We start from the raw sequence: 63722 nt of genomic DNA, 5'->3' as shown, positions 1-63722 counted from the left end.
CTGATCGGAAACACTGTGCTCACAACCTAAATCTCCTAAATGATGTCGCTGGCAGTGGCGGCTGGCCGATAGAGGGCGCTAGGGCGCCGCCCCCTTAAATAAAATTATTTAAAAAAATAAAATAAAAAATAAATAAAAATAATAATAATAATAATAAAAACATCAGTATGTCAATATTTGTGTGTTTGAAATATGGAATGCACACAGTAATATGTGTAAGATATGATAGAAAATCATATTCGCAACCTTTCCTCTGCCTGTCAAACGCCTCATCAGCTCTGGGCGATACAGAAAGTGCCCCGAGGAGGCGGGTCTACGTAGCAGTTAAGCCAATTGCTAATTTAAGATATGAATGTATGACATAAAATGTAGCTAATCAGCGATTTTAATTCGAATCCAAGGAGGGCGATTATTTTATCGCCCCAAGCTCGCCCCTGATAAAATAAGGACCGGGCTCCAGTGGCGCCATTTTTACTAGACGACAATGGCGAGCGCAAACGTTACTCCTCCAAGACCCAACCCTAACTCGGTGAAATCTCTCCTCCAAGATCCGTTTGAGAGGAGAACTTTGTCAGAGAAAGTTCGGGTGAAAGAGCTGGGCCCAGATCAACCTGACCTCTCAATCAGACAGCAGGCTAGCGAGAAAGGGAAGCAGTATATGCGCGGCTTCTCCCGTAGCTGGTACACCAGGAAGGCTTGGCTAGCTGGGTGCACTGATGCTAATGCTTTATTTTGCTTTCCGTGCTTGCTTTTTAAAACGACGGGGTCAGATTCAGCATGGACAGGTACCGGAGTGAGGGATATGAAGCACCTGTCAGAGAAGGTAAAGAAACATGAGAACACCAGGGCACACATGGACAACTCTGTAAAGCTAGCTGTATTAGGAAGGGTGAACATTGCTACGCAGCTGGATGACGGCCACAGGATTGCGGTGAGGAAACACAATGAGGAGGTGGATAAAAACAGGCACATTCTATCCAAAATTATCGATTGTGTGAAGTTCTGTGGGGCTTTTGAGTTGGCCTTGCGTGGGCACGAGGAGACTGACTCCTCGGACAACCCCGGCATTTTCCGGGGCTTAGTGGATTTTGTTGCCTCCCTCGACAGTGTGCTGGAGGAGCACCTGAAGACAGCTACCGTTTTTAAGGGCACGTCAAAGACGATACAGAACGAGCTGTTGGACTGTATGCTGTCAGTGCTTAAGGATTACATCCTGGAGGAAGTAAAGAGTGCTGATTTTATCGCCATTCAAGCTGACGAGACGACTGACGTTTCCACCCACTGCCAGTTGGTGCTTGTGATACGCTACATCGATGCTAAAAGTAACGTCCAAGAGCGTTTTTTCGAGTTCATTTTGATCGAGAACGCAACCGCCGACACCATCGCTACAGCGCTGCTGGAGAGGCTCAGCACCATACTCTCACATGGACAAAAGGCCAAACTTATTGCCCAGGCTTACGACGGAGCAAGTGTGATGAGGGGAGCCACCGGCGGAGTGCAGCGTAAAATAGTGGATGTGTACGAAAATGTGCACTACGTCCACTGCTATGCACATCAGCTGAACCTCATCATGCAGCAGGCTACTTCACGCATCCCCAGGATCGGCACTTTCTTTTCCGACCTTGCAGGATTTTCTGCTTTCTTCTCCAGGTCTCCCAAGCGAACCACCGTGCTTGACGAAGTGGTTGCGCATAGACTCCCCAGAGCCTCTACAACACGGTGGAACTTCCACAGTCGCGCTGTAAACACTGTGTACGAGTACAGGGATGACCTCCTAACGTGTTTCCAGACCATCAGAGACTCTGGGAACTTTGATGCCCCGACTGTCAGAGAGGCGGGGGGCTTTGTGAGGATGCTCGAAGACGAGGCTTTCTGTTTTTTCCTGGCACTGTTCCACAAGATCATGCCAAATGTGGACATGCTTTTCAGCCAGCTGCAGAAGAGGAACATCGACCCTGTCTTCATTAAAGCACTTGTCCAGAGGTTCACAGACAGCATGCTAACAATCAGGTAAATAACTATATTTACTATTGGCTGATAAAGATGTTGTTAGAAAGATGAATAGTTCACTTACAACAGTTTAAAAGCCTAAATGTGTCTGGTCATCAAAGTGAGTGATTATCATAGAGCCGTCACAATTATATTTGTTTTAGTATTTTAAAAGGAAAGAGAAGACACAATCAGACGTTGATAATAATGCAGGAAAGTACTACACAGTTTGTAATAATTATTCAGGTGTCCACCAGGTCAATTTCTAGAAGAGGCCTAGTTGTTATTGAAGATTAGCTTTATTGCTAAGTGCACAGCAGAACAAAATGATGTTGCATCCCTCTCACAAATGTAATAGAAAAAGGCTTTAAAACGTAATAACATCAGTTAATTATGTACATCACAGGTTAAAAGCAGTTACTAGACATAGTTTGTGTGTATATACACACTATCTGTCTGTCTGTCTGTCTGTCTATATATATATATATATATATAAAAGTCACTGGTTGTGTGTTGAGGGGGAATTACAGTGAGTTAAGAAGTCTGATTGCAAGTTATCAAATTAAACTTTATTTTTTGGACCCAGGGCCTCAATTCCCTCTTTGTGTGGGGACAGCGCATCTGACGAGCAGCAACAGCCCATCAAGCGACGGAGGATGCTGGGACCAGGAGAACAACAGAGGTTGGCTATAGAGGTAAGTTGTGATGTAATTGTCAGTGTTTCCCCCTAGAACTTTTTTCAGGCCTGGTAGTATGTAGCCAAAACCCTGAACAATCAGCACCTTGGTAATCATATACTTGAGTTGGACATAGGCATGTGTCAGTCAGGATCACTTGCATCAAAATAGCTTAATTGCTAATTAAAGCTGATGATGTATCTTTTACAGGTATGTGATACCATCCTGAGTCATGCCAAAGAGAGGTTCTCCTTCACCCAGCACCTCATCAGCGCAACACTATTGCACGGAGAGTTGTTCCCACAACACAGTGTGAAGTTCCCCGAAACAGCGCTTGAAACAACCGTGGAGGCGTACCCCATGTTGAACAAGGCCAAGCTCAAAACCGAACTGTCCCTCATCTATGAGAACAGTGAGTTCAAGGCTTGTAGTGGTGCAGTGCCCCTGTACCAGTTCTTCATGGAGAACAACCTTCAGAGCACTTTCACAGAGACTGCCAGCCTCCTCAAGATCCTCATCACCACACCCATGACAACTGCTGAGTCAGAAAGGTGCTTCTCTACACTGAAAAGGATCAAGACCTTCCTGAGAAACAGCATGACACAGGATCGCCTGAACGCTCTGGCCATGCTCTCCATGGAGAAGAAACTTGTCAGGGACATTCCTGACTTTAATCAAAGGGTCATTGAGAGGTTTGCCACTCAGAAGGACAGACGGGCAAAATTCCTGTACAAATAAGATGACAGACACACACACACAGAGCAGCTCTGGCCGCATGTTTCTTTGTATATAGTTGACCTTAGCATAAAAAATCCAGTTATATATGGTACTCTAGAAAGTCTTAATAGTGTCTTTGCTAATATTACTGTATATATGTTGTTTTGTATCAATTAATTGTTGCAGTTCTGGAGCACATTAACAATTAGTCACATTTAGTATGATCATAAAATACTGTATGCTATTCTTCCAGTCAAAGGTTTGAGTTCATCCACTTGATATCCATTTCTACATTATACATCCTTTTATACAGTGTAAGATTTCCTATAAACTTTATAATAATTTCATGTTATTGTCCACTTTCCACTCTGTTCTGACAGCATGCCTGTTGCGTTGCCTGTTTACTACCAATGGTGAAAAGTTCACTTTAAATGCAAATGAAAGGCTTGGGTTTGTGTAATATGTTTTTGTGTAAGAATGCCTCAACTTTTTAATATTGGCATTAAATAATTACTGAATGTTTCACTGAGCACTGCTGTCCTGCAGTTTGTGTTAAAATATATTGCGATGGTTACAGGAAAAAAAAAGTATGGCACAGCCCCACCGAGAATATTTTTCACCAGCCGCCACTGGTCGCTGGTGTATTTTGTTTGAATTTTGGCGCGAGTCCATCCAGGCTCGAGTCCCGTGCGCGAAACAACACTATAACGAGCTCGAGAAATGTATACTGAAGCAAAGTTTCACCCACATTTTATATGAAAATATCCGCCTACCTTTCTGTCATGTCAACCATCCATCCAAATGTCAGCCTTTTGTCTTTATAAACTTTCACATAGCCTATTCCATGATATGGCTTTTGATTGCAGTGATCATCATTAATCAATACGCGACTTTCAAGGAGTAGGTTTTTGATGCAAGGGTATTTGATGCAAACATAGGCTATAAGAATACTTTTACATTTCATAAGATTAGCCTACATTATCACATTATCTTGCTCGCTCGAAGAAGGGAATTTGGCCCTGGCTTGCAAACAAAATCCAGGGTATCATTTTGTAAATGATTGTCATTATTCTACCGATTTGAAAATGTAAATATTGGCTAATAAATGTAATAATAGCATTATTGATCTACCCCAATGAAAACTTGGACAGTGAGCATAAATCGCATTTCGATAGATGCATGCATCAGTACCTGCAACATAAATAAATTTACAAGGATATGTTCGCTGTCAGCTGGCTACTGTAACCAAACTACAATCTAATGAAACATTTGTTACATAAATTAGCCTTTTAGCCCTTATGTGTCATCCAATGAAGTGGACGTTATGCTGCACTTACTAGTCTTTCCCTCACATTTTAGTAGATATATTTTGCCGTAATAATCTGATCATACCATTTGATGTATACATTTGTATTTTAAGTCTTATTTTTTTGTATTTTATTTTTGTGTTCAACGAGGGATGTAGCCTAGTCAGGGAGCGAAGATGGACAATGTTGATTGGCAGGTGAAATTATGTCCAATCGGGTTGCAAGATAAAAGTGGCAGGCGGGATTAGGTTAGCCCCTTTGCTCCGCAGAGATCTCAGAAAATCTAAAATGTTGAACCCGCGACCCAAATGTATCGCAAATGTTTAAAATGTATATGCCATATCTCACAATCGATTGGACTTCACGAATGTAGTATTTTCGCTGTGACACAGGGGTGGATTGGCCATCTGGCAATTCTTTCAAAGGCCAGATGTGGTGGACCATTTTTAGTTGGGTGGGCTGGTTGAAATTTACACACCCAAAAATATATATTTTTATATACAAATACAAAAATGAAAAGGTGACGTGACATGGCTGGTGGCTGTTAAGATTTTTGCGCAATTTCTCTGTTTTTCTAATCTATAATGAGCCGTTGGCTGATCAGTGGGCAACGGCCGGCCCCTCTACAAAGATGGGCCAGCCCGGTTTTCTGATAGGCTGAGCTGATCAAATAAAATCAAATGTATTTATAAAGCCCTTTTGACATCAGCAGATGTCACAAAGTGCTTATACATAAACCCAGCCTAAAACCCCAAACAGCAAGCAATGCAGATGAAGATGCACGGTGGCTAGGAAAAACTCCCTAGAAAGGCAGGAGCCTAGGAAGAAACCTAGAGAGGAACCAGGCTTTGAGGGGTGGCCAGTCCTCCTCTGGCTGTGTCGGGTGGAGATTATAAAACTACATCGCCATTAAGGCCAGATCGTTCTTCAACATGTTCAAACGTTCATAGATGACCAACAGGGTCAAATAATAATCACAGTGGTTGTAGAGGGTGCAACAGTTTAGCACCTCATGAGTAAATGTCAATTGGCTTTTCATAGCCGAGCATTCAGAGGTCGAGACAGCAGGTGCGGTAGAGAGAGAGAGAGAGAGAGAGAGAGGGAGGGAGAGAGAGAGGGTCAAAAACACCTGATGTCGCACAAACTCACATTCAAAGTCAAACATTTGACATTTTAGTCATTTAGCAGACACTCTTATCCAGAGCGACTTACAGGTAGTGAGTGCATACATTTTCAAACATCAGCAAAGAGACCCAATCCGACTCTGTCATCAGTTAGACAGCCAAGATCATGGATTGTAAGAAACGGAAAGGGTGCTTATAAACGTAGAAAGAACACATTCTACATTGTCACCTCACTCCAAACTTCCTATTTTTGGATGGCTAAAACCATGATTTGGTCAAACAGTAAAGTGTACTATCCTTATGATTCCTGTAATGAAAGTATGTGACCTGCCCCTGTGCCTGTTTTGCTGTAATAAGTGAGCCACTCTTCTCTACCCCATGCACTCGTGAGAAAAAAAAAAATCTGATATTATAATATTTCAAAAAAGCAATTTCGGGAAAAACACTGCTTTCAAAGCTTGGTCCCCTTGTCCCTGTCGAAGAGAGGACGGCATACGGTATTGGAGCATGAGGTCTGATACCAACAGGTTCAGAAACAGTTTCTATCTACAAGCCATCAGACTGCTGAGCACTTGAACTGGACTGACCACCTGCACCGACTCTGCACCTTAGCACACATGCACTCGCCCACTCACGCACACACCCACACAGATACACACACACATATACATTGTAGCAACATACATATCACAATTGCTGCTACCGGACTCTTATTTAGTATTGCTAATACTGCACAAATTAAACACCTGCTTCCCAATCCCCCTTTCTCTGATATATGTGTAAATATTGGACTATAAATCGTGCCTTCCTGTATTATACTTATGCTAAAGTGTTTATTCTATTCTACTGAGCCATTTACTTTATGTTCATATTCTTATCTTTTATTATTTCTTATTGTTGTTACATTGTCGAGAAGGAACCTGCAAGTAAGCATTTTGTTGGACGCTGTATACCATGTGTATCCTGTACATACATAAAACTTGAAACTTGAGCTTTCTGTAGGTATAATTTAATAATTTAATATTCAGTTTAATAGCAACTATTTTACAAACAAGATATTTGATAAGGCTTTGAGATATGGAGCGGCGTGCGCGAAATGCGCACCGGCCATTGCGAGGGCATAGGCCTATAGGTTTTATGGGCAGTAGCCTACAACTGCCAAGTGTTTTTTAGGAATTACATTTCCTCTTGGATGAATACATGGCTACTAGCAGTGGGTAGTATATTTAGAGTTAGTGATCTAGTTCATGTGTTTCCACTTCCTCAGGTGTTTAACCCCAAATTAATTAGCCTAGTTAGTGCACATAAAGATGTATGTAATTCATCGCTATTGAAAAACAAAAAACATGGTGTGGGGTGGGGGTGAGTTGGCGGCCACAGGAGGTTGGTGGCACATTAATTGGGGAAAACGGCTCGTGGTAATGACTGGAGCGGAATCAGTGGAATGGTATCAAATACATCAAACACATGGTTTCCAGGGATGCCATTCCATTTGCTCCGTACCGGCCATTATTATGAGCAGTTCTCCCCTCATCAGCCTCCACTGTTGGCGGCACACGCAATAATGTGGGCTGGTGTGGATAATGCCAAGGCCGAATTCTTGTCCCAGTCTGCCCCTGCTGTGACAGAATGTTTACATTTTTCATAGATTTGCCTTATTCCACAAAGTTCTATCTAGAGCTGCAGTGAGTGGTGAGCTGGATAACCCTGTGACATTCTGCAGCTCTACCTCGCTCTCCCTGAGTGAGAGAGGTACGCACATTGACAGACAGTCCAACAACGAGTCAGAAGGGTTTAGGAATATAGACACATTTTCGAAATTTGCCGTTATTCCCCTTTAAGTGGAATAGGGGTGACCCTGGGGCTATGGATACCACCATGGGTACTGTGACAACGTTCAGGAACTCAGAAATGCTTTGGCAGCTTTGATAATGATTAATGCATTTAGTGTTTATTTAATCCTAGAGCTGCTGTCTTCTGTGTGTTTGGTTTAGGTAATGGGCCATAGTACAAGGTTATGCATGGAAATGTAGCTTTGTATTTGGCCTTAATGTGAATCCCATATTCTAATGAACAACCTCACTGTGTAGAAACTACTGTCTGTCTGTCTGTTTGTCTGTCTGTCTGTCTTTCTATCTGTCTTTCTGCCTGCTTGCCTGCCCGCCTGCCTGTCTGTCTGCCTGTTTGTCTGTCTTTCTGTCTGTCTTCCTGTCTGTCTGTCTGTCTGTCTGTCTGTCTGTCTGTCTGTCTGTCTGTCTGTCTGTCTGTCTGTCTGTCTGTCTGTCTGTCTGTCTGTCTGTCTGTCTGTCTGTCTGTCTGTCTGTCTGTATGTCTGTCTTCCTGTCTGTCTATCTGTCTGTCTTCCTGTCAGTCTGTCTGCCTGTCTGTGTGTCTTCCTGTCTGTCTGCCTGTCTGCCTGCCAGTCTGTCTGTCTGTCTGTCTGTCTGTCTGTCTGTCTGTCTGTCTGTCTGTCTGTCTGTCTGTCTGTCTGTCTGTCTGTCTGTCTGTCTGTCTGTCTGTCTGTCTGTCTGTCTGTCTTCCTGTCTGCATGTCTGTCTGTCTGTCTGCGAGCATGCCTGCCTGTCTGTATTAATGGATAAGGATGCATTTCAAAAGATTGTCAAGAAACACAAACATCTTATTACAGTACAAATGATTTTATTAATGCAACCATTCCATCATCCGTAGCCATATCACTGTGAACCATCCTTTTCATCTTGAGACTCAGCAACGTGCAAGCTCTCTTTCATCTCAGTGCAAACTCTGCAGAGAGAAGAGAGGAGACGTTAGTGAGAACTTGAACAAGGTTCTAAACACACAAGCACTCAGCCAATAGAGATCTATTCTAGACTGTTAAATGACAAGATTCTAAATCAATACTAAATGTTGCCTGGTGTCCCTTTTGATGAGTAGGTTAGGGTTAGGGTAAATAATGAATACTGTGCAGGCTGAGGACACTGGAGGCATTCTGCTGCTTTCCGGAAATGCTTCAACTCTGACTCCGGCAGTGTCCTGGTCTTCCCTGGAAAGAGGAAAATAAACTTGTTGATTCCATGACTTGATTGACTAAGGTTCATGTTTTTCAAAAGCTTTTGCGTACATTTTTGGGTATTATCTGGCCATTACATTTTACATTTTAGTCATTTAGCAGAAGCTCTTATCCAGAGCGACTTACAGTTAGTGAGTACATACATTTTTCATACTGGCCCCCCGTGGGAATCGAACCCACAACCCTGGCATTGCAAGCGCCATGCTCTACCAATTGAGCTACAGGAGGTCTCAAAAGCTCACGTGCACACACACCTACCCAAGATATAGAGAGATGGGATATGCACTCCGGCCATGGTGCTACTGCTGTGCATGAGTAGACAGTCAGGGTAGGTTTGCAGGAAGTGTCCTGTGGAAGTCACAATATTATCTATGTAAGAAAACACACAGTAACTCTCAGAGTAATTTAACAGCATCTTTTCTATCTGATGATCTGGTTTAGGAGTAATTTAACAGCATCTTTTCTATCTGATAATCTGGTTTAGGAGTAATTTAACAGCATCTTTTCTATTTGATAATCTGGCATAGGATGTTGAATTGAAGCAGGTCAGCCAGTCAACAATAGTTTACTTAAATGTGACTTGCAAACTGTTTTTGGAAAAGGTCATGTTGACAGAGGAGTTGAGGCATTTTCCATCACTGGCAGAGGAAATGAGATGATCATTAGGTAGATACACTTTAATAGGCTTTTCTTAGAGCTGTATGTCTCTTCACATAGCCACTGTATCTAACAATACATTACACAAGGGATTGGAGACAAAGCTATAGAGAGTTACTATCACTTACATCAAGTTTCCCTGGTTGAGAAGGACTGTCTTGTTGTGTGTAGTGGGAAAGAATTCAATCCAGGAGCTGTTGGTCTTTCTCAGTATCGCATTGAACATCTCATGGTCCGAGAAACTCTTGATGAAGACCCACTTCCCAAAGATCTGTGGTGAAATGTATTGGTCTGCCATTTCATTTCATACATTTCCGTTTCATAGCACTATTTGTATGGTGAGCATAGTGCCTGAGGGCAGAGGTTGTATTCTGCCTATAAACACTGTCTATAAATTGGAGTCAAATGCCTTTAGATTCAGTTCACAAATTGGAAATCATCACTATTTCTAACATACCCAACACCACTATGGCTTAGGCTAAGGCCCACTATAGATATAGGTGATGTACTCACAGTATGTTGCTCTTCTGGTGCGAGTGGTTTCACCAGATGTCCACAATCCTCTGGGGCCGGTGCTGCTGTTCCCACAGACAACAGAGCAGTGGCGATTTTAGCATGTAAATCTTGGTGGGGCAAACAAAAAACAAAAAATGGGGATGCATGCCAGCAAAGCCACTACACAACACAACACTAAATAATACATTAATTGCACTATAACGGTGACAAAGGGTGCCCACAAACTGTTAGGGCCTACATAAAGCTGATTTGGCTGACTTGCTTAAACAAATGTGGTTTCTACTGACAATTGAGATGTACAAACTATGGCATAAGGGGACGACAAGTGGATAAGAGGCAATCCGTAATTTCGATTAAGACATTAATGAGCGAGCTAGGACGGACATAGTCAATACAACTATTTGTTCAGCACTTTTAAAATGTACAGCGACAGAATTTAGAACATGAGCCGTTCTTACAGTATTCTCCCTGTACATCGAGTCAGAACCGTAGGATAAATAAAGGGGGCATATAAGCAAACAATGAAAGCTCTTACAATATTCAATGATGACATTTCTCTAAAACAGGTTATAGGCTACAGATGCACCACCAAGTCAGAACAGTAGGCGAAATTAAGAGGGAAAAATAGAACAAATTATTAGGGTGAGGCACATGGGATACTAACAGGTTACCACACAACATACACTTAGTATTACTTTCTTAGCTACAGTATACATCTCCCTGGCATATTACATAATTTATGCCGCAGCATGCAAGACATTTTTGGACTCAACTTGTTGTGCTCATTTGAACAGGAAGGTGGCGCGGCGGTCGTTCGTGGGCAAATCTGGATTTTTTGTGCTTTCAAGACAACTGGGAACTCGGAAAAAAACAAGGTTGAATCATGATGATGTCAGTGATCTTCAGGTCGTAGCTCTAGAAAGAGGCCCGAATTCCCGACTTACAATTTCAAGTTGGATGACCATTCAAAACATATTTTCCCAGTCGGAGCTAGTTTTTTCAGAGTTCCCAGTTGTCTTGAACTCACTGAAGTCAGATTTCCCAGTTCTGAGTTAACAGTTGTTTTGAGCGTGGCAGAAATCATGCTGGATTGACAGTATGACCAATGTTGAATGTTTATCATTTTAAGCTTGGAAAAGAGACCCTTAAACCCAGACTTAGGACCACATGGCCACTCCACTGAATAGCGGGCTAGTCATTGCTTTGCAATGCTTGCAGTTAGCCACTGATTCCTTCCAAACCACTCATTGTTGAATTTGCGATTTCCAACTTGTGTAATGTTTATGTCCAATGGCCGATGAGCACCGATACGTTTTATCTATAATTTCTCTTCATTATTTCTCTTCATATGACAAGGATTAAAAAGGATTTGCCAGTAGATTGTCGACTTGATTCATGATGATGACTGCTAGCTAAGATTTTGAAAGTATGATGTTGACATGATCAGTCCAATCAAAGCTACTGTAGATATAACGTGATTTGACTTCATTTTATCTGTGGCCAATGACCTTGAGGCTTCTTGGATGGGCACTTCTAATGTAACTCTATGGCAGCGCCCAAGGGGCTTGAATTTTCGAGCTCTACCCTTAGATTTGGCAGTGACTGATTGGCACAACTAGAGAACATTACCAATCCCTACGCTCCATATTTTCCGCTGGCTGCCCCACCACCACAGAAAGCACTGAGCTAGGCTGAAACACCTGCATTTTGGAGCTGCCTTACTCAAGAAAGCAAAAAAGAGACCATGTTTGTATGCGGCTTTATTAACTCAATGATAAAAAAATATTTTTACATTGTTTGCAAATTGATATGTGACACTTATTAATGCCAAAATAACATGCAAAACAGGCAACACCCCCCAAAAATGTGGGGCTCAAAATAGGTGCCCTGTCCTGAATGACGGGTCGCCACTGCAACAGAGCAAGGAGGGGGGCCACGTAGAGGACACACATCGTGTATATCAAGATAAACTGAGCCTGCAGAGAAGTAAGTCTTAGCAAGAAGGAAGCCTTGGTTGTCAATGAGCTGAAACACCTTCAATTTATACTGAGGTAAGACTGGAGTGTTTGAAGAGAAGGTTTCTCCCCAAGTTACGCAATACTGAAGTTACCCAAAACAGCCTGTGGGGCCTAGGCTCCTACTGATCTCCAAGGTCAATTTACATCTGGTTGAACTCTAGAGTGCAGTGACATCATGATTAAACCATTGGACCTCTACAACTATCAATTATTTATAGTTTGTTTGGTTTGGTCAGGGGCTCTATAGGGCAACACCCCAAGAGACACATTTTGACAGTGAACTATAAACCAAACGTTGACTTACTTTTATTGCTTTTAGTATCAAATATAAATTAGACATCTGCATCTATGGTTTAACAATGAACACAGAAGACAATGTTTTATTTTTATTTTATTTTGTTAGATAACATTTTCTGAAATTGGCCAAAATTACACAATCATTGAGCGTTGGCTGTACAACAAGGTGCAAAGGGATACATTTCACAGATAGACAGAGACAGACTCTGCTGACATATCCAAATGTCCAGGACAAACATTCCTCCTTTGGTGTGGAGGGACTTCTTGGTTGTGTCCAAAATTCCCAACTTCTCCTAACCCCTATACCACAGCCCTAAGTGTAGGTATGTATAATGGATTGTAAGGGTGCATGGGAAACTTTGTCATAGAGGAAGGTGAGAAAGGGCCTAGCACTATTGAAAATGGCAGCCACAACCTCTGGCTTGCCAAGGGAATGGATGGGGTGAGAGGAGGAGGCCGTTGTAGTTATGGGACGTAGCCATGGGATAGAAGGGGGTGAGAGGGGGGAGGCCATCGTGGAGTATTGGGACGTAGCCATGGGATAGATGGGGGTGAGAGGGGGGAGGCCATCGTAGAGTATTGGGACGTAGCCCAACATCACACAGTTATCAGGGGAAGGAGAGTCAACAGCAGGGCACTTATGAATGATGTCACGCTCACGCTGCCTCTTGTTGCTCCATTCAGGCAAGTGCAGGGCAAGTGCTGCAGTCCCTCTCTGTCTATGTCTCTGTGTCTGTCCAGGCCCTGGCCCTTCCTCTGGCCTCCCCTCTCTTCTCTCCCCCTCTCGCGGAACTCCTGCCGTCCAGTAGGGGTAGGCAGAGAGAGAGAAAAGTTGTCTTGGACAGGTGCTGAGGGGTGAGGGCAGTCCAACCAATCGGTGGCCAGGGATCGAGGATATCCTGCCTCCGGGGCAGAGCCTGGGTAGGAGAACTTCCAATAGGAATCTCCTTTGAAGAGATACACAGAGCCTGTGGACGTGATATAGGAGGGGGCTTAATCTATGTTGATATAAATACACTCACACATGTATTGTACATTATGTGAGGTGTCTCACACACATATAATCTTTCACATTGTCACTCACAGGCTGTTCTCCTCATTCATCGCTCTCTCACTCACTTTCTCTCTTACACACTTTCTCTCTTTCTCCCTCTCTCTCTCACCGTCTCTCTCAGTGGTAATCCCATTCACTCCTCCTCTGATAAGTTCAGCCCAGGCGTCACTCTCTTCTTCCTCTCCTCCTCCTGCTCCCCCCTCTCCAATCTCCCCCCACACTGGTCCTTCCTCTGGATCCCACATCAGGCCCTGCTCCCCCTCTCCTTCCTCTCCTCCTCCCTTTCCTTCTGTCTCTCCCCATTTCCTCAGGGCTGACAGGGGGCGGGGGTAGTCCTCATGGAGAGAGAGGCCCTTGAACAGCCAAAACTGGGACTCTACAAAACAAAACGGAAAGAGGCAATGAAGAGTGTCCTCAAGGTTGTGGTCTGGTTTATAATTCATTCATAAGGGTATATGAATACGGGTGGAGAGAGAAACTAGAATCAAGAACATAGTTTAGTCTGTTGAACAGCACTAATTTTCCTCTGTTGTTAAAGGCCCAATGCAGCCATTTTTATCTCAATATCAAATAATTTCTCTGTAACAATTAAGTACCTTAATGTGATTGTTTTAAATTGAAATGGTCAAAAATAAACAAAAATAGCTTCGTAGCAAAGAGCAATTTCTGTCTGGGAGTGGGGGGGAAAACTGAAAATTAGCTGTTATTGGCAGAGTGGTTTGGAACTCTCTTTCTTATTGGTCTATTAACTAATTTACCACATGATGATGTCACCAGGCAGGCCAAAACTCCATCCCACCAAAACAGGCAGAAATTTCAGACAGCTTTTCAAACAGCTTTCAAAGCATTATTCCAACCTCATATTGTGTGGGGTGACTGGGGTCAGAGGTTACCAACCAGTGATGAAGATGATGGCGTGGTCCGAGTGTCTCTCCAACACAGCCTGCAGAGGGGGCAGGTTAGGTGGTAGCCCCCTCCACAGCCTCCTCACCGAGGCCCCCCGGCCCGACACCAGCCCCCCAGTACTGACCCTCCACATACTCAGCCCTGCCAGAGGGGGGGGGGGGGGGGGGGGGGGTAGAGAGGCATAAGGCAGGATAGTCAGGGTAGTAATAGAGAGGGGAGTATTGGGTGAAGGACAGATACAGATAAAGAGAGGTGAGGTGAGACAGAGAGGAGTTCAATACACAGTCCTGCAGTTGTGGATACATCCACCAGGGGGCGATCATGCCTAGGGGAAATAGTCAAAGCAGTACCCAACCGATAGGGAGCCAACCTACACCACACTCACCTTTAAAGAAGAACGTCTCTCCCCTAATCTTGGCCACTGCATCAAAGCTAGTGTTACAGCGGTCTACAGAATGGCTGAAAGAAAAGGAGAGAGCAACAGAGAGGAGGAGAGGGAGGGAGGGAGGGAGGGAGGGAGGGAGGGAGGGAGGGAGGGAGGGAGGGAGGGAGGGAGGGAGGGAGGGAGGGATTGGGGAGATAGTTATTGGTTGAGTGGCTGTCCCTTATCCACTTTTGTTAACCTGTCAGTACCTGTGTCTGTAGTGTGTCAGTACCTGTGTCTGTGTCGATGTCCATGTCTGTCACGATACTGCAGCTGAGGTTCAGGAGACAACCGAGGAACGTCTGTGACCATGAGGTGATTTCTATTACCTGCCAACACAACACCTTCCTTTCAGAATTCAGTACACAAACAGGAGGACACACACACCCACACTAAGTGGACAAGTAATAATAAACACACACACACACAGACTGACCATAGAGCCTGGTGATGAGCTCCAGGTCGTGCGGGCCCAGGCGGTAATGTAGAGGGTCTCCTACGGGGCCCTGGAAGTAAGGTCTCATCACAGAGCGCCTGGCAGATGAGTGGGACAAACCCAGGGCGTGGCCAAATTCATGCACCAGCACGGTGAACAGGTCTGTTCCCTCAGAGGCTGGGGAGGGGCAATGGTTGTGGGGGTGGGGAGGTGTAGAGTTTCAGTTTAGGGGGAATGTTAGCAGTGTCTTGACTGTGTCCATAATATTCTCCAAATTGAACCCCTTACTATTGTAAACCTCAGGATGATTAAACAGTGGAGAGTCGACCATAAATTATACCTAGCTTACCAGAGGGCTGCACGGAGCTATCACACTAATGCAAATACTTGCCCTTAACTTTCAGTTCTACAAGAAGTTCCTAGGGGTAAGGGCTAGTGTTTGGTTTGGTATTGGGCTCTTGAATCCCCCAGTACCTATTTTTGCTGTCTCTGGGTCTTCTGGCTGTCACTCACCTGGCTGGCGGAACACCCACTCCTCCTCGGCATCCAGGTGTACTCCGCCCGCTCTGGCGAGGTCAGAGGGGAAGAAGGCGTGGCCAACAGTTCCTCCTGCACCATCGAAGGGGTAGCCGTCACCATGGAAACCGTGGTGGAAGTCCACCTGCAGATCCGCCCCTTCTGGGCCTCCCACCTGGCAACGGGAGAAACAGGAAGTGAGGTCAGAAGGGGAGAGAGAGAGAAAGAAAGAAAGAAAGAAAGAAAGAAAGAAAGAAAGAAAGAAAGAAAGAAAGAAAGAAAGAAAGAAAGAAAGAAAGAAAGAGCGTGAGGGGTAATCTTTGTAATCAACTATTACAAAAAGGAACGTCTAGGGAAAGAGACTGACCTCGTGGAACTCCAGCGGGGTTGGCTCCGCCCACACCCTCAGGGCGTAGAACACCAGGGAGCGAATAGTCTCACGGGAGAGGGAGGAGGAGGTGGGGTATGAACGCAACCTAGGGACATTTATTTGAGAGAAAGAAAGAGAGCGAGGGAGAGAGAGAGAGAGAGAGAGAGAGAGAGAGAGAGAGAGAGAGAGAGAGAGAGAGAGAGAGAGAGAGAGAGAGAATGATATATGCATTACTAGGGAGCTCTAGGGAGGATGAGAGAGCTGTAGGGATAACGAATTAGAGATAAATTGACAATTGAGTGATACGTTTTTTTTTTAGGGGGTAGATCAGCTTTAATATTGCAGATAGATTGTAACTTCCATCAATGTAATTGTCTGCATCACCTCTAATCCCCCATATGTTTTTTTTCTCGCAAATATGTATATATATATATATATATATATACATACACAGACATGCATATATAGTTGAAGTCGGAAGTTTACATACACTTAGGTTGGAGTCATTAAAACTCGTTTTTCAACCACTCCACAAATGTCTTGTTAACAAACTATAGTTTTGGCAAGTCGGTTAAGACATCTACTTTGTGCATGACACAAGTAATTTTTCCAACAATTGTTTACAGACAGAATATTTCACTTATAATTCGCTGTATCACAATTCCAGTGGGTCAGAAGTTTACATACACTAAGTTGACTGTGCCTTTAAACAGCTTGGAAAATTCCAGAAAATGTCATGGCTTTCGAAGCTTCTGATAGGCTAATTGACATCATTTGAGTCAATTGGAGGTGTACCTGTGGATGTATTTCAAGGCCTACCTTCAAACTCAGTGCCTCTTTGCTTGACATCATGGGAAAATCAAAAGAAATCCGCCAAGACCTCAGAAAATTGTAGATCTCCACAAGTCTGGTTCATCCTTGGGAGCAATTTCCAAACGCCTGACGGTACCACGTTCATCTGTACAAACAACAGTACGCAAGCATAAACACCATGGGACCACGCAGCCATCATACTGCTCAAGAATGAGATGCGTTCTGTCTCCTAGAGATTAACATACTTTTGTGCGAAAAGTGCAAATCAATCCCAGAACGACAGCAAAGGACCTTGTGAAGATACTGGAGGAAACAGGTACAAAAGTATCTATATCCACAGTAAAACGAGTCCTATATCGACATAACCTGAAAGGCCGCTCAGCAAGGAAGAAGCCACTGCTCCAAAACCGCCATAAAAAAGCCAGACTACGGTTTGCAACTGCACATGGGGACAAAGATCGTACTTTTTGGAGAAATGTCCTCTGGTCTGATGAAACAAAAATAGAACTGTTTGGCCATAATGACCATCGTCATGTTTGGAGGAAAAAGGGGATTGCTTGCAAGCCGAAGAACACCATCCCAACCGTGAAGCACGGGGGTGGCAGCATCATGCTGTGGGGGTGCTTTGCTGCAGGAGGGACTGGTGCACTTCACAAAATAGATGGCATCATGAGGAAGGAAAATTATGTGGATATATTGAAGCAACATCTCAAGACATCCGTCAGGAAGTTAAATCTTGGTCCCAAATGGGTCTTCCAAATGGACAATGACCCCAAGCATACTTCCAAAGTTGTGGCAAAATGGCTTAAGGACAACAAAGTCAAGGTATTGGAGTGGCCATCACAAAGCCCTGACATCAATCCTATAGAACATTTGTGGCCAGAACTGAAAAAGCGTGTGCGAGCAAGGAGGCCTACAAACCTGACTCAGTTACACCAGCTCTGTCAGGAGGAATGGGCCAAAATTCACCCAACTTATTGTGGGAAGCTTGTGGAAGGCTACCCAAAATGTTTGACCCAAGTTAAACAATTTAAAGGCAATGCTACCAAATACTAATTGAGTGTATGCAAACTTCTGACCCACTGGGAATGTGATGAAATAAATAAAAGCTGAAATAAATCATTCTCTCTACTATTATTCTGACATATTTCACATTCTTAAAATAAAGTGGTGATCCTAACTGACCTAAGACAGGGAATTTTGACTAGGATTAAATGTCAGGAATTGTGAAAAACTGAGTTTAAATGTATTGGGCTAAGGTGTGTGTAAACTTCCGACTTCAACTGTACACATACATATGTATATATACATACATATATACATATCCTTTAAAAATATATATTTCCCTTCATTACTTTCCAACCCCACCACCCCTTCCCTAATTGGAGTAAACTAGTGAACAACAAGGCTTAGGCCTCTACTTCCAGCTTATACATACTATATACATTTTATGGACACAGTCAATTTTACAATAATTATATTTTGTTTGTTTTTACTCCTGAACTTCCTCTACCCTCAACCTCTCCGATCATTTTCATGATGTCCATCCGGTTTGCTTCTATATGCCATATCTACTGTGAACCATCTGATCCTCCTCTCCACCCTCTCCGAGTTGGGCATCTCCGGCGCTGCTCACTTAGATTGCGTCCTACCTGACAGGTCACTCCTACCAGGTGGTGTGGCGAGAATCTGTCTCCGCCCCACATGCTCTCACCACTGGTGTCCCCCAGGGCTCAGTTCTAGGCCCTCTCCTATTCTCTCTATACACCAAGTCACTTGGCTCTGTCATATCCTCACATGGTCTCTCCTATCATTGCTTCGCAGACAACACAAAATTCATTTTCTCCTTTCCCCCTTCTGATAACCAGGTGGCGAATCGCATCTCTGCATGTCTGGCGTGACCCTGGACAACACCCTGTCGTTCTCCGCTAAGATCAAAGCGGTGACCCGATCCTGCAGGTTCATGCTCTACAACATTCGCAGAGTACGACCCTACCTTACACAGAAAGCGGCACAGGTCCTAATCCAGGCACTTGTCATCTCCCGTCTGGATTACTGCAACTCGCTGTTGGCTGGGCTCCCTGCCTGTGCCATTAAACCCCTACAACTTGTCCAGAACGCTGCAGCCCATCTGGTGTTCGACCTTCCCAAGTTCTCTCATGTCACCCCGCTCCTCCGTACACTCCACTGGCTTCCAGTTGAGGCTTGCATCTACTACAAGACCATGGTGCATGCCTACGGAGCTGTGAGGGGAACGGCACCTCCATACCTTCAGGCTCTGATCAGACCCTACACCCAAACGAGGGCACTACGTTTATCCACCTCTGGCCTGCTAGCTCCCCTACCTCTTCGGAAGCACAGTTCCCGCTCAGCCCAGTCAAAGCTATTTGCTGCTCTGGCACCCCAATGGTGGAACAAGCTCCCCCACGACGCCAGGACAGCAGAGTCACTGACCACCTTCCGGAGACACTTGAAACCCTACCTCTTTAAGGAATACCTGGAATAGTATAAAGTAATCCTTCTACTCACCCACACCCCAATACAATTTTTTTTTTAAATGGTTTTCCCACTGGCTATCATATGTTGAATGCACCAATTTGTAAGTCGCTTTGGATAAGAGCGTCTGCTAAATGATGTAAATGTAAATATCTTTCTAACTGTGCTCTTTCACAAAAGCTCTCAACCTATAACCTATATACTTATTATGGACACAGTATGCTTTACATTAGTTATCTTGTTGTTATTAGTTGTTGTTAGTTATTATTAGTCCCATCCTTCAACTCCATTCAACACCTCCCATCTATCTCTTAACACCATCCATATTGGATTTCTATTTGCCATATATTTTTCAACTGTACTGTGATGTTTCACAAAAGTTCTATTGAGTGATAAGTTGATGAATAAGAGGGTATGTTGGAGGGATGATGAGCAGAAGTCTAATGAACCTCCAGTTGATGTTCCTTCGTGTCCATGTGGTCACAGCCCTCTTTCTCCTCAGGCCCTGCCCCTCCTGGAGCTGATTGGCCAGTGGTTTGGGCTCCTCCCCTTTGTCTGGCAGTGAACATCGCGGGGCTCGCATCAGAGCCAGCGTCTCCTCATCTTAGACATGAGGACAGCGAGAGCGAGAGCGAGACAGAGAGAGAGAGAGAGAGAGAGAGAGAGAGAGAGAGAGAGAGAGAGAGAGAGAGAGAGAGAGAGAGAGAGAGAGAGAGAGAGAGAGAGAGAGAGAGAGAGAGAGAGAGAGAGAGAGAGAGAGAGAGAACAACACAACAACAACAGCAACAGCACAATTAGACCCAACCAAATCATGAGAAAACAAAAAAAACAGAGCAAACTAGAATGCTATTTGGCCCTAAACAGAAAGTACACAGTGGCAGAATACCTGACCACTGTGACTGACCCAAACTTAAGGAAAGCTTTGACTATGTACAGACTCAGTGAGCATAGCCTTGCTATTGAGAAAGGCCGCCGTAGGCAGACCTGGCTCTCAAGAGAAAACAGGCTATGTGCACACTGCCCACAAAATGAGGTGGAAACTGAGCTGCACTTCCTAACCTCCTGCCAAATGTATGACCATATTAGAGACACATATTTCCCTCAGATTACAGCGATCCACAAAGAATTAGAAAACAAACCCAATTTTGATAAACTCCCTTATCTTCTGGGTGAAATACCACAGTGTGCATCACAGCTGCAATATTTGTGACCTGTTGCCACAAGAAAAGGGCAACCAGTGAAGAACAAACACCATTGTAAATACAACCCATATTTATGTTTATTTATTTTCCCATTTGTACTTTAACTATTTGCACATTGTTACAACACTGTATATATACATAATATGACATTTGAAATGTCTTTATTCATTTGGAACTTCTGAGTGTAATGTTTACTGTTAATATATATTGTTTATTTCACTTTTGTTTGCTATCTACTTCACTTGCTTTGGCAATGTTAACATACGTTTCCCATGCCAATAAAGCCCTTAAATTGAAAAAATGGAATTGAATTGAGAGAGAGAGAAGGAGAGAGAGAATCACAGAGAATGGATACAATCACCCTAATTTCCCCAACCCTCTTTCTCTTTTCTCACCTGCAACTCCTGTCTCCTCTAGGCCTGCAAACCTTTGCATGGCGCTAACAGCATGAGTGACAGCTGTCCAGACCTGTAGCTGTCCAGTGGAGGGGTCCGAGGGCGGGAGGTAGCCATACCTCGTCAGCCAATCCTGGGACAAGACACCGAAGTATTGCATTGAGAAGCATCATATAATAATAATAATAATAATATGTCATTTAGCAGACGCTTTTATCCAAAGCGACTTACAGTCAATATAGGTAGGACTCAGATGTAAACTACAGAGACGTGGGTTCAATATGACAATGTCATTAATAGCAGAAGTGGTAGTTTTGAGTGGGTAAAGAGAAATCACAGGTTAAGTGAAAATCAGATAAGTAAAAAGCAGGGGTTGACTCGACAGCCCCTTAAAGTGTCTACATAAAGTGTTTAACTCGATAGACCAATCCTGTGAAGGTACAGGTCCATATGCATGTGAGCCCAGTTATAGAAGCTTGCTCATCAAGGTAACTCTGTGTCAAGTGAAAAAACAAATTAGACAAAATCAGATAAAGGCATATGATGTAACACCTTTGGTTTTGGATTGGTATTCACTATTTTCTCTATTAACTATTCACAATTTTTACTATTTTCACTTTAGAGGCCATCGTAAATGACAACTTGCTGAAATAAATAATCCATTCTGGATAAATAATACAAACATCCCTATAGGCCTATACACCTCTGCATTTTTCCTCACCACCAGTCCAGTGGTCTCGTCGTCCGTGGGGGTAACAGGAGCAGAGCATGTGGAAGCTGTTGTGTCCATTGGGGTAACTGCTGAGCCTTGGACCCCGGCCACGGACACGGTTTGCATGCGCTCACACACGTACAGGAGGAGAAAACGCCACACCGCTGCCTTCATCCTGCTGGCGTTCACATATTCCAATCAAACTCGGGAAACAAAGTTGGAGTGAACATGTATCGCCTCCGGTCAGTTCAGCCATGTGACTGGTCAAGGTCTACGATGTGTCATTCGTCCTTCATGGTCGAATTAACGGTGAAGAGTGAAGATAAGCTGTGACAGGACCAGTGCCTCTCGGTACTTTTTGGCGCTGCTCGTAAAACCAGTAAAGCGCTCTGGAGATGGGAGGGAGGAGCCACCGGTTTATAATGTTAGTTTTCTGCTGTTGTTGCCAAAGAAAACATTGACACAGTTTATGTTAAAGGCTTTAAATGACTTTACAAAGCTTGGCTTTGCACCATATTTTAAACACGCAAGAGGAACTGCCCCTCCCTATCTTCAGGCTATGCTCAAACCCTACACCTCAGCCCGAGCACTCTGTTCTGCCACCTCTGGTCTCTTGGCCCTCCCACCCCTACGGGAGGGCAGCTCCCGCTCTGCCCAGTCCAAGCTTTTCTCTGTCATGGCACCCCAATGGTGGAATAAGCTTCCCCCTGAAGCTAGGACAGCAGAGTCCCTGCCCATCTTCCTAAAAAACCTGAAACCCTACCTCTTCAAAGAGTATCTTAAATAATACCCCCCCCAAAAAAAATAATAATATATATATATATGCTACTGGTCAAAAGTTTGAGAACACCTACTCATTCAAGAGTTTTTCTTTAATTTTACTATTTTCTACATTGTAGAAAAATAGTGAAGACATCAAAACTATGAAATAACACATATGGAATCATGTAGTAATAGAAAAAGGGTTCAACAAATCAAAATATATTTTATATTTGAGATTCTTCAAATAGCCACCCTTTGCCTTGATGACAGCTTTGTACACTCTTGGCATGCTCTCAACCAGCTTCATGAGGTAGTCACCTGGAATGCATTTCAATTAACAATTGTGCCTTCCAACTGAGCTACAGGGGACTATTACTTAATGTGCAGTCGCAAAAAACATCAAGCGCTATGATGAAACTGGCTCTCATGAGGACCGCCACAGGAATGGAAGACCCAGAGTTACCTCTGCTGCAGAGGACACGTTCATTAGAGTTACCAGCCTCAGAAATTGCAGCCCAAATAAATGCTTCACAGAGTTCAAGTAACAGACACATCTCAACATCAACTGTTCAGAGGAGACTGTGTGAATCAGGCCTTCATGGTCGAATTACTGCAAAGAAACCACTACTAAAGGAAACCAATAATAAAAAGAGACTTGCTTTGGCCAGGAAACACGAGCAATGGACATTAGACCTGTGGAAATGTGTCCTTTGGTCTGGAGTCCAAATTGAGATTTTTGGTTCCAACCGCCATGTCTTTGTGAGATGCGGTGTGGGTGAACGGATGATCTCTGCATGTGTATTTCCCACTGTAAAGCATGGAGGAGGAGGTGTTATGGTGTGGGGGTGCTTTGCTGGTGACACTGTCTGGAATTTATTTAGAATTCAAGGCACACTTAACCAGCACGGCTACCACAGCATTCTGCAGCGATACGCCATCCCATCTGGTTTGGGCTTAGTGGGACTATCATTTGTTTTTCAACAGGACAATGACCCAACACACCTCCAGGCTGTGTAAGGGCTATTTTACCAATAAGGAGAGTGATGGAGTGCTGCATCAGATGACCTGGCCTCCACAATCCCCCAACCTCAACCAAATTGAGATGGTTTAGGACCAGTCGGACCGCAGAGTGAAGGAAAAGCAGCCAACAAGCGCTCAGCATATGTGGGAACTCCTTCAAGACTGTTGGAAAAGCATTCCAGGTGAAGCTGGTTGAGAGAATGCCAAGAGTGTGCAAAGCTGTCATCAAGGCAAAGGGTGGCTATTTGAAGAATCTCAAATATAAAATATATTTTGATTTGTTGAACACTTTTTTGGTTACTACAAGATTCCATATGTTTTATTTCATAGTTTTGATGTCTTCACTATTATTCTACAATGTAGAAAATAGTAAAAAATAAAGAAAAACCCTTGAATGAGTAGGTGTTCTAAAACTTTTGACCGGTAGTGTATATGTTGGTTCAGGATATATATACAGTATATATAGATATACACTACATGACCAAAAGTGTGTGAACACCTGCTCGTCGATCATCTCATTCCAAAATCATGGGCATTAATATGGAGTTGGTCCTCCCTTTGCTGCTATAACAGCCTCCACTCTTCTGGGAAGGCTTTCCACTAGATGTTGGAACATTGCTGCGGAGAATTGCTTCCTTTCAGCCACAAGAGCATTAGTGAGGGCGGGCACTGATGTTGGGCAATTAGGCCTGGCTCTCAGTCAGAGTTCCAATTCATCCCAAAGGTGTTCGATGGGGTTGCGGTCAGGGCCCTGTGCAGGCCAGTCAAGTTCTTCCACACCGATCTCGACAAACCATTTCTGTATGGATCTCGCTTTGTGCACGGGAGCATTGTTATGCTGAAACAGGAAAGAGCCTTTCCAAACTGTTGCCACAAAGTTGGAAGCACAGAATCGTCTAGGAATTAATTGTATGCTGTAGTATTAATATTTTCCTTACCTGGAACTAAGGGGCCTAGAACCATGAAAAACAGCCCCAGACCAATATTCCTCCTCCACCAAACTTTACAGTTGGCACTATGCATTTGGGCAAGTAGCATTCTCCTGGCATCCGCCAAACCCAGATTTGTCCATCGGACTACCAGATGGTGAAGCATGATTCATCCCTCCAGAGAACCCGTTTCCACTGCTCCAGAGTCCAATGATGGCGAGCTTTACACCACTCCAGCCGACGCATGGTGATCTTAGACTTGTGTGTGGCTGCTCGGCCATGGAAACCCATTTTATGAAGCTCCCGACAAACAGTTATTGTGCTGACGTTGCTTCCAGAGGCAGTATGGAAGTTGGTAGTGAGTGTTGCAACTGAGGACAGATTATTTTTACGTGCTTCAGCACTCGGCGGTCCCGTTCTGTGAGCTTGTGTGGCCTACCACTTTGCGGCTGAGCAATTGTTACTCCTAGACATTTCCACTTCACAATAACAGCACTTACAGTTGACCATGGCAGCTCTAGCAGGGCAGAAATTGGACAAACTGACTTGTTGGAAAGGTGGCATCCTATGATGGTGCCATGTTGAAAGTCACTGAGCTCTTCAGTAAGGCCATTCTACTGCCAATGTTTGTCTATGGAGATTGCATGGCTGTGTGCTCCATTTTATACACCTGTCAGCAACGGGTGTGGCTGAAATAGCCGAATCCACTAATTTGAAGGGGTGTCCACATGCTTTTGTATATATAGTGTATATCATTATTTAGTTTGTTGGGCAGTTATACATTTTTTGGCCACAGTTATGTAGCCTACAATGTGTATTTTGAAAAGGATACCCTGGTCTCAATTGGGCTCCCCTGATTAAATAAAAGTTTATACAAAAATGAAAATCATAACTGGCACGCAGATCTTTAGAAATGGTAGGATCAAATGTAAATTGGCACTCCACATGAAAAAGTTTGGCGACCCCTTTATAGGCTGTATGAAGCCACCCTTGGGGAACTGCGCATAGGCCTACAGTGTACCATGACAGCGTCATTGTCTCGTGCGCCTCCCACCAAAATTGTCTCGTTGCACAGCATTCAGAGATGTTCCTAATGTGTGCGCCCAGCTAATTTTTGCATTTGCATTATTCACCAGAGACGGGAAACATTATGTGAATATTTATGCATTGTATGAACAAGGCGGCTCGGAGAATATTGAAACATTCTGTATCAACAAGGCGGCTCCGAGAATATTGATTGTAACATAGTAGCCAACGAAGGGGCGGCTCGCGCATTTTCCCCCGGGCCAGCTTGACTCTGTCTGATATGATTATGTTGCCTAAGTAGTAGTTGCACTATCTGGGTGGTTATTATATATATATATATATATATATATATATATATATATATATATATATATATATATATATATATATATATATATATTACATCCACACTAGCTAAATAACTTAGCAATATTTAATGACGTTTTGCCAGCAAGGTTGATCTGTAAGAATGGACAAGCAAGATGGACAAGCAAGACGTGAGAAGTGAGAGGTGGACGTGGAAATGCATTATACCAGAGGCAGGTAGGCTACATGTAGGTATTAGGGATGCAGCCAGAGGATGATGACGATGAAGTAGGCCTACAACTAAATCATTATTGATTTGCATAATCTCAATTATCATTCTGTCACTGCATGACAATGTACATTTTTTATAGCCTACAATTGTTATTGTCTTTGAAGCCAAAAACAGGACATGTATTTTGGGGAAATGCTCTAAATAGCAAGTTGTTCAGTTGTGTTTATTTTCATACCAATACATGAAACCAAAATTGCACTAGTCTACAGGGCAAATTAATCTAAATATCAATTAGGCCTACAGCTATCACAGCATTTTAATAGCAATAAAATGGCTTTTGGTTTCGAATGGTCACCAAAAAGGAGGGCTCCCTCACCTCCCAATTCCCAATGCAATTAACCCCTAGCTATCAGATTACAACAAGGTTTACAAGGCCGAGTTCAAATGCTGACATCAAATTCAAAGCAATCGGCGCACTGCTTAAACGGCGGACTGGCAGAGCAAACTGGCACCGTCTCTGCTTTCTAAAAGTGAGAGAAAAGGGCGCAAACTGGCAGCTGATCTCCGAGCGATGCTCCACATGGTCCTAAAGCCTAAGTCAGACAGGCTATACGTTCAACAGCTGATGCATTTTAACCGAACTGACGCCCCTGCTGTATAGCCTCGTTTTTACTCAGCATAAAAGTGAGTAAATCTCCCTCTTTATCATTGAGAACATTTTAATAATATGTATATAATGCAGAGATACAATATTATATTCAAACTGAAAATAATGATGAATGAAAATGTCGATGAAGATGGTCAGGAGATGTAGGCATGTTCAATAGGCAGATGAACCAATAAATATGTAATCAGGAGATGGAAGAACATTTGCATAAAGTAAATAGGGGAGGGGCGTACGGATATGGAAGGGTGTGTACAATAAGATTTAATTTCAAAGAGGGAAAGTGTGTGTGGGATGGGGGTGGGAGTAAGGGGGGCTGAGAAGGATGTGGTGGTTTAATTAAATTAGGGGGTGTCATTTAGTTAAAGAAGGGGGGCAAAGAGGGAGGGATGGAAGGATGGATGAAAGGATAGAGGGATCCTCGAGTACAGTTGTAAAGTAATGGGATTAAAGTGGAATGGGGGTTCAGTCCTTTTCTCCAGGGACAGATAGAAGGAGAAGGGGAGGAAATAAAACACAAGTGGTGCCTCCTTCTCCCTTTCAAGGATAAAAGGAGAGAATAAATGGGGAGACTAAGAGAGTGAGAAGCTTAAGAGAGGAGGTAGGCTACAGAAAGAAAGAAAGAAAGAAAGAAAGAAAGAAAGAAAGAAAGAAAGAAAGAAAGAAAGAAAGAAAGAAAGAAAGAAAGAAAGAAAGAAAGAAAGAAAGAAAGGGGTACAGTGAGATGGGTGGAGGGTGTCTTGTGGTGGCTGAGTAATGAAAGTGCCGGTGGGTGTTAATGAATGGATTCTTTAATTATGTTGGGTTCCAAACACGCACTCTTGACTTGGACCCACCATCTGCTTCAGTGCATGTTGGAGTTCTAAAGCACTCATCACGCACAAATGGTTCTAACACCCTCTGTCAGACAATATGGCAAAGAAACGCATTAGCTAAAAAGCATACTGTAAGAGGTGGTGCAAATTAAACATATATTATCTTTAATAGCTACTACAATGCATCTGTACACCAATACTGGAAACATAAAGTGCAACATTCATTTTTGCTGCATACACACAAACTCAGAAATAGTGCATACACACACAAGTTGATTCTCATGATTGACAGTTAGATCAAAAATGATAAAAGGTGCAGTTTATCCTATGCTTACCTTACTCTTCGTCCCTGACTTCTCTCTCTCTCACTCTCGCCTCTCGCTCACTCTGAACAGATGTGTCACTTTCTCATCCCTCCCGCTAATCCACTCCCTCCCCCTTTCCTCCCCCAAACTCTATAACCCCCCCCCCCCCCCCCCCCCCCCCCCCACACTCAAACCACACATATGGCTATCAATGCTTTCCAACTCCTAATTAATTGTAATATATATATATATATATATATATATATACTGTATGTAACCTATAACACATTCAATATGAAAACCACATTTTGCATTAATCCATGTTTTTTAAATAAAACAATTAGGCTCAGAAACGTGTTTGGCACGGCGTATAAAAATACATTTAATGTGTAACTAAAGCTTCTCTCTGTGGAATAAGTGGGAGTGAGACAGCAAATATATTGTGTTTGTTTGTGTCTCTCTTTGTGTGAGTGTCCACATGTTTGACTGTGTGTAGTGAGGAGGGGGGTTAGTAAGATTTTGATGAAATCCTCTTAACGGAAGGAGTAAAAACATTTAAGATAAAGATTTGAACAGATCTCGCTCTCTATTTCTCTCGCTCGCTAACTCTCTCTCTATTTCTCTCTCTCGCTCCCTCTCTCTTTCTCTCTGCAGGGGTATTATTATATGCTACTGACCTCCTTCTGGAAATAATACTGATTAAGAAAGACAATTGCAACGACAATCACCAAACAGAGGAGACAGAAAGAGATACAGCATATATAAGTATATTTGAGCGACAATGCAGAATAACTATAACACCACCTGTTGAAACTTTATATCGACAGAGAGAGAGAGAGAAAGAAAGGAGAGAGAGAGAGAGAACAGAGTACTTTTCCAGATGCACCAGTGTAGATGCATCCCTCTTTCTCCTCCTCCATTCTCTCTCTCTCAGGGGGAAAGGTTTGATTGAAAAAGCACACGTAGGACTCACTGTTTTTACAAGAAGACTCAATCCCCCTCATCTGCCCCTAATCTTTAACCAGGACCTGTCAAGCAGAGACAAAAAGGGATAAAATACCTAACGGCAACATTAGCACTACCACTTTGCTCATTTAAACCCCTCATTCTGAACCTCAACTCATCACAACCTCACCAACTGACCCCATTTGTCTGTGATATTTTTCTTTTCTCTAGGCTTTTTTCCCCCTACCCTAGAATGCCCACCCTAATTGGAATAAACTTCTACTGCTACTTACAGCTATTTCGCTCACTACTACGGTACCTGTAGTTAAATAATGATACACATTCCTCTTTCTTCAAGTGCTGGATATTCAACAACAGCAGCCAATCCACCATTCATTCTGATTTTAACTCCAACCCTCTGATGTCCACAGATTAACCCATCTTTCCCAGTATAATGCCATTTTGCTATTTCCTTTTGCAATACATCCTTGTAGCAAGTACTTTATATAGTATCTTACATCGAAACAAATGGATTGATGTGTCAATTGTTGTTTTATATGTCAGTTCGTAGACCCAATGCCAAGGTATTGGGACATCAAAAACTGTTCCCAACTGTGGTTTAACTCCATTGACTATATTCAAATTCCTTGAATCTATAGTTGGCTGCCAACTAGGTGGAGAAAATAGAAAATAGTTTCCCCTGTTGTCTTGACGATGGGGCCGACCCACATGAATGTATGTGGTGGTTGGGCAGGGTCAAAGGTGATGTGCTGGAGAGGGAGATGGTTAACGCATGGAGGCTGTATTTTGGACCACTGAAACAGGGAATGGGGTATAGGTTTGAATATGTGAATGGGCTTGTGTGTCTGCGAATCTGCGAATGCCCCAATTGTGGGGCTGAACTTGTGGTTCCCCAGGCAACTGAGGCACTTTTTGGGAACTCAGCATTGCATGGGGTCTTTGTTGTTCACTCAGCATGTGGCATACCTCACAACTGACATCTTTCAGATGTCCTGTTTTTTTTACACTCTGCAACATTGAGGATATAAGAGTTCTTACTGGGTTAATTGTAACATCCTGTCACATACTCCTAGAAGGAACCCACTGGGCACAGACATCCATTCAACGTCTATTCCACGTTGGTTCAACTTCATTTCACTAAAATGATGTGGAAACAACGTTGATTCAACCAGTGTGTGCCCAGTGGGAAGGGTGTTCATCGCCTGATGCCAGTCTGCTCGAATGACAAGAACAGGGTTGGGAAGGTTGTTGAAATGACCAGATCATCAACTGACACTATCTGATTCTTTTACATTTTTCACTGTAGAGAATCTTTAGTTAAACTAAAACTAATATGGCAGGCATTTCAGTGCTGAAACAGACTGGCATCCTCTCTAGGACAACTGGAATTAGATTTACAGTAACTGACATTTTAGTCAAGTGAGGCCAACTCCATAAGGAACATCACTTGGAGGAGAATGCAGAGCCATACTGTGACAGTAGGACTGCTGTTAGCTGGGTATTGTAGTCCACAGTGTGCCTATTGGCTGGGTATTGTAGTCCACAGTGTGCCTATTGGCTGGGTATTGTAGTCCACAGTGTGCCTATTGGCTGGGTATTTTAGTCCACAGTGTGCCTATTGTGCCTCTATCATTCCCCTGTTAACTAGATGTCTAGTTAGGGAAGCACAAACCTCTGATGTTGCACAGACGACTGCTAGAGTTTAAATGCTAGAGTTGACTGCTAGATGCTAGAGTTGACTGCTAGATGCTAGATTTGAAATGCTAGAGCTGACTGCTAGATGCTAGAGTTGAAATGCTAGAGTTGACTGCTAGATGCTAGAGTTGACTGCTAGATGCTAGAGTTGACTGCTAGATGCTAGAGTTGAATGCTAGATGCTAGAGTTGACTGGTTGCATCACTGCTTGGTATGGCAATAGCACCGCCCTCGATCGCATGGCGCTACAGAGGGTGGTGTGGACAGCCCAGTACATCACTGAGGACGAGCGCCCTGCCATCCAGGACCTCTATATCAGGCGGTGTGAAAGGAAGGCCCGGGAAATCGTTAAAGACTCCAACCACCCAAGCCATAGACTGTTCTCTCTGCACGGCAAGAGGTACCAGTGCATCAAGTCTGACACCAACAGGCTCCTGAATAGCTTCTATCCCCTTGCCATAAGACTGCTAAATAGCAAACAAAATGGCTACATGGACTATCTGAGTTGACCTTTGTATTTTGTTCTTATTTTTGCACTGCCTCTATGCACACTCACAGGGCCCTACACACTACACACACTGATCCAATTTGTAAGTCGCTCTGGATAAGAGCGTCTGCTAAATGACGAAAATGTAAAATGTAAAATGATACTCCAACACTCACACAAACACTCACTCCATAATTTGCTAACACACACATAATATGCACATACATTTATACTGACTCTACACACCCGCACACCTACATACATACAATCATCATATACGCTGCTGCTACTCAGTCTATCATATATCTTGATGCCAAGTCACCTTACCCCTATACATACCTACCTCTGTCGATCCAGTATCCCTGCACATTGTAAATATAGTACTGGAACTGACTTACTTAATTGTGTTCTTCTCATTTCTTAATTTTATATCTTGTGTGTTTTTGTTCTACCTTGTTCTACCTTTTAGTACTACATTGTTATTGATCACTGCATTGTTGGGGTTAGAGCTTGCAACAAAGCCATTTCACTGTACTTGTGCATGTGACATTAAAACTTGAAACGTGTGTGTGTGTGTGTTTGTGTTTGGCTAAAATTGGGTATTCTATTACCGACAAACTACACATTACAAGTGTAACCTAACCACTAGCAGACATGTTCATGCCTTCAGAGAAACATTCTAAACAATAAAATATCAGGTTTCACATGAAAGCATTCTCAGAAAAAAGTATTTGATCCCCTGCTGATTTTGTACGTTTGCCCACTGACAAAGAAATTATCAGTCTATAATTTTAATGGTAGGTTTATTTGAACAGTGAGAGACAGAATAACAACAACAAAAATCCAGAAAAACCCATGTCAAAAATGTTATAAATTGATTTGCATTTTAATGAGGGAAATAAGTATTTGACCCCTCTGCAAAACATGACTTAGTACTTGGTGGCAAAACCCTTGTTGGCAATCACAGAGGTCAGACGTTTCTTGTAGTTGGCCACCAGGTTTGCACACATCTCAGGAGGGATTTTGTCCCACTCCTCTTTGCAGATCTTCTCCAAGTCATTAAGGTTTCGAGGCTGACGTTTGGCAACTCGAACCTTCAACTCCCTCCACAGATTTTCTATGGGATTAAGGTCTGGAGACTGGCTAGGCCACTCCATGACCTTAATGTGCTTCTTCTTGAGCCACTCCTTTGTTGCCTTGGCCGTGTGTTTTGGGTCATTGTCATGCTGGAATACCCATCCACGACCCATTTTCAATGCCCTGGCTGAGGGAAGGAGGTTCTCACCCAAGATTTGACGGTACATGGCCCCGTCCATCGTCCCTTTGATGCAGTGTAGTTGTCCTGTCCCCTTAGCAGAAAAACACCCCCAAAGCATAAAGTTTCCACCACCATGTTTGACGGTGGGGATGGTTTTCTTGGGGTCATAGGCAGCATTCCTCCTCCTCCAAACACGGCGAGTTGAGTTGATGCCAAAGAGCTCCATTTTGGTCTCATCTGACCACAACACTTTCACCCAGTTCTCCTCTGAATCATTCAGATGTTCATTGGCAAACTTCAGACGGGCCTGTATATGTGCTTTCTTGAGCAGGGGGACCTTGCGGGCACTGCAGGATTTCAGTCCTTCACAGCGTAGTGTGTTACCAATTGTTTTCTTGGTGACTATGGTCCCAGCTGCCTTGAAATCATTGACAAGATCCTCCTGTGTAGTTCTGGGCTGATTCCTCACTGTTCTCATGATCATTGCAACTCCACGAGGTGAGATCTTGCATGGAGCCCCAGGCCGAGGGAGATTGACAGTTCTTTTGTGTTTCTTCCATTTGCGAATAATCGCACCAACTGTTGTCACCTTCTCACCAAGCTGCTTGGCGATGGTCTTGTAGCCCATTCCAGCCTTGTGTAGGTCTACAATCTTGTCCCTGACATCCTTGGAGAGCTCTTTGGTCTTGGCCATGGTGGAGAGTTTGGAATCTGATTGATTGATTGCTTCCGTGGACAGGTGTCTTTCATACAGGTAACAAACTGAGATTAGGAGCACTCCCTTTAAGAGAGTGCTCCTAATCTCAGCTCGTTACCTGTATAAAAGACACCTGGGATTTATATCATTTTTGACATGCGTTCTTCTGGATTTTTTTGTTGTTATTCTGTCTCTCACTGTTCAAATAAACCTACCATTAAACTTATAGACTGATCATTGCTTTGTCAGTGGGCAAACGTACAAAATCAGCAGGGGATCAAATACTTTTTTCCCTCACTGTATTAACAAATCCTCTATCACTTAATACATGTATTATGTTATTAAGCTTAATCAATGCCATTTATATTTAAGTTGTTCTTGACTTACTGAGAAAATAGATTACAAATAATACAGCCAAATTATTTTCCAAAATCCAAAAAATAAATGCATCAACAAATTGGGGGCATGGTGGTCATCAAATCAAGCCAATGGTGCACGTCGCCAGCCCGGCCCGGCCTGTTCCTGCCCCTCGCACCAAGCCAATGGTGCGCGTCGCCAGCCCGGCCCGGCCTGTTCCTGCCCCTCGCACCAAGCCAATGGTGCGCTTCGTCAGCCCGGTCCGGCCCGTCCCTGCTCCCCGCACCAAGCCAATGGTGCGCGTCACCAGCCCGGCCCGGCCTGTTCCTGCTCCCCGCACCAAGCCTATGATGCGCGTCGCCAGCCCGGCCCGGCCTGTTCCTGCTCCCCGCACCAAGCCAGTGGTGCGCTTCGTCAGCCCGGTCCGGCCCGTCCCTGCTCCCCGCACCAAGCCAATGGTGCGCGTCGTCAGCCCGGTCCGGCCCGTTCCTGCTCTCCGCACCAAGCCTGTGGTGCGCATCGTCAGTCCGGCACAGCCTGTGCCTGTTTCACCGGTGCCTGGTCAGGTACCGGTCAGCTGCTCCACACCGGAGCCTAAGCAATCCGCTCCACCGATGTCCAGTCCAGCTCCAGCCAGCGGGGCCAGACCAGACCAGGGGCGCTACGGGGGGGTTGTTAGAGGGTGGTGGTCACGCCCGGAGCCGGATCCGCCTCCGAGGAGGAATGCCCACCCGGCCCCTTCCCTGTTGGGTTTATGTTGGCGCAGTCGCAGTCCGCGCATTTGGGGGGGGGGGGGGGGTACTGTCACGCCCTGGCTCTGGGGACTCTTGTATGTTGAGCCAGGGTGTTAGTTTCTTTGTGTAGTGTCTATGTTTCGTTTTCTATGTTTCTGTTCTAGGTTATGTGTTTCTATGTTGGCCGGGGTGGTTCTCAATCAGAGGCAACGTGAATCAGCTGTTGCTTGTTGTCTCTGATTGGGAACCATACTTAGGCAGCCTGTTGTGCACTTGTGTTTTGTGGGATCTTGTTCCGTGTAGGTTTGTGTATGACCGAGGACTTCACGTATCGTTTTGTTGTTTTTGTTGTATTTGAAAAGTACCTATTAAAGTATGTACTCATATCATGCTGCGCCTTGGTCCACTTTTCATGACGAGCGTGACAGAAGATCCCACCAATACAGGACCAAGCAGCGTGTCCAGGAGCAAACGCCGGAGGTAACGTTAGTAGATGTCCTCCTCGGTTGGGGGCAGATCACGGAGGAGGAGGCCGTCCGTTACCGGAGGGCGATGAAGGGGGAGACCCAGGCAGGAGAGGAGAAGCGGCGCCAACCAGGCCGTCGTCGGACAGGCGAGAGGCACCCCCAATAAATTGTTTGGGGGGGGCACACGGCATGGACGACAGGGCTGCTGGAGGCAGATAAAGGGCGAGTTTGTGGATGAGGAGAGAAGGCCACCAGGTTACGGGGGCCATTGGTCAGTAGAGGGAAGGAGAGTGTAGAGGCACGGCGAGAGGTACTGAGGTGTGTTACCAGTCCGGTCTGGCCCGTTCCTGATCCCCACACAAGGCCAGTGGTGTGTGTTCCCAGTACGGTCTGGCCTGTTCCTGTCCCTCGCACCAAGCTTGTGATGCGCGTCGCCAGCCCGGCCCGGCCTGTTCCTGCCCCTCGCACCAAGCCTGTGGTGCGCGTCGCCAGCCCGGCCCGGCCTGTTCCTGTCCCTCGCACCAAGCCTGTGGTGCGCGTCACCAGCCCGGCCCGGCCTGTTCCTGCCCCTCGCACCAAGCCAATGGTGCGCGTCGCCAGCCCGGCCCGGCCTGTTCCTGCCCCTCGCACTAAGCCAATGGTGCGCGTCGCCAGCCCGGCCCGGCCTGTTCCTGCTCCCCGCACCAAGCCAGTGGTGCGCGTCGTCAGCCCGGTCCGGCCTGTTCCTGCTCCCCGCACCAAGCCAGTGGTGCGCTTCGTCAGCCCGGTCCGGTCCGTCTCTGCTCCCCGCACCAAGCCAATGGTGTGCGTCGTCAGCCCGGTCCGGCCCGTTCCTGCTCTCCGCACCAAGCCTGTGGTGCGCGTCGTCAGTCCGGCACAGCCCGTGCCTGTTTCACCGGTGCCTGGTCAGGTACCGGTCAGCTGCTCCACACCGGAGCCTAAGCAATCCGCTCCACCGATGTCCAGTCCAGCTCCAGCCAGCGGGACCAGACCAGGGGCGCTACGGGGGGGTTGTTAGAGGGTGGTGGTCACGCCCGGAGCCGGATCCGCCTCTGAGGAGGAATGCCCACCCGGCCCCTCCCCTGTTGGGTTCATGTTGGCGCGGTGGCAGTCCGCGCCTTTGGGGGTACTGTCACGCCCTGGCTCTGGGGACTCTTGTATGTTGAACCAGGGTGTGAGTTTCTTTGTGTAGTGTCTATGTTTCGTTTTCTATGTTTCTGTTCTAGGTTATGTGTTTCTATGTTGGCCGGGGTGGTTCTCAATCAGAGGCAACGTGAATCAGCTGTTGCTTGTTGTCTTTGATTGGGAACCATACTTAGGCAGCCTGTTGTGCACTTGTGTTTTGTGGGATCTTGTTCCGTGTAGGTTTGTGTATGACCGAGGACTTCACGTATCGTTTTGTTGAATTTGAAAAGTACCTATTAAAGTATGTACTCATATCACGCTGCGCCTTGGTCCACTTTTCATGACGAGCGTGACATCTACATATACACTACCGATAAAAAGTTTTAGAACACCTACTCATTCAAGGGTTTTTCTTTATTTTTACTATTTTCTACATTGTAGAATAATAGTGAAGACATCAAAACTATGAAATAACACATATGGAATCATGTAGTAACCAAACAATTGTTCAACAAATCAAAATATATTTTATATTTGAGATTCTTCAAATAGCCAGCCTTTGCCTTGATGACAGCTTTGCACACTCTTGGCATTCTCTCAACCAGCTTCACCTGGAATGCTTTTCCAACAGTCTTGAAGGAGTTCCCACATATGCTGAGCACTGGTTGGCTGCTTTTCCTTCACTCTGCGGTCCGACTCATCCCAAACCATCTAAATTGAGTTGAGGTCGGGGGATTGTGGAGGCCAGGTCATCTGATGAAGCAATCCACCACTCTCCTTCTAAAATAGCCCTTACACAGCCTGGAGGTGTGTTGGGTCATTGTCCTGTTGAAAAACAATGATAGTCCCACTAAGCCCAAACCAGATGGGATGGCGTATAGCTGCAGAATGCTGTGGTAGCCATGCTGGTTAAGTGTGTCTTGAATTCTAAATATATCACCGACAGTGTTACCAGCAAAGCACCTCCTCCTCCATGCTTCATGGTGGGAACCACACATGTGGAGATCATCCGTTCACCTAGTCTAAGCCCAAACCAGATGGGATTGCGTATAGCTGCAGAATGCTGTGGTAGCCATGCTGGTTAAGTGTGTCTTGAATTCTAAATATATCACCGACAGTGTTACCAGCAAAGCACCTCCTCCTCCATGCTTCACGGTGGGAACCACACATGTGGAGATCATCCGTTCACCTACTCTGCATCTCAAAAAGACATGGCGGTTGGAACCAAAAATCTCAAATTTTGACTCTTCAGACCAAAGGACACATTTCTACTGGTCTAATGTCCATTGTTCATGTTTCTTGGCCCAAGCATGTCTCTTCTTATTATTGGTGTCCTTTAGTAGTGGTTTCTTTGCAGTAATTAGACCATGAAGGCCTGATTCACACAGTCTCCTCTGAACAGTTGATGTTGAGATGTGTCTGTTACTTGAACTCTGTGAAGCATTTATTTGGGCTGCAATTTCTGAGGCTGGTAACTCTAATGAACTTATCCTCTGCAGCAGAAGTAACTCTGGGTCTTCCATTCCTGTGGCGGTCCTCATGAGAGCCAGTTTCATCATAGCGCTTGATGGTTTTTGCGACTGCACTTGAAGAAACTTTCAAAGTTCTTGAAATGTTCCGTATTGACTTACCTTCATGTCTTAAAAGTAATGATGGACTGTCGTTTCTCTTTGCTTATTTGAGCTGTTCTTGCCATAATATGGACTTGGTCTTTTACCAAATAGGGCTATCTTCTGTATACCACCCCTACCTTGTCACAACACAACTGATTGGTTCAAACACATTAATAAGGAAAGAAATTCCACAAATTAACTTTTAAGAAGGCACACCTGTTAATTGAAATGCATTCCAGGTGACTACCTCATGAAGCTGGTTGAGAGAATGCAAAGTGTGTGCAAAGCTGTCATCAAGGCAAAGGGTGGCTATTTGAAGAATCTCAACAACAACAAAAATGTTGAACACTTTTTTGGTTATTACATGATTCCATATTTACATTTACATTTATGTAATTTAGCAGATGCTCTTATCCAGAGCGATTTACAAATTGGTGCGTTCAACTTGCACCTATGTTATTTCATAGTTTTGATATCTTCACTATTATTCTACAATGTAGAAAATAGTAAAATTAAAGAAAAACCTTGAATGATTTGGTGTTCTAAAACCTTTGACCAGTAATGTATTTATTTTTGTTGATGAGATAGGCAGTGTTATTTGATCGCAAGATAGTTGCCAGAAAATATTGGCTTGGTCAAAAGGAGTGGAGATGCCGGGGATTGAACCCGGGGCCTCATACATGCAAAGCATGCGCTCTACCACTGAGCTACATCCCCCTGCTGAATAACATCGTGAAGTGTACCATTTTATACTGGGAATTCTGAGCTTTCCGGTTTAGTAGAATACAAAGGTTTATAGTGTAGAATGAAACTATGTGCACCTTTCTGTTGTGCGCGCCTTTGTTCCCTTCCATGTCTTGCTGCTAAACATGATTGTTACAATGTATCTTACATGTACTATTTACTAGCGTAAATTGCTACATTGTTTCATCTCACGGCGCTCTGATAAACGCCAATTTAAATGTACTGCCACCGTGCGGTATGTGGAGGTATATCCTCGGGTTCTCGGCTTCCGGTCTTTGAGGAAACGTTAGCATAGCCCTTATAGTCTCTGGCTTTAGATGCAACAACACCATGGCCGACAAAGCACAGATACAAGAGGCGATTAAAACACAAGGAGAAGTCGTGCGGAAACTGAAGACAGAAAAAGCCAGCAAAGAACAGGTCAGTGTTCAACGCCAAGCACGACGATGTTCCAAAATGTTTTACGTATAGCGGGACTGGGATGGGATGAACAGACACGCGTGATACATATGCCATGAACGAAGCTACCGGTAGTTAGCTATAGCTATCTAATCATGCCAAAATACGGGCCTTGCCTGTTCACCGTCAGATGAATGAATGGCAAATGATATTGCCAGTTCAGTTAGATGTGGGATTTCATGGCTATTACAAAGTAAATCATGAATGCAATTTTTCTGATGCATGTTAGTTAATAATTTTGCTTCAAGTTATACAGCTAGTAGAAGCTAGCTACCAATCCAAACTGATGCAATCCCCTTGTAATTTGGCACATTTAGCAAGATAGTTGTCACTATGCATGGGCTGGTCATTCGTTGTGTATAATTCAACATGTTTTCGTGCCTGTGTAAATTCATGGTTCCTTTTAATGGCTGAATGTTGAGCGTCCAGAGGTAGTTTTGGGTTGTGTTAAAAGCACACAATTTCTTCCGTGACTACTGAACACTGTACAACGCTTGTCAGGTCTAGGGGTAGTTCTAGTCTGATTCCCGCCCCCACCCATGTCTCTGGGCTGTGATAGGCCGGTTGGTTTGATTGTGGGCTGTGATAGGCCGGTTGGTTTGATTGACCCCTGCCTCTCATGTTTTGTCCTCCATGTTGTGATGATGCGTCATGCCCGCCCTCCTCCCTAGTGATAGGGTTGCTCACCACTTTTCTCCTGTTCTTCCTGCTCGATGCCAACAACCCTGCTGGGGTCATACCTTCATCTACGTCCTTCATCTACCTCCTCCTCTATCTCACACGTCACCATTTGGAATCCAAACACTCCCGACTGGATATTCCTGGATAATCCTGCGTTTGGATTGGATAACCCTGCGGTCACCTGGCATTCACGGACTGTTATTGGACAACATGGCATGGTGGACTTTACCATTGGACTGTATTGCTGCTCTGATGCTGAACTCCTGAACGGCCATTTTGGTTGTTTTTCATTTGATTTTGTTTTGCTTTCCCTGCTGGGATGATTAACCTGGGTATGGTGTCCCTGCGTCTTTGTGCGGGGTTGGCGGGCCGTCGGTCTGGATTTTGTGCCTGCTCTCTACGCACCCTCTCTGGGTTGACTGTGTCTCAGGTAGGACCCTGACTCTGGAGGGTGGGATGGGGGAGGATCTGTTCAAGGTCCTGATGAACGTTGAACCGTGTTTGTTTGTTTCTTTCCTAGATTGATGAGGAAGTGGCTAAACTGCTAGAGCTGAAGGCTCAGCTGGGAGGAGATGAAGGCAAACACCAATTCACGCTCAAGACTGCAAAGGTAAATACTGCCACCATGGGGAGTGCACCTCACAGGCAGTGGAGGAACATTAAGATAACTTCTTGCATAACACTACTACTAGTCTTTATTTAAAATCTAAATCAGCAGGTGATGTATTGCTTATGCACTCTTTCTCTTCCTCCATCTCTCTCTCAGGGAACCAGGGACTATAACCCTAAGCAGATGGCCATCAGAGAGAAAGTCTTCAACACCATCATCAGCTGTTTCAAACGCCACGGAGCCGAGACCATCGATACACCCGTCTTTGAGCTGAAGGTGTGTGGAAGGCACACAGAGACGCACGCTCACACAGAGACACACACAATGTTGACAATGAATAGATAGTGGTAAACTAGCCCGTGGATTTGTAATACATCAGGATTTTGTGCTTAGGTGACAATTTTCTCCCATCTATGGTTTTGAAGGAAACGTTGACGGGAAAGTATGGTGAGGACTCTAAGCTCATCTACGACCTGAAGGACCAAGGAGGAGAGCTGCTGTCCCTTAGATATGATCTCACTGTATCCTTGTATTAGTCCTGATTGCATACATTGCTAAGTGGGCTAGCCTGCAAGCTGGTCAGTTAATTCCCTATGTTTTTCATGGTCATGCCTCTAAAGCAAACCAACTGTATGTCCCCTGGTGGGTTTTAACCAGGTTAGGAACCAATCAGGTGTCTACTAGTCCTTGACCCCACCCCCTCCCAGGTGCCTTTCGCCCGTTACCTGGCCATGAACAAGGTCACCAACATCAAGCGCTACCACATCGCCAAGGTCTATCGCCGTGACAATCCCGCCATGACACGCGGCCGCTACAGGGAGTTCTATCAGTGTGTAAGTATCAGAACGATGAGTGACCGGGTGACATGCAAACCCTGGTTAGACTTTCCACATCAGCTAGAACACTGGAATCATTTTTGCTTTCTGCTACATCCAGGTGTTTGTGGACACACATGACCCATTTTCTTGCTAAGTGTGTGTGTTTCTCCCTCTCCCAGGATTTTGACATTGCAGGCCAGTACGACCCCATGATCCCAGACGCTGAGTGCCTGAAGATCGTCCACGAGATCCTGAGTGAGCTGGAGCTGGGAGACTTCCGCATCAAGGTAGGTCAGAGCGACACACAGCACCCACGGTCAAACATCTTGAGATGCAATATGAAGCAAGGAATTGATGAAAGGTGTGTATATGTGTAGCCATACTCCTAACTCTCCCCCCCACCATAATATCCTCTCTGTGCAGGTGAATGACAGACGTATTCTAGATGGAATGTTTGCAGTGTGTGGAGTTCCGGATGACAAGTTCCGTACCATCTGCTCCACAGTGGACAAACTGGACAAGGTAAACCCACTGCACCCAACCCAAACCTTATGTGGTTAAGGAAATGGAATGCTAAACAGTAAACATGAACAATGTTGTAATATGCAAACCAAGTAAATAAAGGATACAATTTCTCCCTTATTTTCTCCACCCTTTTCTATGCGTCTCCCTGCTTTTCTCTCCCATCTTTGTGGTCTTTCCTCGTCCAACCCCCCCTCCCCCCCCAGATGTCGTGGGAGGATGTGAGGAGTGAAATGGTGAAGGAGAAGGGTCTGTCTGAGGAAGCAGCCGATCAGATCGGACAGTATGTCAGCTTGCAGGGTGAGGACAGGTCACACACAGACTGACCTTTGAACTTTCCCCTGGTCTGACCCTGTCTGTGATTGTTGTATGTGTTCCAGGGGGGATGGACCTAGCTGAGCGCCTGCTGCAGGATGCTAAGATGTCGCAGAGCAAGCAGGCATGTGCCGGCCTCACAGACATGAAGCAGCTCTTCAGCTACCTGCAGCTCTTCCAGGTTACAGACAAGGTGAGGGGTCAGATCTGACAGGTTGTCTGGTGACCAAAGTGATATGACTGAGGTAATGCGTCTCTATGGAAATCTGTCCATCAACAGCCTACTCCGTAGAGGCATTTAGTTCTCAATGAACAGCAATAGTTTTTTTGGGTCAATGGTTATGTAGATGAAGGTCATGATCTGATCAGCTGAAATAAGTCAGAGGATTCAGTCCCCTTTTCCAAATCACTCATCTCGTGTTCCTTCCTACTGTCTCCTCTCAATCTTTCCTCTCCCTCTCTATTTTCTTCACCCTCTCCCAGGTGGTGTTTGACCTGAGTCTGGCTCGTGGGTTGGACTACTACACGGGTGTGATTTATGAGGCCATTCTGACCCAGACCAGCCCGGTCCCCATTGCGGCGGCCCAGAACGGTGTGGGTGAGAAGGCAGAGGAAGGCGTGAGCGTGGGCAGCGTGGCGGGCGGCGGGCGCTACGACGGCCTGGTGGGCATGTTCGACCCTAAGGGCAGGAAGGTGCCGTGTGTGGGGGTCAGCATCGGCATCGAGAGGGTCTTCTCCATCATGGAGCAGAAGGCTGAGGTAAGGAATGGGGACGGGGCATTATCAAACAGCCAGCTCTCCCCACAGGGTGGTCTGTTCATAAGTGTCATAGAGAAACTGTGTGTGTCTGACTGGTGTGTTGGGGTCTGGCTCCCCAGGCATCGGCGGAGAAGGTGCGCACCACAGAGACTCAGGTCATGGTGGCCTCGGCACAGAAGAACCTTCTGGAGGAGAGACTCAGACTGACCGCTGAACTGTGGAATGCTGGGATCAAGGTAAGTGTGTGTGTTCGATTTTAGATTGACACAGTGAGTCAGTGCGTGTGTAGAGTTGATTTCCACTGCTGATACGGCTGAGTGTGGGCAGTGGCTATTCATAAGAGGAACCTTATATAACTGACATGACCGTGTGTTGTCAGGCAGAGGTGATGTATAAGAAGAACCCCAAGCTGCTGAGCCAGCTGCAGCACTGTGAGGACACTGGGATCCCCCTGGTGGCGATCCTGGGGGAGCAGGAGCTCAAGGACGGGGTTGTGAAGCTCCGAACGGTCAACAGCCGAGAGGAGGTGAGATTCTCTCACACACACACACACACACACTTGAATAAAACACCACCCCTCACACGTTTCTGTTTTTTTTTCTCTCAGGTTGACGTGTCCAGAGCCGAACTAGTGGAGGAGATCAAGAGAAGGACCTCAGACGTCTAAGTTATGGATTTGCCTGACAACACCCCGCTTCATCACCCGATTGGTCCAAAAAGTTGTTTACCACAGGTCTCACCGCTGAGCACCCAAAGCCCTCAACATGCCAACCAAGACATCAAGTCTCAACTGCGGAATTTGTCAAGATTACCCAATAGTTTCACTTGTCCAGGCCTCGCATATTAGTGGTCTCAAAAGGCAGTGGTTTCATGCAGACTACCCAGACACCTGCGTACCCTCAAGGACGAGGAACTTTGATAATGTACATAAGACAATAGTATGACATGGGTAACATTGCAATAGTCACTGTATTAGCCTTAGTCTGAGCCCTAAAGGTTAAAATGCCTGTCCTATCAGAATGCCAATAAACTGATATTTAACTCTGCCTTAAGAGATTGATTTACAACCGGTGTATCCAACAGCAGGCCTGCGGGTCTATTTAATGTGGCCTGTCGTGTCTTGGAATAACTAAACCAGAAACTAAAATTACAATAGTAAAAACATTGGCCTGCAACAATCACTACACAGTCGGAGAGCATCAGATATTCCAAAAACAATGACATGTTTCCCGTGTTTTACTAAAAGGGAATGTTAGTTGGTTTCCAGTATCCTGAAAAGACGCAGCAGTATGTACAGTTGAAGTCGGAAGTTTACATACACCTTAGCCAAATACATTTAAACTCTGTTTTTCACAATTCCTGACATTTCATCCTAGTAAAAATTCCCTGTCTTAGGTCAGTCAGGATCACCACTTTATTTTAAGAATGTGAAATGTCAGAATAATAGTAGAGATTTAATTCAGCTTTTATTTCTTTCATCACATTCCCAGTGGGTCAGAAGTTTACATACACTCAATTAGTATTTGGTAGCATTGCCTTTAAATTGTTTAACTTGGGTCAAACGGTTCGGGTAGCCTTCCACAAGCTTCCCACAATAAGTTGGGTGAGTTTTGGCCCATTCCTCCTGACAGAGCTGGTGTAACTGAGTCAGGTTTGTAGGCCTCCTTGCTTGCACACACTTTTTCAGTTCTGCCCACAAATGTTCTATAGGATTGAGGTCAGGGCTTTGTGATGGCCACTCCAATACTGTGACTTTGTTGTCCTTAAGCCATTTTGCCACAACTTTGGAAGTATGCTTGGGGTCATTGTCCATTTGGAAGACCCATTTGTGACCAAGCTTTAACTTCCTGACTGATGTCTTGAGATGTTGCTTCAATATATCCACATAATTTTCCTTTCTCATGATGCCATCTATTTTGTGAAGTGCACCAGTCCCTCCTGCAGCAAAGCACCCCCACAGCATGATCCTGCCACCCCCGTGCTTCACGGTTGGGATGGTATTCTTCGGCTTGCAAGCCTTCCCCTTTTTCCACCAAACATAACGATGGTTATTATGGTCATTGGTTCATCAGACCAGAGAACATTAATCCAAAAAGTACGATCTTTGTCCCCATGTGCAGTTGCAAACCTTAGTCTAGCTTTTTTATGGCGGTTTTGGAGCAGTGGCTTCTTCCTTGCTGAGCGGCCTTTCAGGTTATGTCGATATAGGACTCGTTTTACTGTGGATATAGATACTTTTGTACCTGTTTCCTCCAGCATCTTCACAAGGTCCTTTGCTGTTGTTCTGGGATTGACTTTTTTCCTGAGGTCTTGGCTGATTTTCTTTTGATTGTCCCATGATGTCAAGCAAAGAGTCACTGAGATTGAAGGTAGGCCTTGAAATACATCCACAGGAACACCTCCAATTGACCCAAATGATGTCAATTAGCCTATCAGGAGCTTCTAAAGCCATGACATCATTTTCTGGAATTTTCCAAGCTGTTAAAAGGCACAGTCAATTTAGTGTATGTAAACTTCTGACCCACTGGAATTGTGAGACAGTTAATTATAAGTGAAATATTCTGTCTGTAAACAATTGTTGGAAAAATAACTTGTCATCCGAAGTAGATGTCATAACCGACTTTGCAAAACTAGTTTAACAAGAAATTTGTGGAGTGGTTGAAAAAACTAGTTTTAATGACTCCAACCTAAGTGTATGTAAACTTCAGACTTCAACTGTAAATCCTTAAATGTACATTTGTTGAGCTGAACTAACAGTCAAGCCATTCTGAGTCGGTGTGTTCATTGTTGACAGGTGTCTTCTCACAAGGAGTGGATGTAACCCTAGTCTGTTGCTGCCTCTCCAGGATGCGCCCAACCACTAACAGTGTTCCCTAATAGTACAAGGGTTACATCCAGTCCTTGAGAAAAGACCTCAACAAATATACATTCATGGAATCCATGGGGGATATTTGAGATGTATAATACCTATCACCCTGAACTGCACATTACGGACAGACAAAACAACTGCAAGACATTTATTACAAATATCATTTTATTCAAATGAGAAACCAGCCTATACAAGGGTGCAAGTGGTTCAGAAACATGGAAAAGTCAAATCATGCATCTACTCACAATTTACTACATATAAAAGAGTGCAAAACGCACAAAAAGTATTTTCACAATTAAAACATGAGTATGAGTAGCAGCTCTGTGCCTCATACAGAAAGGGGGGTGATATCAGGCCCTGTACAGAGCGCTGCTGGGCTGTAGCTCTGCGAGCCGCATCCTGTATGGCTCCAGGGTTGGGGCCGAGCAGAGTCTGCACCATCCCAGTGAAGGGTGTGGCCAGCCCCGGCACGTACACCCGGTAGCTGATGCACTGGAACCCGTCAGGCCCCATGTGGCGGTACTGCAGGCCGTAGAGGGGCTCACCCCGCCTGTACAACTCACACATACCCTGTAGCAGAGCGGCTGCATCCACAGGAGGCACCTTGGACACCCCCCTGGGGGAAACAGAAGCAGCGTGCACCATGGGAGAGGGCCCCCCCACAGCCCGGGAGAACACAGGGGGCTGAGGCTGGGTGAGGTGCGGGGGCAGCAGGGGAGATCGGGGCTGTTGAGGAGGAAGCGGAGGGGGGAGGTGGGGGGTCTGGAAGGCTCGTCTTGCTTGGGCCTAGCAGTGGACTGCCACTTCACAGTAATGGCCAGTCCGAAGCGCTTCTTAAAGGCTGCAGAAATGGGGAGAGATGCGAGCATTTCAAATGTAAACGAGATGCTAACAGAAAGCGGTGTGTACTCTGAATCTCCATGACGACCCTGGCCTACCTTCGATCAGCACCTTCTTGGCCATGCAAGCTGCATGGTGGGAGGCGTAGACCACCACTGCAGACACACACTCTTCCCCAGGCCCCACCCTCAAGGACCCCCCCTCCCCAACCCCAGACAAGTCCTGCAGCACCTGCAGGTGGGACACAAATTACACAGAACAAACACGACCAGAAAAATTCAGCCATTTTTGTAATATTCTATTTCTACATGTTTCATCCACACCACCCCACCCACCGGTTCCCTCCTGACCTGCAGCAGTTGCTCCCTCCCCGTGCTGGTGGGAAGCTCCCCCAGGCAGAGTTGCCGTTTCTCTGTGCTGCGCCGGACACTGAGGCGTGCACCCAGCTCCAGGTTGTGGCCGTGCAACGAGCGGCGGCGGCAGCAGAGGTGGGGCTGCTGTACTTGACATAGGCGAAGCCGCGGTTCTGTCCGCTGAAGTTCACCATGAGGCGGAATCCCAGAGCGGGCCCACGCGCGGATCAGCTTGTCCTCGAAGACGTCCCATGGTATCTGGCTGATGAACACCTCACAGCCCGGCCCAGGGGGGTGCCACGCCAGTCAACCACCAGGGAGAGCAGTGGAGTCAGGAGTGGCTTCACTAGATTGGTGAGTTCTTTTTTTCTCCCTACCCCTTTGATGTTTACAGATTAGAAGGGTATAAGCAGTGTAGTGGAGAAACTTCCACCATATTTTTTCCACTTTACAGAGGTGCCCAGGTGAATTTGCTTACATTCCAATAGTGGAAAGATGACGGCCCCCATGCACTTACCACAAATTCCTTGTTTTGCTAAATTCGCCTTATTTTACATTGCTCTCCGTTACTGTTTTTAGGTATAGTCATTAGGACAGTGTACGTCATGATCCCAATTGTAGCTTCAAGGCACCGGCAATTTGAAAAAGGTCGATTGTGCCGATTTATTGGCACATTGAACCATGTTGCGCGCCGTAGTTTCAAAACTCAATGTATAGTGCTAAAACAATGACATATCTGAATTCTGCCATCTTTATGCACGTTTCGCCATTGGCTTGTCCATCTGCAAATGAGTTCCCTGTGTGTGAGCTGATCACTGCAAAACCAACAGGTGTGTCTTTAGGGCGTGATGAGGATAAATGCCTATGGCCATAATATGCTTTGTTGGAGGTGGAGTAGGCATATTACCAAGATTATTACCAAGTCTACAGTTCTTCATACATTGAAGAATGGATATCCCAACAACATAAGCCATCTGATGACTACCACAAAGCAGGAGAGCATTTAGAGGACCATGAGCCTGTTTAGGGTCCAATAAGCCATACATAAGGCAACTCACCATCAGGATGACCACAATATTTCCTCTGCCCATTGACCTGGGTCAGCTTGACATCGGTCTACTACAGCGCCAAGCACAAGACAGGTGAAACAGATCAGGTTGTGACAGAAACTTAGTTTTTGCAGGTGATCTAATAATTTGGCCTGGGAAAAATGTATTTGAACGCACATTTCACGATCTGACAATGGTAGCCTACTTTTTGAAATTTACATTAGAGATTGGTTCTAAAAATCATGGTTCTAGTTAAATTTAAGCGTTTTGAATGAAGAGCCGTTTGGGAGTCAAATGGGCCTGCCAGCTCACCGATTGAACTCAATGCCATCACTACTTGATGAAAGATCAATAGACTAGCCAATACACCAGCCAATTAGCTGCTTTTGCAAACAGGCCTAGAGAATCGAAAAAAGTTAAACATTTTGCGCCCTTCATAATATAACCAGAAACACTTTGGGTGATGCTGACAAATAATTAAGTTAAGGATGTTGAAGTGAATGGACACTTTTTTTCGGTGAAAAAATAAACATTCACGCGCAAAAGGCATTGCACAACATTGTCCAGTGTGTGTGCAAATTACACTAATGCCAGCAAAACTAGTGAACTGCTTTAGAAACATGTACATGGAACGTTATGTCAATCAACAATGCTTAAAAACATTAACGGTATAAATCATTTTAGTTTAACTGGCTTGAGCGCTTCTCCATCATCCCAGCTCTCGAAAAAGTAGCCTTCAATTGCAGATTCCTATTGATTAGTGAGGTAAGATGGAGAAATACCGTAACCTTAGGTAAAAAGCGATTGCATCACTGATGTTTTCGGGGAAATGGGTTGTAAAGTTGCTCAAGTTTAAGGGCACGACGAGGACCATAACTTTGTGGTGATGGAAAGGCCATTTGGAGCAAGACAAATGTTGAAAATCATTTGGAGAAGGAACCTCAAGTATTTTGACTGCACCGGATTCCGTTATTTCAGAGCTGTATCAGTTTAATCTTTGAATGAGAAATGTATAAAAGGCAACAGGATTCTAAAAGTTTAAAAGGACGACTGTGGTCCCCTATTGCGAAGGATGCAACTACACTTTTCTCTCACAAGATGTCAGCATCTCCCCATGTCTGTTGTAAGTAGGCCTATATGTCATCATCATCATCAAACTTTCAATAGGACCTTGAACTTCACAGCACACACATGGAGCACATCCTCAAACACACAGTCTGCGCGCTGCCAGTGTTTCTGGGTTGTGTGTAATAGTATTGCACCCTTCTCTCACCTTGCCCCAACCAGGGCTCGAACCAGGGACCCTCTGCACACATCGACAACCATCACCACCTATCGCTCCACAGAAGTCACGGTCCTTGCAGAGCAAGGGAAACAACTACTCTATGGTCTCAAAGCGGGTGACGCTAACTAGCTAGCTATTTCACACCAGTTACATGTGCGCAATGGTGTTTTTCCCCCCCGCAGTTGTGTTGGTACTCACCTGTATGGCATATAATGGGGTTACTTGAGGGGAGGGTGTATGGGGTTTTGTAGTATTTTGTAGTGTGTATGCCGCTGGATGGGGTTAGGATTGCATGACTGTTTGGTGTGGTTTTGCTTTGTAGTGTGATGTAGCCAGGCGTCACTCCAGATGTCTCTGTGTTTGAGTCTGGCATTAAAGGAGTGTCTCCTTCCCGCTGCTAGCAACTCTCCCTCACACCAGCCACATCTGCACATCAAGGTCTGCTCTCTCTCTCTCTCTGTCTCTCTCTCTCTCTCTCTCTCTCTCTCTCTCTCTCTCTCTGTCTCTGTCTCTGTCTCTCTCTCTCTGTCTCTGTGTGTGTGTATAACACATACATCCTGTAAAACATGTTTTAAAGACCAACCGTGTGTGAGGTGGTTGGGTTGGGTTGGGTTGGGTCGGTCGGGTGGGTGGTCTGTGTCGGGGTGCTGATGTGTGTGTGTCTGTCTGTATGGGTACAAAACAACACAATAGGGATGGTGGGTGAACCGTGAATGGAGAATTGACCACTGTGGAGTAGTTTGGCCATGTCTTTGCAGGGGTGCACTGCACCTTCGGATGACTTTTATGGATTTTTTATAATGGCTTTCGGAGCAGCTTGTTAATTTCTCTCTGCCAAAAAAGGAGAGATGGAAAGTTGGAGGAAAAAGAGAGAGCGAGAGAGGGACACACTGTTTCCTCTTTGACTGTTCCCAGAAGAGTGCTTTATCTGAAGTGTCTCAATGAAACAAAGTGAATTACTGTATCTAGACCGGCCAGATAAGAGCCCTGCTTCAAGCTAATGAGATTTACATCAAGGTCCTGAACATTTTTATTGACCATAGCTTCTGGACTTCATGCTGAGGTGGATGAATGGGTTTCCCCCTGTGTGCTTGTTTGAAGGTTTCCTCCCTTCTTTCTACCCCATCCTGTGTGTGTTTTTGTGCCTTTCCATGATAGGGTGAGTGACTGTGCAATATAAAGTGTTGACGTGTGCGGCAATGGAACACACCCACAGTACACACACTGTGGTTACAAGGCACTGTGTCACGCGTAAATGTGTTTATTAGTCTATACAAAACCAACTAGATTATTTAGTGCTGCAAGTTGTTACAGCATTGGTAGCATAACTGCTGCCTGCCACATTGGCCTTGGTTAGGAGTCAGATACATGGCAGTAGCAAGGAGCCACAGGGGACTGCCTTCCCATTGAAAATACGTTTTATTACTGTGAAGTTGATGGCAACTGTGTTGGTGAAGAAATATAATGTCTTCTTAATAGAAAAATAATGTAAAACTGAGTTGGCATCTGCTATTTTATGCTGCTGCCCTTGGGTAATTTATATCTCTCTTAGTTTTAAAAACCAGGAGGTACATTTTAAGTAGAGGTGAAGTTTCCAGAATATCCTGTCAAATTAGTCACTGAGACTCTGTCACTCTGTTGCTAAGAAGTGTCAGCTGCATAGCGACAGCAGATTCCGAGCCGTAGGGCCTTGGCGTGCGCTCGCTCTCTCTCACACACGCACACACACACACACAGCTGTGTCCCCTTCTCTCTCACCTAAACATCAGATATAGGGAGTGATATTTTTCCCCAGTCTAACCTGAGGATGTGCCCTGGGCAGCATCAATCTGTTTCCTGTCACCCTGCATCTGCCGTTACACAACTCCCAACAACTCTTCAAGACTTTGAAACAGACTTTAATTTATCTGAGTGTGTGAGTTTCGATATTAGCAGCATACACTGAGTGTAGAAAACTGTAGGAACACCTGCTCTTTCCATGACATAGACTGACCAGGTGAATCCAGCTGAAAGCTATGCTTCCTTATTGATGTCACTCGTTAAATCCACTTCAATCAGTGTAGATGAAGGGTAGGAGACAGGTTAAAGAAGGATTTTCAAGACTTGAGACAGTTGAGACATGGACTGTGTGTGTGCCAGAAAAAAGATTTGAGTGCATTGAACAGGGTATGGTCGTAGGTGACAGGCGCACCAGTTTGTGTCAAGAACTGCAATGCTGCTGGGTTTTTCACGCTCAACAGTTTCCTGTGTGTATCAAGAATGGTACACCGCCCCAAAGGACATCCAGCCAATTTGACACAACTGTGGGAAGTATTGGAGTCGACATGGGTCAGCATCCCTGACGAATTGAGGCTGTTCTGATGGTGAACAGTGTTCCTAATGTTTTGTACACTCAGTGTATATGCTTGGTTATGAGAAGGACCTTAATGTTGGATTCTGAACTACTGAAGGCTACCAGGGCTTTTTCTTACTCAGGACTTAGTTCACGTATTTTTCAAAAGGTGAAGTCGGCAGCATTTTTCAGCATATGTATCCGCATTTTCTTTATACAGTATGTTTGGGAATTGGTCTTTCTTGAAAATAACTATAGATGCTGTGAAAAAGAAGACACTTGTTGGTCAATAAAATTAGTTGTTTTTATGGCAACTGTGTGTAGAGCCAGAATACTAGATTAAATTATAGTTAAAAGTAGGCTATACTGTGTGCTGTTATGTTTTTTATGGCGTGTGTGTGTGTTTGCGCGCGCTTCGAATCTCTGAGCCGGCAAAGTGGAAAATTCTGCAGTTCTGCCCTTGTGCAAGGCAATTAACCACCGACAACAACTGCTCTTCGGGCGCTGATGACGTGGATGTCGATTTAAGGCAGCACCACGCACCTCTCTGATTAAGAGGGGTTGGGTTAAATGCGGAAGAAACATTTCGGTTGAATGCATTCAGTTGTGTAACTGACTAGGTTTCCATCTTTCCCAGTTATGAAAGATCTCTCGGTCTCTCTCTCCCTGTCAGTAGATGTGTGTCTGGGCGCTGCTGATCAGTGGCAGACGGGCCTAATTCAGCAAGGTGATAACATGTGTCCTTTGTGCGGGTGTCAGTACTGTAGCTAATTTGTATTGCTGTGTGTAGTCGAGCGTGCTGGTCAATATTAGCTCTGGAGGCTCTTTCTCAAAGGGATGTGTTTGCTCTCCCTCCCTCCGTCCTTCCCTCATACCCCCCAACCCCCGCCCCTCCGATGTTCCTGATAGTGATATGCGTGGAGCCGAGCAGTCACTCACCAGGAGAGACGTGTCTATGTACTGTGACAACATTAAAACACAGCCACCAGCAGATGTTTAATAAGGAAGTGTGTTGAGCAGCGTGTGTGTGTTGAGGCAGTAGAACTGAGTTTAAATTTGACCTTACCATCCCAGTGTGACTAATATAAAGGAGATTTTCAAATAAACCTATATGGAAACTTGTTGCATACATTTGTATGTTTATTAATTAATTTAATTTGACCCTTATTTTACCACGTAAATTGACTGAGAACACATTCTCATTTACAGCAATAGTTACAGGGGAGAGGAGGGGGGATTAATGAGCCAATTGGAAGCTGGGGATGATTAGGTGGCCATGATGGTATGAGGGCCAGATTGGGAAGTTAGTCAGGACAAGCCAGCATTGGGGATGCAGGGTGGTATGCTGCTGGCGTCATTTGATGTGTGTGTGTTTGTGGGTGCACATGAGTGTGTCGTTGTGTGTAGTGCCGTCGGTAAGTATTCAGACCCCTTGACTTTTTCTACATTTTGTTACGTTGGATTGCATTTTACACGTTTTTAGAAATGTTTACAAATGTATTACAAATAAAATACAGAAATATAAGTATTCAGACCACCAAGACTCTTCCTAGAGCTGGCTGCCCGGCCAAACTGAGCAATCGGGAGAGAAGGGCCTTGCTCAGGGAGTTGACCAAGAACCGGATGGTCCCTCTGACAGAGCTCCAGAGTTCCTTTGTGGAGATGGGAGAACCTTCCAGAAAGACAACCATCTCTGCAGCACTCCACCAATCAGGCCTTTACGCTAGAGTGGCCAGACGGATGTCACTCCACAGTAAAAGGCACATGACAGCCCGCTTGGAGTTTGCCAAAAGGCACCTAAAGGACTCTCAGACAATGAGAAACAAGATTCTCTGGTCTGATGACACCAAGATTGAACTCTTTGGCCTGAATGCCAAGCGTCACGTCTGGAGGAAACCTGCACCATCCCTACGGTGAAGCATGGTGGTGGCATAATCATGCTGTGGGGATGTTTTTCAGCAGCAGGGACTGGGAGACTAGTCAGGATCGAGGGAAAGAGGAACGGAGCAAGGTACAGAGAGATCCTTGATGAAAACCTGCTCCAGAGCACTCAGGACCTCAGACTGGGGGCGAAAGTTCACCTTCCAACAGGACAACGACCCTAAGCACACAGCCAAGACAAAGCAGGACTGGCTTCGGAACAAGTCTCTGAATGTCCTTGAGTGGCCCAGCCAGTGCCCGGACTTCAACCCAATCTAACATCTCTGGAGAGACCTGAAAATAGCTGTGCAGTGATGCTCCCCATCCAACCTGACAGAGCTTGAGAAGATCTGCAGATAATAATGGGAGAAAATCCCCAAATACAGGTGTGCCAAGCTTGTAGTGTCATACCCAAGAAGACTCGAGGCTGTAATTCCAGCTAAAGGTGATCAACAAAGTACTGAGTAAAGGGTCTGAATACTTATGTAAATGTGATATTTCAGTTTTTATTGTTTATATTTTTTGCAAAATGTTCTGAAAACCTGTTTTTGCTTTGTCAATATGTGGTATTGTGTGTAGACTGATGAGGGGAAAAACGATTTAATCAATTTTAGAGTAAGGCTGTATATGGTGTCATTGGTGTGTGTTTGAGTGAATCTATAATGTGTATGGGTTAGTTGACAATGTCACGAAAACAATGTGCACGCTTAAATGGGCAGAAGTCCGTGAGTTGTTCTGATTCTGGATGGTTAGATAGCTACCAACAATGAAGCTGCCATGTGGGAATTGTAAGTGACTTGTTTAATCTAGTTTCATCTTGTTCTTGATACCATGTCTTGTTTTAAGGTGTTTTGACTGATTTCATGTCAATGCTAATATGGCTAAAATTCGCTAGCTAGCTAACCAACAACTGTAACGATGTATTTACATTTACATTACATTTTAGTCATTTAGCAGACGCTCTTATCCAGAGCGACTTACAGTTAGTGAGTGCATACATTATTATTATAATTATTTTTATTATATAATTATTTTTTTCATACCCCCCGTGGGAATCGAACCCACAACCCTGGCTTTGCAAACGCCATGCTCTACCAACTGAGCTACATCCCTGCCGGCCATTCCCTCCCCTACCCTGGACGACGCTGGGCCAATTGTGCGCCACCCCATGGATCTTTGAGAGACAAGGTCTCATTGTGCACATTTATTTATGTTTTCAATAAACATTGGAGACTAAATATAGTTTACATGTTGTCAACAATCAAAGCCAACCCCCGTCTGTTTTGCGCACGTGTCGGTTTTGTTGCAAAACAACCAACCCGTCTATAGGTCTTTATGAATGTGCTAATAGCATGACTCTCCACTGACACGTCTATTGTTTTAACGGACTTCATCAGGAAAGAAGTTGACTGGGGAAATTTCTGTGGAATGGTAACGCTGGATCTGCAGAATGCGTTTGACACGATTGATCATAGTACCATACTCTACAAGTAAAAAGCCCTTGGTTTTAACAGCAGGACAATTGACTGGGTTAAATCCTATTTAACAGGTAGAGACCAAATGGTGGATGTTAATGGAAAACTTTCTAGTGCAAAGGGGATTAGCTGTGGGGTCCCGCAGGGGAGCATCCTTGGCCCACTTCTCTTTCTATGGAGACATTGATCACCCCAGAGAACACTGCTACTCCAGATGCTCTCTCTTCATCTGACTACGTTTTCTCTCATAGTCCGAGAGCATCTGGTCGTCACGGTGGTGGCACAGGGCTACTCATTTCTCCTAATTTGAAATTTTATAATTTCTCCCTCTCACCTGTCCATCTCCTAATTTGAATTCCATGCTGTCACTGTTACTTCTCCACTCAAGCTTAACATTGTTGTCATCTTCAAGAGTTCCTCAATTACTTGACACCTTGATAAGCTCATTTCCTGACGTTGGCTCACCGCTCTTCATACTTGGCGACTTCAACCTCCCGACGTCTGCCTTCGATTCCTTTCCAACTCTCTCTTTCCCCTCCTTGCCTCTTTTGACCTCACCCTTTCCCAGTCCCCTCTCACTCACAAAGCAGGCAATACGCTTGACCTCATTTTTACTAGAGGACGTTCGCCTACTAATATCACTGTAACCCCCCTCCAGGTCTCTGATCACTACTTTATTTTTCTGTCCCCCTTTCCTCCAACCTTAAGCACTCAGCTCCTACCCAGATGGTCACACGCCATTGCAATCTTCGCTCTCTCTCTCCCACTACTCTCTCTTCTTCTATCCTATCGTCTCTCCCTTCTGCTAAATCCTTCTCCCTCCTGTCTCCTGATTCTGCCTCTTCAACTCTACTTTCCTCCCTTTCCACATCCTATGACTCACGCTGTCCCCTTTCCTCCTGGCCAGCTCGTTCTCCCCTCCCTCCTCCCTCTCTGCGGACGACTTTGCCAACCACTTTGAAAAGAAGTTTGACAACATCCAATCCTCATTCACTCAGCCTATTGAGTACACTGGTCCCACTCACACAGAACTACCCTATGCCTTGACCTCTTTTCCCCCTCTCTCTCTAGATTAAATCCTGCGACTAGTGATGTCCAGCCTTCCGACAACCTGTCCGCTCGATCCCATCCCCTCCTCACTTGTCCAGACCATCTCTGGAGACCTTCTCACTTCCCTCATCAACTCATCAACTCATCCCTCTGACTTCAAAATGGTCAGAGTCGCTCCCCTACTCAAGAAACCAACACTTGAGACCTCTGACGTCCAAAACTACAGACCGGTATCCCTTCTTTCTTTTCTTTCCAAAACACTTGAGCGTGCTGTCTCTGGTCAACTCTCTTACTGTCACCTTCAGAACAATCTTCTTGACCCTAACCAGTCAGGCTTCAAGATGGGTCACACAATCGAGACTGCTCTTCTCTGTGGCACGGAGGCTCTCCGCACTACCAAAGCAAAATCTCTGTCCTCTGTTCTGATCCTCCTAGATCTATACTCTGCCTTCGACACCATGAACCATCAGATCCTCCTCTCCACCCTCTCAGGACTGGGCATCTCAGGCTCTGCATACTGTTGTATTGCATTCTACCTGGCAGGCTGCTCCTACCAGGTGACATGGAGAGGATCTGTGTCTGCACCACATACTCTCACTACTGGTGTCCCCCAGGGCTCGGTTCTAGGCCCTCTCCTTTTCTCTCTATACACCAAGTCACTCGGCACTGTCATATCCTTATATGGTTTCTCCTATCATTGCTATGTGGATGACACTCAACTACTTTTCTCTGTCCCCCCTTCAGACACCCAGGTGGCGACACGCATCTCTGTGTGCCCACCATCTCAAGCTCAGCCTCGACAAGATGGAGCTGCTCTTCCTCCCGGGGAAGGCCTGCCCGCTCAACGACCTCTCCATTACAGTTGACAACTCTGCGGTGTCCCCCTCCCAGAGTGCAAAGAACCTTGGCGTGACCCTGGACAACACCCTGTTGTTCTCTGCAAACATCAAAGCAGTGACTAGCTCCTGCAGGTTCATGCTCTACAACATACGACCCTACCTCACACAGGAAGTGGCGCAGGTCCTAATCCAGGCACTTGTCATCTCCCGTCTCGACTACTGCAACTCACTGTTGGCTGGGCTCCCCGTTTGGGCCATCAAACCCCTGCAACTTATCCATAACGCTTCAGCTCGCCTGGTGTTCAACCTTCCTAAGTTCTCCCATGTCACCCCACTCCTCCGCACACTCCAATAGCTTCCAGTCGAAGCTCGCATCCACTACAAGACCATGGTACTTTCCTATGGAGCAGCAATAGGAACTGCCCCTCCCTACCTTTAGGCTATGCTCAAACCCTAAAACCCCAACCCGAGCACTACGTTCTACCACCTCTGGTCTCTTGGTCCTCCCACCCTTACGGAAGGGCAGCTCCCGCTCAGCCCAGTCCAAGTTATTTTCTGTCCTGGCACCCCAATGGTGGATCAGCTTCCCCTGAAGCTAGGACAGCAGAGTCCCTGCCCATCTTCCGAAAACACCTGAAACCCAACCTCTCGAGGGCGCCAGGCTGCCCATCATTACGCACACCTGTCAGCATCGTTACGCGCATCAGCGCTACATTGGACTCACCTGAACTTCATCACTGCTTGGTTACCTCCCATATATCTGTCTGTTCCTTAGTTTGATCCCTGTGTCTGCATTAATGTTGTTTCGTTTCCGTTGTCCAGACTCTGTCAGTGTTTTGTTCCTTTCTGTTTTTTTCATTAAATGTTCACTCCCTGTACTTGCTTCTCGTCTCCCAGCGTCTGTCCTTACAGAATGCAGACACCCGTATTGGAGGCATCAGGGAGTTTTTTTGTTTGTTTTTGTGTTGGTTCGTGATGTTGGGTCCGGGTGCCGCTGCCGAGGGAACCGGGGTTGCCTAAGCTGGTGTCGTATCGCGTAAGTGCTGGCAATTATTGCTGATAAACAAAGGAGTCCGCTCATACTGAACTTGGATCATAAGGTTTATTCATATCACAAGCTTCAGCATAAGTGACAGATGTCATGACATCCGGAGAGCGACGGCCCGGATTGCAATGGTCGCTCTGCCCTCTCTTGGTCTAGCCCCTACTTATAAACAATGCAAAAAGATGGGTGCTCCCTCTTCTGGCCAATCACCAGTCTCCCCTGGGGCGTCACCCTCCAAACGGCTACATTTGACCTAACATAAACAACATTCCATTTCTTCAAGAAAAACATTTAACAAAGGCATAATCCTAATACACGACATTTCCCCCCTTCGAGACTAACTAACAGTCTCGAAAACAAACAGAATAGGATTATGACAAGTAACAATTTATCTTATTGAGTATCTTTAACATTAAACCAAAAACATTCTCCTCTAGAGTGTATATACCTTTCTATGAAATATGACTAACTGTTTATGAAGTGTGAATACATTACTATGAAATATGAACAAATCTTTATGGAGTGTAAGAGCGAAAAACTGTCCGGCAGCCATCTTTCAATCAAGACAGTAAAATTCTCTCACGATTCCTCTGCCCCAGGCAACCACCTAGATACTCCAGATAAACTCATAAACCATGTAAATGCATTTGACACTATGATGCAATTAAATACACATGTAAGCCCCTGCAAACAAAATCCTATCCAAAAAATATCCACTCTAAGGCTGGTCAACCCATTGGACCCTATAGTGGACCTCTCCCTGCCTAGACTCCCTGTCCCTAAGCATCAACGAAATAAACAAAAACATCTAAGATCCCCACATGTATCCAATAACATCAAACATCATTCTACAAAGATTAATACCTAAGAATATGACACAATTATGTATAACACATGCAAATATGTCTATATTTCATTGCAGACACTGGAATGTAGTCCACTACACTTCATCTCCCCGTAGTCTCCTCTTCCAATGTATTGTTGATGATGGAATCAAAATCTTTCCACACCTTCTTTGTTCCATCTCCTCCAGTCATTGTCCCTTCATATTGTCCCTTCATATTGTCCCTTCATATTGTCCTTGTTTGAGTATTTCAATCTCCACATGTTCCCCCAAATGCTTCTGGAAGAAAAGAAAAGACCAAACAGTATCTTTTGCAAAACAAACACTTTCAAATTAAACATCAAGATCAACTAAGAATATAAAAATGATATATAAATGATGTATGAATCACATTAACCCACTTCCCCCCTTTGATTCATAAAATCATACTAAAATCACACTAATATTGAAAAAAAAAAAAACATTTGAAAAATGATCAAATCATCAAAAAGGATATTTATCCATCCAGTTCTACTTGTCCATCTTCATCCAGCTCAGGAACAGTCAACACCGGCATCTGAGTGTTGTCTCCAGGCATCACTCTCCAACCTATCTCAATATCATAGCTTTCTCAAAGGTCAGTAACAAATTACAAACATCACACACAGTGTTATCAAAGCTGCAACTAAAATCTGAACCATCACTGCCCCTACTGGGCCTACCTGATCTTGCAACCAAGTCTTCGCTGACTTCCGCTCCTTCAGATCTACCAAATGCATCCCTTATATTCTTCAATGCATATATAACCCTAGTGATAATATCTGAACTATCTGGACTCAAAGTATAACTAACATTATCAATATGATCTTCCCAAATGTTACACCATACCATGGAAAAAGTCCCCCCTTCTCCCTTGGACTCATCCTTCAATGATAGGCTTGAAGACTATGACATGTCTCCATGTCTTTTTCATCCTATTTCCAACCCTAGATTTATCTGTGTCCGGTGCTACCCCTCTTATAATGGTAGAAACCTCATATGGAAGCTTCAACGTCGACATGTAACAACATCCTGTCCATCCATAGGGTAAGAATATATATGCTTTATCACCACAAACCCTCCAAATATCTCTAAAATTCCCCATAGTCACATTGTCAGGCAAAAGCTAATCTTTTAACCATCAAAGTCCTGCTGTTCCTACTACCTGGAACATAAAAAGTTACATTTATATTTCTCATTACTAACCTTATGTTCGTGCTTATCCAAAGTCATCATATAATCATCACAATCTGATATTCCCATGAACATACCCCTTACATCATATGTTTTATTAGAACAAAAACAACTTTTAGCCCTCAATGGTTTCACCTCAAATGCTTCAGGGTTCACTGTTACCTGATTTTTCTTCCCATCTAACAAATTCACATAAGGTAATTCATTTAACCAAGAACACCTAAACCTAGGCTTACACAAATGTTTTGACAACGACATTATTTTATCTGTTACTGATTGTTGTTGCTAATACAACAGTCATGACAAAGCATAAGATTGACACATACTTGATAGAGGTCGAGCGACCGTCTCTAAAATGTTTGGTGCTGGAATTCTCAACAGACATGGACCCTCAAGATTCCTCACTGATATTACAGAATGAGTTACTGGAACCAAAGATTCCTACCTGCTATCTTTAATTTTCACAACAGAAGAATCAAACCACATGAATATAGTTTCTCTCTTCCCTAACGAGCGGTACTGATCAGATACCTCTCCTTGTCTGTCATTAAAATCAAAGACCTCATCCTGTACCTCCATGATAGTATCCTGTACTATTTTAGATGAATCTATATTCTCTCTACCACTATCTGCTTTCCTATTTTAACCCTATTCGTACTATCATTGACAGCACTCTCCATCCGTAACATAAACCCCTGAGTCCTTCTTGCTACCCCCTTTAATTTCAGAAAAGTTGTTGTCGGTGTCATACTTCCTACATTTGCTATTGCCATCGTATCATTAATCCCTTCCAAAGTTACCATTAAAGTAGTTGATTTATGCTCCTGAGTGGCGCAGTGGTCTAAGGCACTGCATCGCAGTGCTATCTGTGCCACTAGAGATCCTGGTTCGAATCCAGGCTCTGTCGCAGCCGGCCGCGACCGGGAGACTCATGGGCGGCGCACAATTGGCCCAGCGTCGTCCAGGGTAGGGGAGGGAATGGCCGGCAGGGATGTAGCTCAGTTGATAGAGCATGGCGTTTGCAACGCCAGGGTTGTGGGTTCGATTCCCACGGGGGGGCAGTATAAAAAAAAAAAAATGTAATCACTAACTGTAAGTCGCTCTGGATAAGAGCGTCTGCTAAATGACTAAAATGTAAATGTAAATGTATTTAGTTGATGTATCAACCTTAATTATTTCTAGTGCGAAAGTTCCCGATATCCTATGTGTATTATCTACTGTTGGAGTGACTACTGCAACATATTCTTCCTGAACTCCTTTGGTGACTGTGGAAACTTCAACAGACTTCAAATCTTCCATTATAAGCGTCACTTTACGAACTACATAGCCCTTTAACCAATAATTCTTAACCGGAACAAATTTTAATGCTTGCACTAGATAAGTACACATATATTCTCCCTGATCTTTCTTTGTAACATTACGCAAAATGAATGAACAATCACTCATAACCCTCTTCCACTTCATATTGTTGTACAAACTATCCCTCCTTTGACTAGGGGGCACCGCTTCTACATCTGGTCCTGATAACAATACTTATTCTCCATAATTATCTCTCCATGTGGGAGGAACGTCCCCATCCTAACCCTAATAAGTATTTTTCCCCCTAAAACTGGTGCTGGAGCTATTGGTTCCCTTATAATCAAATGCGATATATTTATGGCTTTAATAACTATCAATGTTGAAAGAGTTAAATTGCTTCTCACTGTTGTTTTAATAGACTGAAGTGTTAATGTCCTTAGTTACTTCATCCATTTTCCCCAAAGATTTGAACTCTTTGCTTGTACTTCCATCTATCACCACTAGTGTCAAATGACGTAAATGTAACTTACATTCACTCTCTCTTCCTACTCTAAACCCTAACTTTCAAACTTTTGATTATAAAAATACACCTATAATTACCTTGATCTCCCTACTCTAAAGTGTCCTTCACCACTGTTCTCTCTCTCTTACTACTAACTTTGAAACTTAGCTTACTGTCTTAGAGTTCCTTCAACCTAGTTCTCCTAACTTTTTAATCTAATCTTTTCTCCTAACCTTTAAAAACCTTTTCCACTGATTTATTCACAAAATCCCTTTACCACCACATTTTTAGAATATGTGATTGGGAAAGTCCCCACCTGCTTCTGACTTCTTTACACACAGACTTGGCAAACGACTAAACACCTTTTAGCCTAGCCTGAAATCCCTTGGTGTAAGAATGTAACCCAGAATAACAGTCACCCCTTTTAACTTTATTTTCCAGACAGATTGTCTAATAGGCAGTCTAATAGATTATCATCCTTCCTATGATATTATCTTTTTAAGCAAATATGATTCCCAAAAACCCTACTTTTTTAAAATCTTCTACCAGACAGCCATTTAGTGTACATCTTATTGTACAATTCAATTTAAACAATGCATCTCTTCCCAACAATGCAATAGGTATATTTTTTAATATTAGTATGTCTATTTTAATTTCTCTTAGATTTTTATAGCAGAGCTCAATTGGTTCCTTAAGAGTAATTAGCTGTTTTACTACCTCAAATCCCTATCCTAATTAGTTAATTTTACATAGTGAGATGTTTAACCTCTTTAGGCTCAACACAGATAAAAGCTTTTACACTATTCACTATCACTTCTCATAGTCCTCTGGTTTTACTTCAATTGTTAGATATTTTCTCTTCTTCTCTAATCGGTGCTATCAGCTGACACCCCCCTTCGTATCTTCTAGGCACTCTAGAATCCTTAGGGTTCACCTGGAGAACAGGTGATCTTGAATGGCCCCTGTATCTTCCTTAAAAATGTTCTCTGTTGTTCCCTCCTGGCCCATTGCACTCACAGGTAAAGTGACCAATCTGTCCATAATTATAACAGTCTTCTGAAAGTTGCTGGAAGTGTAGCTGAAATCTTCCTCCTCCTTCTAAGCCTTCTCGTCCTCTTCCTCTCCAATTCTGTGTCTGTCCAGAAACTGGCTGTGGATATGGAACACCTGGTACCCCCCTTGGTGGCTGGTACAATTGCATTTGATCTTGTTCAGTTGAAGCTGTAACAGTGATTGTTGATTTGGTTCACTTTGATTCTTCATAACCAAAGCTTCTCTTCTCCACCAGTTGTATGATTGAGTTTTCTGAGAGTTTCTTGATCCTGTTCTTTCTTGCTGTTGACATATCAGGATTCTTCAAAAGCTTATATTCTAAGTTCTGTCCTCAAAATATCATCTTCCATCATCTTCTTACTTTTCTTCTGTGCCAGTCCTTGTAGGATAAACTCCTTTTGAATACACAGCACCTTTAGTCTCCTCTTTATCGCTGTCTTCATCTGAACTCGAATCTCTTGTATCCTTCTTCCTTCAACTTCCATCAGAGATCAAATCTCTAGTATCCTTCTTTCCTCTCTTGCCAACTTCCTTCTGATCACAGAGTCATATCCACCCATGATCTCTTCTCAATCACTCTGATCTTCATCTTCATCATCTTCTTCAAGTTCCATCTTCCTTAACCTCACTCTTCTCTTTCAGACATCTCATTTTCTTCCTTCTGGAGTTTTGGATTCATCTTTCTGGTCGTTTCTGCTTGTCCTCTATCTATTATTCATCTTCATCTCTGATGCAACAATCACCCTCCTGGATGATCACCGGAAGCTGAGGATAAACATCCCTAAGCTCTACTTCCTTCTCGTAAGGTGGGTGTCTTTTTGCTGAATCCGTATGTGAGAAAGGTGTACAAACTTCTGCCATTAGTTTTCCTGTCGCCTTCTCTATACCGTTGTTTATCTTATCGCTGAAATCTTTTATCAGTTTTTGTTTGAGAATGAAGGGCAACTTTTGTTTCATTTGCCGGATAACCTAGCAATACTTTAGTTAAAGGATTACCATTTTGTACTATATCAACCGGTGTAATTACTTTTTATAGCCTTGATGTCGTTTATCCCCATTGTAACAACCCTTTTATATTCCTTTATCGTGAATTATTTTATTTTAGACTATATAGCCTATGGCTTCCCCCCTTTAATTATTAATATAAACCTAAACAACCCAAAAAAAATAAAATGGAGTGACTACTGCAACATATTCTTCCTGAACTCCTTTGGTGTCTGTCACCAAACCAATCAACCAAAATATGAATATGAAAAAATTCAATTAAAATTTTTATTCAAAAACCATTTCTAATTAAAATAAAAAATCAATTAAAAAATCAATTAAAAATTATGAATAATTAAAACCAATTTTAATTTCTATATCTTATCTTACCAATTTATATGTTCTAATATTAGTGGTGGTTATCTTACCACAACCCATCAAATGCAAGTAGTCAACTTCAGACTACAATACCCATAAACAAAGCCTGTAACCCTACCATTACTACAATTCCCATAACCCCCTTGCTCTATACGCACCTAATTATCTTAAATTTACAGAATAATGTCAGTCCTTGATTCCCAACACAACTCCAATCAACCCCAGTGATGCACATAGCCTCCAAAATGCAATTTTTAATGAAATAGTATTTGCCAAGCCTATGTGAAATTGTCATAACATCAGATATCCTGTAGGGGAAGATTTTGTAACCAGACCAGTCTCAAACCCTTGA

General features: G+C 44.4%; 2 protein-coding genes and 1 pseudogene across 4 annotated transcripts; 1 reads left to right on the top strand and 2 right to left on the bottom strand.

Moving 5' to 3' along the window:
• Nucleotides 1-12438: 12438 nt before the first annotated feature.
• LOC311104709 (matrix metalloproteinase-17-like) lies at nt 12439-22015 on the bottom strand. Its single transcript, XM_084146594.1, has 11 exons — nt 21685-22015; nt 20964-21096; nt 19816-19969; nt 16055-16163; nt 15685-15862; nt 15172-15348; nt 14968-15064; nt 14697-14770; nt 14303-14452; nt 13515-13781; nt 12439-13319 (listed from the first exon to the last, which is right to left on the bottom strand). The coding sequence occupies exons 1-11, from the start codon at nt 21847-21849 to the stop codon at nt 12949-12951; spliced, it is 1875 nt and encodes a 624-aa protein (XP_084002720.1). The 5' UTR covers nt 21850-22015; the 3' UTR covers nt 12439-12948.
• Nucleotides 22016-38141: 16126 nt separating this feature from the next.
• Nucleotides 38142-43087, top strand: LOC311104919 (histidine--tRNA ligase). 2 transcript variants are annotated; one of them, XM_084146896.1, is made up of 13 exons: nt 38142-38297; nt 39538-39627; nt 39784-39903; nt 40053-40148; nt 40335-40460; nt 40625-40732; nt 40869-40967; nt 41174-41267; nt 41348-41475; nt 41766-42041; nt 42161-42277; nt 42421-42567; nt 42649-43087. In XM_084146896.1, exons 1-13 carry the CDS (start codon nt 38208-38210, stop codon nt 42706-42708), a joined length of 1551 nt encoding a protein of 516 aa, XP_084003022.1. In that variant the 5' UTR covers nt 38142-38207; the 3' UTR covers nt 42709-43087. The 2 variants fall into 2 exon arrangements, with proteins under 2 accessions (XP_084003022.1, XP_084003023.1); XM_084146897.1 differs by lacking the exon at nt 38142-38297 and adding an exon at nt 39279-39447.
• A 1924-nt stretch (nt 43088-45011) lies between these two features.
• On the bottom strand, nt 45012-48478 carry LOC311104614 (dead end protein 1-like; annotated as a pseudogene). The gene is made up of 6 exons: nt 48437-48478; nt 47148-47219; nt 46101-46397; nt 45849-45981; nt 45245-45751; nt 45012-45021 (listed from the first exon to the last, which is right to left on the bottom strand). The product of its transcript is annotated as a dead end protein 1-like (transcript).
• Between the last annotated feature and the right edge of the window lie 15244 nt (nt 48479-63722).

This window comes from Coregonus lavaretus (genome assembly GCF_964263955.1).
Source record: "Coregonus lavaretus genome assembly, chromosome: 29".
In the NCBI taxonomy this organism is placed as follows: Eukaryota; Metazoa; Chordata; class Actinopteri; order Salmoniformes; family Salmonidae; genus Coregonus; species Coregonus lavaretus.
This window is presented reverse-complemented; position numbering and strand designations above follow the sequence as displayed.

Coding starts and splice junctions, on each gene's coding strand:
- LOC311104709 (XM_084146594.1), bottom strand. CDS start 21,849: ATGAAGGCAGCGGTGTGGCGTTTTCTCCTCCTGTACGTGTGTGAGCGC. Junction 19,970..20,963: donor AGAGGAGACAGGAGTTGCAG/GTGAGAAAAGAG, acceptor CTCATGTCTAAG/ATGAGGAGACGCTGGCTCTG. Junction 15,349..15,684: donor GTGGGTGTTCCGCCAGCCAG/GTGAGTGACAGC, acceptor GCCCCTCCCCAG/CCTCTGAGGGAACAGACCTG.
- LOC311104919 (XM_084146897.1), top strand. CDS start 39,337: ATGATTAACCTGGGTATGGTGTCCCTGCGTCTTTGTGCGGGGTTGGCG. Junction 41,476..41,765: donor TCTTCCAGGTTACAGACAAG/GTGAGGGGTCAG, acceptor ACCCTCTCCCAG/GTGGTGTTTGACCTGAGTCT. Junction 42,278..42,420: donor TGTGGAATGCTGGGATCAAG/GTAAGTGTGTGT, acceptor GTGTGTTGTCAG/GCAGAGGTGATGTATAAGAA.